The sequence below is a fragment of the Triticum dicoccoides genome, chromosome 3A (genome assembly GCF_002162155.2).
Source record: "Triticum dicoccoides isolate Atlit2015 ecotype Zavitan chromosome 3A, WEW_v2.0, whole genome shotgun sequence".
Lineage (NCBI taxonomy): Eukaryota > Viridiplantae > Streptophyta > Magnoliopsida > Poales > Poaceae > Triticum > Triticum dicoccoides.
The window spans coordinates 473,387,178-473,459,266 of NC_041384.1; positions in this window are offsets into that span (position 1 = coordinate 473,387,178).

A 72,089-nucleotide genomic window follows, 5' to 3' on the forward strand; every position below is an offset into this window, starting at 1 on the left:
AGTCTCGAAATGGTCGAGACATAAAGATCGGTATATTTGAAGCCTATGTTTGGACATCGGAATGGTTCCGGGTGAGTTCGAGAATTTATCGAAGTACCGGGGGGTTACCAAAACCCCCTGAGGAGTATATGGGCCATAGTGGAAAGAGAGAGGGGAAGCCAGGGCAGGCCGCGTGCCCCCTCCCCCTTGGGTCCGAATTGGACTTAGGAAGGGGGGCGGCACCCCCCTTTCCTTCTCCCTCTTTCCTAAAGGAAATATGCCCTAGAGGCAATAATAAAGTTATTATTTATTTCCTTCTATCATGATAAATGTTTATTATTCATGCTAGAATTGTATTAACCGGAAACATAATACATGTGTGAATACATAGACAAACAGATTGTCACTAGTATGCCTCTACTTGACTAGCACGTTGATCAAAGATGGTTATATTTCATAACCATAGACATGAGTTGTCATTTGATTACCAGGGTCACATCATTAGGAGAATGATGTGATTGACATGACCCATTCCGTTAGCTTAGCACCCGATCGTTTAGCATGTTTCTATTGCTTTCTTCATGACTTATACATGTTCCTATGTCTATGAGATTATGCAACTCCCGTTTACCAGAGTAACACTTTGTGTGCTACCAAACGTCCAACATAACTGGGCGATTATAAAGGTGCTCTACAGGTGTCTCCAAAGGTACTTGTTGGGTTGGCGTATTTCAAGATTAGGATTTGTCACTCCGATTGTCGGAGAGGTATCTCTAGGCCCTCTCGGTAATGCACATCACTTAAACCTTGCAAGAATTTCAATTAATGAGTTAGTTGCGGGATGATGTATTACAGAACGAGTAAAGAGACTTGCCGGTAATGAGATTGAACTAGGTATTGAGATACCGACGATCGAATCTCGGGCAAGTAACATACCGATGACAAAGGGAACAACGTATGTTGTTATGCGGTTTGACCGATAAAGATCTTCGTAGAATATGTAGGAGCCAGTATGAGCATCCAGGTTCCGCTATTGGCTATTGACCGGAGACGTGTCTCGGTCATGTCTACATAGTTCTCGAACCCGTAGGGTCCGCATGCTTAACCTTACGATGACAGTTATATTATGAGTTTATATGTTTTGATGTACCGAAGGTTGTTCGGTGTCCCGGATGTGATCACGGACATGACGAGGAGTCTCGAAATGGTTGAGACATGAAGATTGATATATTGGAAGCCTATGTTTGGATATCGGAAGTGTTCTGGGTGAAATCGGGATTTTACCGGAGTACCGGGAGGTTATCGGAACCCCCCGGGAGGTAAATGGGCCTTAGTGGGCCTTTACAGAGAAGAGGAGAGGCGGCCAGGGCTGGGCCACGTGCCCCTCCCCCTAGTCCGAATAGGACAAGGAGAGGGGGGTGGCGCCCCCTTTCCTTCTCTCCCTTCTCTTCCCCCCTCCCGAATCCTATTCCAACTAGGAAAGGGGGCGAGTCCTACTCCCTGTGGGAGTAGGACTCCTGCTGGCGCGCCTCCTCCCTGGCCGGCAGCACCCCCCCTTGCTCCTTTATATACGGGGGCAGGGGGCACCCCATAGACACAACAATTGATCAAGTTGATCTTTTAGTCGTGTGCGGTGGCCCCCTCCACCATAATCCACCTCGATAATACTGTAGTGGTGCTTAGGCGAAGCCCTGCATCGGTAGAACATCAACATCGTCACCACGCCGTCGTGCTGACAAAACTCTCCCTCAACACTCGGCTAGATCGGAGTTCGAGGGACGTCATCGGGCTGAACGTGTGCTGAACTCGGAGGTGCCATGCGTTCGGTACTTGATCGGTCGGATCGTGAAGACATATGACTACATCAACCGTGTTGTGCTAATGCTTCCGGTTTCGATCAACGAGGGTACGTGGACAACACTCTCCCCTGTCGTTGTTGTGCATCACCATGATCTTGCGTGTGCGTAGGAAATTTTTTGAAATTACTACATTCCCCAACAATGGCATCCGAGCCAGGTTTTATGCGTAGATGTCATATGCACTACTAGAACACAAGTGAGTTGTGGGCGATATAAGTCATACTACTTACCAGCATGTCATACTTTGGTTCGGTGGTATTGTTGGATGAAGCGGCCCGGACCGACATTACGCGTACGCTTATGCGAGACTAGTTCTACCGATGTGCTTTGCACAAAGGTGGCTGGCGGGTGTCAGTTTCTCCAACTTTAGTTGAACCAAGTGTGGTTACGCCCGGTCCTTGCGAAGGTTAAAACAGCACCAACTTGACAAACTATCGTTGTGGTTTTGACGCGGAGGTAAGAACAGTTCTTGCTAAGCCCGTATCAGCCACGTAAAACTTGCAACAACAAAGTAGAGGACGTCTAACTTGTTTTTGTAGGGCATGTTGTGATGCGATATGGTCAAGACATGATGCTAAATTTTATTGTATGAGATGATCATGTTTTGTAACCGAGTTATCGGCAACTGGCAGGAGCCATATGGTTATCGCTTTATTGTATGCAATCCAATCGCCCTGTAATGCTTTACTTTATCACTAAGCGGTAGCGATAGTCGTGGAAGCATAAGTTTGGCGAGACGACAACGATGCTACGATGGAGATCAAGGTGTCGCGCCGGTGACGATGGTGATCATGACGATGCTTCGGAGATGGAGATGACAAGCACAAGATGATGATGGCCATATCATATCACTTTTATTGATTGCATATGATGTTTATCTTTTATGCATCTTATCTTGCTTTGATTGACGGTAGCATTATAAGATGATCTCTCACTAAATTTCAAGATAATAGTGTTCTCCCTGAGTATGCACCGTTGCCAAAGTTCGTCGTGCCCAGACACCACATGATGATCAGGTGTGATAAGCTCTACGTCCATCTACAATGGGTGCAAGCCAGTTTTGCACACGCAGAATACTTGGGTTAAACTTGACCAGCCTAGCATATGCAGATATGGCCTCGGAACATTGAGACCGAAAGTTCGAGCGTGAATCATATAGTAGATATGATCAACATAGTGATGTTCACCATTGAAAACTACTCCATTTCACGTGACAATCGGTTACGGTTTAGTTGATTTGGATCACGTGATCACTTAGAAGATTAGAGGGATGTCTTTCTAAGTGGGAGTTCTTAAGTAATATGATTAATTGAACTTAAATTTATCATGAACTTAGTACCTAATAGTATCTTGCTTGTCTATGTTGATTGTAGATAGATGGCTCGTGTTGTTGTTCCGTTGAATTTTAGTGCGTTCCTTGAGAAAGCAAAGTTGAAAGATGATGGTAGCAATTACACGGACTGGGTCCGTAACTTCAGGATTATCCTCATTGCTGCCCAGAAGAATTACGTCCTAGAAGCACCGCTGAGTGCCAGGCCTGCTGCTGATGCAACTGACGACGTTAAGAACATCTGGCAGAGCAAAGCTAATGACTACTCGATAGTTCAATGTGCCATGCTTTACGGCTTAGAACCGGGACTTCAAAGACATCTTGAACGTCAAGGAGCACATGAGATGTCCCAGAAGTTGAAGTTAATATTTCATGCAAATGCCCGGATTGAGAGATATGAAGTCTCCAATAAGTTCTACAGCTGCAAGATGGAGGAGAATAGTTCTGTTAGTGAACATATACTCAGAATGTCTGGGTACCATAATCACTTGACTCAGCTGGGAGTTAATCTTCCGGTTGATAGTATCATTGACAGAGTTCTTCAATCACTGCCACCAAGCTACAAGAGCTTCATGATGAACTATAATATGCAAGGGATGGATAAGACAATTCCTGAGCTCTTCGCAATGCTAAAAGCTGCGGAGGTAGAAATCAAGAAGGAGCATAAAGTGTTGATGGTCAGTAAGACCACCAGTTTCAAGAAGGGCAAAGGGAAAAAGAAGGGGAACTTCAAGAAGAACATCAAGCAAGTTGCTGCTCAGGAGAAGAAACCCAAGTCTGGACCTAAGCCTGAGACTGAGTGCTTCTACTGCAAGCGGACTGGTCACTGAAAGCGGAACTGCCCCAAGTATTTGGAGGATAAGAAGGATGGCAAGGTGAACAAAGGTATATGTGATATACATGTTTTTGATGTGTACCTTACTAGAGCTCGCAGTAGCACCTGGGTATTTGATACTGGTTCTGTTGCTAATATTTGCAACTCAAAACAGGGCGGATTAAGCGAACACTGACAAAGGACGAGGTGACGATGCGCGTGGGAAATGGTTCCAAAGTCGATGTGATCGCGGTTGGCACGCTACCTCTACATCTACCTTCTGGATTAGTATTAGACATAAATAATTGTTATTTGGTGCCAGCATTGAGCATGAACATTATATCTGGATATTGTTTGATTCGAGACGGTTATTCATTTAAATCAAAGAATAATGGTTGTTCAATTTATATGAGTAATATTTTTTATGGTCAAGCACCCTTGAAGAGTGGTCTATTTTTGATGAATCTCGATAGTAGTGATACACATATTCATAATGTTGAAGCCAAAAGATGTAGAGTTGATAATGATAGTGCAACTTATTTGTGGCACTGCCGTTTAGGTCATATCGGTGTAAAGCACATGAAGAAACTCCATATTGATGGACTTTTGGAACCACTTGATTATGAATCACTTGGTACTCGGAAACCGTGCCTCATGGGCAAGATGACTAAAACGCCGTTCTCCGGAACTATTGAGAGAGCAGCAGATTTGTTGGAAATCATACATACCGATGTATGTGGTCTGATGAATGTTGAGGCTCGTGGCGGATATCGTTATTTTCTCACCTTCACAAATGATTTAAGCAGATATGGGTATATCTACTTGATGAAGCATAAGTCTGAAACTTGAAAAGTTCAAAGAATTTTAGACTGAAGTTGAAAATCATCGTAACAAGAAAATAAAGTTTCTACGATCTGATCGTGGAGGAGAATATTTGAGTTGCGAGTTTGGTCTACATTTGAAACAATGCGGAATAGTTTCACAACTCACGCCACCCGGAACACCACAGCGTAATGGTGTGTCCGAATGTCGTAATCGTACTTTACTAGATATGGTACGATCTATGATGTCTCTTACAAATTTACCGCTATCATTTTGGGGATATGCTTTAGAGACGACCGCATTCACGTTAAATAGGGCACCATGAAATCCGTTGAGATGACGCCTTATGAACTGTGGTTTGGCAAGAAACCAAAGTTGTCATTTTTGAAAGTTTGGGGCTGCGATGCTTATGTGAAAAAACTTCAACCTGATAAGCTCGAACCCAAATCGGAGAAATGTGTCTTCATAGGATACCCAAAGGAAACTGTTGGGTACACCTTCTATCACAGATCCGAAGGCAAGACATTCGTTGCTAAGAATGAATCCTTTCTAGAGAAGGAGTTTCTCTCGAAAGAAGTGAGTGGGAGGAAAGTGGAACTTGATGAGGTAACTATACCTGCTCCTCTATTGGAAAGTAGTTCATCATAGAAACCAGTTCTTGTGACGCCTACACCAATTAGTGAGGAAGTTAATGATGATGATCATGGAACTTCAGATCAAGTTACTACTGGACCTTGTAGATCAACCAGAGTAAGATCCGCACCAGAGTGGTATGGTAATCCTGTTTTGGAAGTCATGCTACTAGATCATGATGAACCTACGAACTATGAAGAAGCGATGGTGAGCCCAAATTCCGCAAAATGGCATGAAGCCATGAAATCTGAGATGGGATCCATGTATGAGAACAAAGTGTGGACTTTGGTTGACTTGCCTGATGATCGGCAAGCAATTGAGAATAAATGGATCTTCAAGAAGAAGACTGACGCTGACGGTAATGTTACTGTCTACAAAGCTCGACTTGTTGCGAAAGGTTTTCGACAAGTTCAAGGGATTGACTACGATGAAACTTTCTCACCCATAGTGATGCTTAAGTCTGTCTGAATCATGTTAGCTGTTGTCGCATTTTATGATTATGAAATTTGGCAAATGGATGTCAAAACTGCATTCCTAAATGGATTTCTAGAAGAAGAGTTTTATATGATGCAACTAGAAGGTTTTGTCGATCCAAAGGGAGCTAACAAAGTGTGCAAGCTCCAGCGATCCATTTATGGACTGGTGCAAGCCTCTCAGAGTTGGAATAAACGCTTTGATAGTGTGATCAAAGCATTTGGTTTTATACATGATTTTGGAGAAGCCTGTATTTACAAGAAAGTGAGTGGGTGCTCTGTAGAATTTCTAATATTATATGTGGATGACATATTGTTGATTGGAATTGTCACTCCAATTGTCGGAGAGGTATCTCTGGGCCCTCTTGGTAATGCACATCACTTAAGCCTTGCAAGCATTGCAACTAATGAGTTAGTTGCGGGATGATGTATTACAGAACGAGTAAAGAGACTTGCCGGTAACGAGATTGAACTAGGTATTGAGATACCAACGATCGAATCTCGGGCAAGTAACATACCAATGACAAAGGGAACAACGTATGTTATTATGTGGTTTGACCGATAAAGATCTTCGTAGAATATGTAGGAGCCAATATGAGCAGCCAGGTTCCGCTATTGGCTATTGACCGGAGACGTGTCTCGGTCATGTCTACATAGTTCTCGAACCCGTAGGGTCCGCACGCTTAACGTTATGATGACAGTTATATTATGAGTTTATATGTTTTGATGTACTGAAGGTTGTTCGGAGTCCCGGATGTGATCACGGACATGAAGAGGAGTATCGAAATGGTCGAGACATGAAGATTGATATATTGGAAGCCTATGTTTGGATATCGGAAGTGTTCCGGGTGAAATCGGGACTTTATCGGAGTACTAGGAGGTTACCAGAACCCCTCGGGAGGTAAATGGGCCTTAGTGGGCCTTTACGAAGAAGAGGAGAGGCGGCCAGGGCTGGGCCACGCGCCCCTCCCCCCTAGTCCAAATAGGACAAGGAGAGGGGGGAGGCGCCCCCCTTTCCTTCTCTCCCTTCTCTTTCCCCCTCCCGAATCCTATTCCAACTAGGAAGGGGGGAGTCCTACTCCTGGTGGGAGTAGGACTCCTGCTGGCGCGCCTCCTCCCTGGCCGGCCGCACCCCCCCCCTTGCTCCTTTATATATGGGGGCAGGGTGGCACCCCATAGACACAATAATTGATCAAGTTGATCTTTTAGCCGTGTGCGGTGCCCCCTCCACCATAATCCACCTCGATAATACTGTAGCGGTGCTTAGGCGAAGCCTTGCGTCAGTAGAACATCAACATCGTCACCACGCCGTCGTGCTGACGAAACTCTCCCTCAACACTCGGCTGGATCGGAGTTCGAGGGACATCATCGGGCTAAAGGTGTGCTGAACTCGGAGGTGCCGTGTGTTCGGTACTTGATCGGTCGGATCGTGAAGACGTACGACTACATCGACCGCGTTGTGCTAACGCTTCCGCTTTCGGTCTACGAGGGTATGTGGACAACGCTCTCCCCTCTCGTTGCTGTGCATCACCATGATCTTGCGTGTGCGTAGGAATTTTTTTTGAAATTACTATGTTCCCCAACATTTCCTCCTTCCTTCCTCTCCTACTCCAACTAGGGAAAGGGGGGAATCCTACTCCCGGTGGGAGTAGGACTTCCCGTAGGGCACGCCATAGAGAGGGTCGTCCCTCCCCTTCTCCACTCCTTTATATACGGGGGAGGGGCACCCCATAGACACACAAGTTGATCTCTTAACCGTGTGCGGTGCCCCCCTCCATAGATTTCCACCTTGGTCATATCGTTGTAGTGCTTAGGCAAAGCCCTGCGTCGGTAACTTCATCATCACCGTCATCACACCGTCGTGCTGACAAATCTCTCCCCGAACACTCAGCTGGATCTAGAGTTTCGTGGGACGTCACTGAGCTGAACGTGTGCAGATCGCGGAGGTGCCATACCTTCGGTGCTAGGATTGGTCTGATCATGAAGACGTACGACTACATAAACCTCGTTATCATAATGCTTCCACTTACGGTCTACGAGGGTACGTGGACAACACTCTCCCTTCTCGTTTCTATGCATCACCTAGATGGATCTTGCATGTGCGTAGGAATTTTTTTGAAATTATTGCGTTCCCCAATACCACCTTGGTCATACAACCTCTCTCTTGTTGTTGATCAAAGTGATGGCCGCCCATGCGACCCCGGATATGGGCTAGCTCGCCAATAATCATGCAAGTAGCTAGTCCCCGAAGACAACCACTGCATGCGTGTGGCCCAAACATATGTCTAAAGAGGTGTGTTTTTGAGTAACAATGGACGACTTTGATGTGGCACCGTGATTTCGAACTAGAAATCCTAACATTGAGTGAGGGTTAGGTTGACGATGCATATGTATGTTACACCACACTTCAAGCCAATGACGGAGATTCATGCATGCCTGCATAGTATATGCGCTCAAACTTAAGGTCTGAATCTCATCATGACCTATACTATTATAACACGAACCAAATGAAGAATCCGCCATGGTAACGTATCTTGTTGTTGGTCAAGGTGATCATGGATGTCCACGTGGGCCCACGAATATATAGGCTTGTTGCCGATAACCACGCGAGGGAGTGTACTGCTTGAAGGAAACCACTACATGCATATGTATGGAGGTGATGCATGCATGTTTGAATACCATTTCACAACATTGATGTGGCGCGTGCGTCAAAAATCGTACACTAGCTCCCCACATAGAGCAAGATCGGTTCATGATGTGTCGTTGTACTAGCCACTTCGACTCAATGGGAGGGATTCATGCGTACACATGCATGTGTGTGTGTGCTCAAACTATATCATGCATGTCATCCCAGGGCAAAAATAATAATCCCCTCGTAAGTCAAATTAACCTCTCTTATTGTAAGGCAAAAAGTAGTAATTGACCAAGTGGGCCCACAGATGGAAAGCATCGATATCGTTGATAACCTCTTAAGTGGGTGCGAGAGGACAACCACCACCGCTTTCCATGTGGGCCAAACATATATATGTTGAATACCCAAAATGCACAACTTTGATGTGACACATGCCTCAAAAATCGTAAACCATGCACCCACACAGAGTGAGGTTCATGAAGCGTACTACATATGATGGTCCCCTTCCCCCCTCTTCACCGCATACTATATGCTCCTGCCGTAATATATGTACAACCCAAAAGAATCCTCACCGATGGTGAAGTTATTTAACCTCTCCCGATGTAGGCCAAAGTGATGCATGCATGCATCAACGATGGCCTCATGGGCCCACAGATGGAAGCGTCACACGTGAGTGTCCTAGCTAGGATAACCACTGCGTGCATGCATGTGGCCCAAAAAGGTGTTGTGTGATGTTTGAATAGCCAATTTCACAATTTTGATGTGGCATGTGCCTCGGAAACCAAAGAGTCCCGACACTGAGTGAGGTGTACTTGTTCATGGACGCGTACGTATAGTATATATGCTAGTCCCCTCCCACCTCTTCGACGTGTACTATATACCACCATAACACAAACAAAAAAGATTCTACCTCGCTGGTCAAATTAACCTCACTGTCGGTTGTTCGTCAAAGTGACGGAAGACGACCTCGCAGGCCCACAGAAAGCGTCACACGCGAGTATCGAGTGTCGTGTAGGACAACCATCAACTGCATGTGGCCAAAACATGTATGTATGAAAGGGCTGTGTAATGTTTTAAATAACAATTTCACGACTCTGATGTGGCACCGGCCTGCCTAACCAAATGGCCAACCCACACGGTGGCTCACAACTCGTAGTGTACTGCGAGCCACCCGCCACCCCCAGATGCACACACCCACACACACACACACCGCGAATCCACCGCAACTACGATGCATGTTAAATTAATTATCCCGCGGTGAACATATGTTAACAAAGGAGGGACGTTTTAATTTCAAAAAAATTACAGAGATTATTAAGACATTTTAGTACATTAATTGATTAATTTTCTACGGATATAATGTGCAAAAATCAAATTTGAGCTACATGCACATGTGCCAGTGCACCTAAATGGATTGCAAAAACACATGTGTCTCACTGGGTGAATGTTTACTCCCCGTGCAACAAATTTCAAACATTGAGGATCTTGATTTTTAAATTCTAGTACATCCAGAACTTATTTGAAGTTCATGAAACTTATCGTGTTCTCATATGGACACCAATACAAAGTGGCATTGTACTTTTTTGTCAAATTTGAGACCATTTTTTATGTAATCTTTATCTAATTACAAACGAGAGACTATTAATAATTGGGAACCAACATCCCAAACGGATTATTTATTCGAACCGTGAGCGTTAGACCAACAATGGATACGTGCCATGCTTCGGTTAAGCAATAAAGTGGCGGCATTAATCATCCAAATAGAAAAACAATATATGTGTCGCCGCGTGACCCGTGTGTCATGAGAGCAGGTGTGAGTTGATGGGACGCATGCGAGCAGTCTGCCGCGTAGGCAGTCGGGGAGGTGTGCGTGCAGGTGTGTGAATTGACGGAGGCGTGCTCGCTGCACAGTGTCATTAGGAGGTGTGCGAGTAGCTATGTGAAACTTTGGTAGGCATGCTAGAAGTCTGGTGCGCAGGCTCACTGGGAGGCGAGCCATCGGTTTGACCGTCGCCCGCCTCTCTCCCACAACTCCCACTACTCCATATTAATGGTGCGCCCGAGCGGCCGCACCCCCATCCTCGCCACACACACAATCCTCTCTCTCCACTTGCATCCTCGACCCTGCTCTCAGTCCTCAAACCGTCAGTGTATGAAGATGTTGCCGAAGCGCCCCATCTGAGGGAGTGGCGACGCCGGGGCAGCTAAAGCACCAGAGCATGGCGTGGAGATGGAGACAGAGGTTGCCGTCACCGCCGGCGTGTTATCGCTCCACCGTGATGTCGTCGATGGCATCGAGCTTCCATAGCCGGAGGCGGAGTTCCACACCGACTCTGGTGACGACCCCGGCGACGACTCCGACGACCACTCCGTCGACGACTCCGACGACCACTGCGGCGACGACTCCAACGACCACTCCGACGATGACTCCAACAACCACTCCGGCGACCACTCCGACGACGACGGATAGCTGGTTAGTCATCTATACCCATTTATGTGTCAAATAGATCACAGGGTTTCTCTGGTTACTCCTGCCTCCCCCTTTTTGGAATAGAAATCCTATGGTTATGTTCTCCCAATCCATGAAATCTGAGTAAGTTTCCTTAGATCCGTGTAGTGTATTGATTGTTTGAATAGTACAAGTGATAAGTGATTAGTTGTTTCATTTGTGCACATGATTTCTGCTGGTAATCTGACTAGGGTTAGTGTTCGTGCTTATAATTCCTAGCCAGGACTTGACAATTGATTTTGAATGACCTGCATATGTTTGTGCCATTATTTTCTCCAACATTGGTTTGTACATAGACGACTGTGCTTAAAAATCGAACCATAATCTCTGGATATGTATAAATAAATAGCCATAAATTCCTAATCCTACTCCACAACATGTAATCATTGATTTGATGCCAAATTTGTTTTAATATTTTATAGGTGTTGTCTGACGATGTGGACAGCGAGGATGAAGATGTCCAGAGGAGGTACAAGAGGCAAATACTAAGGGAGCTTTATGCAGGAATGCATAACAGGCGTATTAGGACATGGAATGGCGGCTATCGATGCCCATTTGCAACCAGAACTTCCTGACGCGTGTCTAAGTGTTCTAGTGCATGCAAGAGGACGGGATGTTGGCTCCTTCAAGCAGAAGTATTCTCGCAGGGTGGCACATGCGCGTACACCGAGTACCTGGAGAAGCTTCAAGATCGTGCCAGCATGTGAGATGAGATGTTGGATGGATCGAACTATGTACGCTTGAGTATGCTTAATGACGGTTGAACTATGTACTTATGGTTGAACTATGCTTATGTACATGTACGGTTATTATCTATGTCTGAGTATGTTAAATATTTGGTCAAATTTTGGTAAAAATTACAAAGGGGGACCAAGAAACCAGGACCGAGGTAGTATGTCAATCACACATGGTTCCCAAAATTGGAACCATGTGCAATGACTTTCATTTTGCATGTTGCGTCAATCACACACGGTTTGCTCTAGCAAACCGTCGCCCCCAAATTCTTTGTGGGACAGAAAACCCTCACCACCCAATTCAAAAAAGAAAAAAGAAAACCCTCACCATCCCCACGTCACAGAAATCCTCACCCCGGCCACCACCCCCTCTAGTATGTTCCCCATTCACACCTGCACAAGCTCCTCTGCGTCTATGCCATGGCACTGCCTATCGCGGCGGTAAACACTTAGCTCCACGCCTACCGCTGCCGCTAGGCTGCCGGCAAAGCCCACTACATTTTGCCACTTCCGCTTGCCGTCACCTATCGCCATGAACTTTCTCGACGCTGCTCGCGGTCGACCTATCTCCGCTTGGTTGGGGAATCTGCCATACTGAGGGTTCTTTCTCATGGACGACAAGGCAACTAATTTAATTAGATATCATCTCACCTCTTATCCCAGTTCATCTACCTCCTTTAATCACCCGGCGAGAATCGCCGTGAATTCATTTTTATTCGAGCTGATTTGAAGGTTTTCTTTCAGTGATAGAATCTACAGTGCGCCGACACTTCAGGACTTTGCGACCTCCGCCAGAGATTTCATACGTACATTTTGCATCATGTTTTCTTACCGTTATTTATAATGTTTTTATACATAATAATGCTTTTTGGAGTAATCCGAATGCCTTTTCTCTCATAATTTGCGAGGAACACAACAAGAGGGAGAATCCCGGCAGCTGGAAATCTGGACCTGGAAAAGCTACGTCAGGTAACCTATTCTGCACAACTCCAAATGAGCTGAAATTTCACGGAGATTTTTTATCGATTATTTAAGAAATACTGGAGCCAATAAACACCAGAGGGGGGCCACCAGGTGGGCAAAACCCACCTGGGCGTGCGAGGCCCCCCAAAACACCAAAGGGGGGCCACCAGGTGGGCACAACCCACCTGGGCGTGCGAGGCCCCCCAGGCGCGCCCTGGTGGGTTGTGGCCTCCTCGGCCCACCTCCGGTGCCCATCTTCTGGTATATAAGTCGTTTTGACCTAGAAAAAATAAGGAGTAGACTTTTGGGACAAAGCACCGCCGCCTCGAGGCGGAACTTGGGCAGGAGCACTTTTGCCCTCCGGTAGAGTGATTCTGCTGGGGGAACTTCCCTCCCGGAGGGGGAAATCAACATCATCATCACCAACAACTCTCCCATCTTGGGGAGGGCAATCTCCATCAACATCTTCAACGGCACCATCTCCTCTCAAACCCTAGTTCATCTGTTGTGTTCAATCTTGTTACCGTCACTATAGATTGGTGCTTGTGGGTGACTAGTAGTGTTGATTACATCTTGTAGTTGATTACTATATGGGTTATTTGGTGGAAGATTATATGTTCAGATCCATTATGCTATTTAATACTCCTCTGATCTTGAGCATGATTATTATTTGTGAGTAGTTACCTTTGTTCTTGAGGTCACGGGAGAAATCATGTTGCAAGTAATCATGTGAACTTGATATGGGTTTGATATTTTGATAGTATGTATGTTGTTATTCCCTTAATGGTGTCATGTGAACATCAACTACATGACACTTCACCATATTTGGTACTAAGGGAATGCATTGTGGAGTACAAATTATATGGTGGGTTGCGAGAGTGATAGAAGCTTAAACCCCAGTTTATGCGCTATTTCGTAAGGGACCGATTGGATCCAAGAGTTTAATGCTATGGTTAGAATTTATTCTTAATACTTTTCTTGTAGTTGCGGATGCCTGCGGGAGGGTTAATCATAAGTAGGAGGTTTGTTCAAGTAAGAACATCATCTAAGCATCGGTCCACCCACATACCAAATTATCAAAGTAGCGAACAAAAATCGAACCAACATGATGAAAGTGACTAGATGAAATTCCCGTGTACCCTCAAGAACGCTTTGCTTATTATAAGAGACTGTTTTGGCATGTCCTTTGCCTCAAAAGGATTGGGCTACCTTGCTGCATACTTGTTACTTTTATCTTTACTTGCCTGTTACAAATTACCTTGCTATCAAACTACTCGCTACTTACAATTTCAGTACTTGCAGACATTACCTTACTGAAAACCACTTGTCATTTCCTTCTGCTCGTTGTTGGGTTCGACACTCTTACTTATAGGAGCTACAATTGATCCCCTATACTTGTGGGTCATCAATGCTATTTTATGGCGTCATTTCCGGGGAGTGAAGCGCCTTTCGTAAGTGGAATTTGGTAAGGAAACATTTATATAGTGTGCTGAAATTTATTGTCACTTGTTACTATGGAAAATAATCCTTTGAGGGGTTTGTTCGGGGTATCTTCACCTCTTCGGGAACCACAATTAGCAACCCCTCAACCTACTGCACCTACTGAAAATATTGAATATGAAATTCCTTCGGGTACGATAGAACAACTGCTAGCTAATCCTTATGCAGGAGATGGAACCAAACATCCTGATATGCACTTGATATATGTGGAACAAATTTGTGGATTGTTTAAGCTTGCAGGTTTACCCAGGGATGAAGTGATGAAAAGGTTTTCCCTTTATCTTTGAAGGGAAAAGCATTGACATGGTATTGGCTATGTGATGATATTGGATCATGGAATTGGAATCATTTGAAATTGGAGTTCCACCAAAAAAATTATCATATGCATCTAGTTCATCATAATCGGAATTATATATATAATTTTTGGCCCTGTGAAGGAGAAAGTATCGCTCTAGCTTGGGGGAGGCTTAAGTCAATGTTATATTCATGCCCCAATCATGAGCTCTCAAGAGAAATCATTATCCAGAATTTTTATGCTCGGCTTTCTCGTAATGATCAAACCATGCTTGATACTTCTTATGCTGGTTCATTTATAAAGAAGACTATTGAGTTCCGGTGGGATCTTTTGGAAAGAATTAAATGCAACTCTGAAGATTGGGAACTCGATGAAGGTAAAGAGTCAGGTATCAAACTTAAGTATGATTGTGTTAAATCTTTTATCGATACTGATGCTTTTCAAAAGTTTAGCACTAAATATGGACTTGACTCTAAGATAGTAGCCTCCTTTTGTGAACCATTTGCTACTCATGTTGAACTCCCTAAGGAGAAGTGGTTTAAATATCACCCACCTATTAAAGAAGAAATTAAAGAACCAGTACCAGTTAAAGAAGAAACTATACTTTATAATGTTGATCCAGTTGTTCCTTCCCCTTATAGTGAGAAACCACCTTTCCCTATTAGGATTAAAGAACGTGCTAAAGTTTCAACTGTAGTTAACAAAAGCTATATTAGAACACCTAAATCTGATGATCAAATTAAAGTTGAACCTAGTATTGCTATGGTTAAAGATCTCCTGGAAGAATATATGGATGGGAACGTTATTTAATTCTATGAAGAAGCTGCTAGAATTGCTAAACCTGATAAAAGAGATAAACGTAGACATGTTGTTGGCATGCCTGTTATTTTAGTTAAAATAGGAGATCACTGTTATCATTGTTTATGTGACATGGCTGCTAGTGTGAGTGCTATTCCTTACAATTTATATGAAGAAATCATGAAAGACATGGCACTTGCTGAGATAGAAGAAATAGATGTTACTATTAAACTTGCTAATAGAGACACCATATCACCATTTGGGATTATTAGAGATGTTGAAGTCTTGTGTGCTGATTTTTTTGTTCTTGGTTCCCCACAAGATGAATTTTGTCCCATTATCTTTGGTAGACCTTTCTTGAATACAGTTAATGCTAAGATAGATTGTAAGAAACAAACTGTTGGTGTTAGCTTTGGTGATGAGTCTCATGAGTTTAATTTTTCCAAGTTTAGTAGAAATCATCATGAAAAAGAATTGCCTAGTAAGGATGAATTAATTGGTCTTGCTTCTATTGTTATTCCACCTACTGATCCTTTAGAAAAATATTTGCTAGACCATGAAAATGATTTACATATGCATGAAAGAAATGAAATAGATAAGGTTTTGTTTGAACAACGTCCTCTGCTTAAACACAATCTGCCTATTGAAACTCTAGGAGGTCCTCCTCCACCTAAAGAACATATACCCTGTTATTATTAGTGCTAACCTTTCAGAACATGAAGAAGAAAGATTATTGAAAGTTCTAAGGAAACACCAAGCTGATATTGGATATACTATTGATGATTTAAAGGGAATTAGTCCCACTCTATGTCAGCACAAAATTAATATGGAACCTGATGCTAAAATCGTTGTTGATCACCAATGTTGGTTGAATCCAAAAATGAAGGAAGTGGTAAGAACAGAAATCTTAAAACTTCTGGAAGTAGGTATAATCTATCCTATAGCTGATAGTAGATGGGTAAGTCCTGTTCATTGTGTCCCTAAGAAAGGAGGTATTACTGTTGTTCCTAATGATAAGAATGAACTTATTCCATAAAGATCTGTTACAGGCTATAGAATGGTAATTGATTACATAAAATTAAACAAAGCAACTAGAAAAGATCATTACCCCTTGCCTTTTATTGATCAAATGCTTGAAAGATTATCTAAGCACACACACTTTTGCTTCCTAGATGAATACTCTAGATTTTCACAAATACCTGTTTCTCAACTTGATCAAGAAAAGACTACTTTTACTTGTCCCTTTGGAACTTATGCTTATAGACGTATGGCCTTTGGTTTTAAGTAATGCATCTACTACCTTTCAAAGATGTATGACTGCTATATTCTCTGACTTTTGTGAAAAGATTGTTGAGGTTTTCATGGATGACTTTTCTGCTTATGGGAAGTCTTTTGATGATTGTTTAAGAAATCTTGAGCGAGTTTTGCAGAGATGTGAACAAACAAATCTTGTCTTGAATTGGGAGAAGTGCCACTTTATGGTTAATGAAGGCATTGTCTTGGGTCATAGAATTTCTGAAAGAGGTATTGAAGTGGACCAAGCTAAGGTTGATACAATTGAGAAAATGCCATGTCCTATGGACATCAAAGGTACTCGTAGTTTCCTAGGTCATGCTGGTTTCTATAGGAGACTTATCAAAGACTTTTCTAAAATTTCTAGGCCTCTTACTAATCTTTTGCAAAAGGATATTCCTTTTGTTTTTGATGATGATTGTTTAGAAGCCTTTGAAGCACTCAAGAAAGCCTTAATATCTACACCTATTATTCAACCACCTGATTGGAACTTGCCTTTTGAAATTATGTGTGATGCTAGCGATTATGTTGTTGGTGTTATTCTAGGACAAAGAGTTGATAAGAAACTTAATGTTATTCATTATGTTAGTAAAACTCTAGACAATGCTCAAAGAAATTATGCTACTACTGAAAAAGAATCCTTAGCAGTGGTGTTTGCTTGTGATAAATTTAGATCTTATATTGTTGATTCCAAAGAAACTATTCACACAGACCATGCTGCTATTAAATATCGTATGGAAAAGAAAGATGCTAAACCTAGACTTATTTGTTGTGTTCTCTTGTTACAAGAATTTGATTTACATATCATTGATAGAAAAGGAGCTGAGAACCCCGTAGCTAATAATTTGTCTAGGCTTGAAAATGTGCTTGACGACCCACTACCTATTGATGATAGTTTTCCTGATGAACAGTTAGCTGCAATAAATGTTGCTAATAGTACTCCTTAGTATGCTAACTATGCTAATTACATTGTTGCTAAATATTTACCACCTAGCTTTACATACTAGCAAAAGAAAAAATTCTTTTATGATTTAAGACATTACTTTTGGGATGACCCACATCTGTATAAAGAAGGAGTAGATGGTATTATTAGACGTTGTGTGCCTGAGCATGATCAGGGACAAATCCTACGGAAATGTCACTCCGAGGCTTATGGAGGGCATCATGCTAGAGATAGAACTGCTCACAAGGTATTGCAATCTGGATTTTATTGGCCTACTCTCTTCAAGGATGCCCGTAAGTTTGTCTCTTCTTGTGATGAATGTCAAAGAATAGGTAATATCGGTAAGCGTTAAGAAATGCCTATGAATTATTCACTTGCTGTTGAAACATTTGATGTTTGGGGATTTGATTACATGGGACATTTTCCTTCCTCTAATGGGTATACACATATTTTGGTTGTTGTTGATTATGTTACTAAATGGGTAGAAGCCATTCCAACCAGTACAGCTGATCACAATACTTCTATTAAAATGCTTAAGGAAGTTATTTTCCCAAGGTTTGGAGTCCCTAGATATTTGATGATTGATGGTGGTTCACACTTTATTCATGGTGCTTTTCATAAGATGCTAGCTAAGTATGATGTTAACCATAGAATTGCATCACCCTATCATCCTCAGTCTAGTGGTCAAGTTGAACTTAGCAATAGAGAAATAAAATTAATTTTGCAAAAGACTATTAATAGGTCCAGGAAGAATTGCTCTAAGAAATTAGATGATGCAGTTTGGGCTTATAGAACAGCAAATAAAAATCCTATGGGTATGTCTCCTTATAAAATTATTTATGGAAAAACTTGTCATTTGCCTCTTGAGTTAGAACATAAAGCATATTCGGCAGTTAAAGAACTCAACTATGATTTCAAACTTGCAGGTGAAAAGAGGTTATTTGATATAAGCTCCTTAGATGAATGGAGAACCCAAGCTTATGAGAATGCAAAGTTATTCAAGGAAAAAGTTAAAAGATGACATGACAAAAGAATTCAAAAGCATGAGTTTAAAGTTGGAGAATATGTTCTTTTGTACAACTCTCGTTTTAGATTTTTTGCAGGAAAGCTCCACTCGAAATGGGAAGGCCCATACATCATCGAGGAGGTTTACCGGTCTGGAGCCATCAAAATAAATAACTCTGAAGGTACTGACCCAAAGGTTGTCAATGGGCAATGAATAAAGCATCATATCTCAGGTACGCCTATCAATGTTGAAAGTAATATTATCCAAACTTTGGCACCGGAAGAACACATAAAAGAGTCCTTCCGGAACACTCCATAATCGTGAACATAAAGAGGTACGTGATACGGTAAGTAAACGGACTCCGAAAAAATCCATAAAAATATTTTTTATTAGTTTTGGAATATTTTAAAATTTTGGAAATAAAGAAACTTCCAGGAGGCATCCCCTGGTGGGCACAAGACACCAGGGCGCACCAAGCTTGCCTAGCACGCCCAGGTGGGTTGTGCCCACCTGGGACACCTTCTGTACTATGTTTTTCTTCTGTATACTTGTCCTCCAAGATAAAAAATCTATATATACTTCCCGAACCTTTTGATCACCATATCGCGGAGAAATCCTCTGTCCTCTTTTCTTGTTTTTTCCTACGCAGTTTTGAAAGTATGTCGTCCCAAGACTCCGACGGAGAGAGCTATGTCTCACATCTTATCGCTGACCCAAAGACCTATGAGGACCTATCTCCTTACGGTCGAACTTCGAATGATGAGGAGGATGCTCACTTGATGAGGATCGATGATTCAAGCTCGGAGGAGGAAGATGTTTATCTACCTCAACCTAGAGATATGCATATAGAGTTCAAGAAATCCAGCCTCCCTAAACTATCTAACAGATCTATTCCTTCTCGTTTTCGGTAGAAAAGCAAAGGGGATCTATGTGACAAGATCCTAAAATTGGAATTGGAGGTCGACGGTCTAAAAGAAGAAATTGCTCTCCTCAACAACAATATGAAAAAGTTGAAGGCAAAATTGTCATCACCATCATCATCTTCTTCACCACCAAAGGAGAATTGAGTATCGGGTATGGGCACTCCCCTTGGCTTTCGCCAAGCTTGGGGGAGGTTCCTCGGTAACGTATCATCCCACTATCTTTTTGCTTTTACTTATTTTAGTTTGATCCTTTTGCTTTAGATGAATAATAGTTTAGTTCGATCTTTTCTTCTTTGAGAGTTTGCATAGTGATCTATCCTTGTAATCTTGTGCAAGTTATATAATAAGGTTTAGTATGAGTTTTTTCTTTCTTTACTTTCATGTTGCAAATAAAGAAAAGAAATAAGAAAGAAAGAAAAAGAGAAAGGAAATAAATTAAGAAAGGAAATAAATCAATAAGATTATATACTAATCCTATGGTAGGTGATGGCACCACATAAGGAAAAGTATAAGTAGAAAATTTTATTAGAGATTGACAAACATAGCATTAGTCAAAGATGCAACTCATGGAAGAATTAATAAGGGAAGAGAAGATTCACATATAGATATACTATCCTAGAAATATTTTGTGATTTTGAGCCCTCATCCAAATATTATATGCCAAAATTGTTGACGCTGGACAAGGAAGACAACTTAATGGTCTATGTTTGTTTATATTCACATAGAAGTCATATTGTCATAGATCCTTGAACATGTGGTGCTTTCCCCTTATCTTTGCTAGCCAAAAATTCTGCACTAAGTAGAGATACTACTTGTGCATCCAAAAACCCTTAAACCCAAATCTTTTTCAAGTGTCCACCATACCTACCTAGGGATTGAGCAAGATCCCTCAAGTAAGTTGTCATCGGTGCAAAAAGGCAATAAAAATTGCTTCTAAAAATGTGAGATCATTTAGTGTAAGAGAAAATTGAGCATTGTATGAACTTGGATGACAAAGAATAAAAGCGACAGACTGCATAATAAAGGTTGCCATCTTAAGGGGCAATACAACATGATGTTCTCTTGCATTAAGGGATTGAGCATACAAACAAATAAGCGCATGGCAACCTCTACTTCCCTCTACGAAGGGCCTATCTTTTACTTGTATGCAAAGAGTCAAAATTTTCTCTCTATTCCTTTTATTTTCTCCTCTGGAAAGCATCATGTGGGTGAGGAAAGATCTAGGCACATATGTCCAGTTGAATATAGATAGCATTTGTTATTATTGTTGACATCACCCTTGAGGTGAGTATGTTGGGAGTCGAAACTATAAGCCCCTATCTTTCTATGTGTCTGGTTGAAACATTTTGCTCATGGGTACAAGGTGAATGTTAGCAATCATAGAAGACTATATGATGGTTGAGTATGTGGACTTGCCTAAAGGCTTCGACATGTGACCCTTCCTGAAAAGATGATGAATTGTAGTTGAAAAATTGACTGAGAACATAGTTTGTCGGTTTCAAATAGAGTTTTTGCTTTATACTTTGATTGTGTGATTAACTATTACTTATTCATGAGAAGTATATGAAAAAAGTTTGATAAAAGTCCTATGTTTAATGTTGTTGTTGTTATAATAATCAACATGGTGCTTCTATATTCGTATTTTGTTTTTATCGACACCTCTCTCTCAAAGCATGTGGACATGTTTTTTGATTTCGGTTTTTGCTTGAGGACAAGTGAGGTCTAAGCTTGGGGGAGTTGATACGTCCATTTTGCATCATGTTTTCTTAATGTTATTTATAATGTTTTTATCCATAATAATGCTTTTTGGGGGTAATTCTAATGCCTTTTCTCTCATAATTTGCAAGGAACACACCAAGAGGGAGAATTTCGGCAGTTGGAAATCTGGACCTGGAAAAGCTACGTCAGGCCACCTACTCTGCACAACTCCAAATGAGTTGAAACTTCATAGAGATTTTTTATGGATTATTTAAGAAATACTAGAGCCAATAAACACCAGAGGGGGGCCACCGGTGGGCACAACCCACCTGGGCGCGCCAGGCCCCCCAGGCGCGCCCGGGTGGGTTGTGGCCTCCTCGGCCCACCTCTGGTGCCCATCTTCTGGTATATAAATCGTTTTGACCTAGAAAAATAAGTAGGAGACTTTCGGGACGAAGTGTCGCTGCCTCGAGGTGGAACTTGGGCAGGAGCACTTTTGCCCTCCAGAGGAGCGATTCCGCCGGGGGAACTTCCCTCCTGGATGGGGAAATCGTTGTCATCATCATCACCAACAACTCTCCCATCTTGGGGAGGGGAATCTCCATCAACATATTCAACGACACCATCTCCTCTCAAACCCTAGTTCATCTCTTGTGTTCAATCTTGTTACTGTAACTATAGATTGGTGCTTGTGGTTGACTAGTAGTGTTGATTACATCTTATAGTTGATTACTATATGGTTTATTTGGTGGAAGATTATATGTTCAGATCCATTATGTTATTTAAGACTCCTCTAATCTTGTGCATGATTATTATTTGTGAGTAGTTACCTTTGTTCTTGAAGTCACGGGAGAAATCATGTTGCAAGTAATCATGTGAACTTGATATGTGTTTAATATTTTGATAGTATGTATGTTGTTATTCCCTTAGTGGCGTCATGTGAACGTCGACTACATGAAACTTCACCATATTTTGGCCTTAGGGAATGCATTGTGGAGTAGCAATAAGATGGCGTGTTGCGAGAGTGATAGAATCTTAAACCCCGGTTTATGCACTATTTCGTAAGGGACCGATTGGATCCAAAAGTTTAATGCTATGGTTAGAATTTATTCTTAATACTTTTCTCGTAGTTGCGGATGCTTGCGGGAGGGTTAATCATAAGTAGGAGGTTTGTTCAAGTAAGAATAGCACCTAAGCACCGGTCCACCCACATAGCAAATTATCAAAGTAGCGAACACAAACCGAACCAACATGATGAAAGTGACTAGATGAAATTCCCGTGCACCCTCAAGAACGCTTTGCTTACTATAAGAGACCTTTTGGTCTGTCATTTTCCTCAAAAGGATTGGGCTACCTTGCTGCATACTTGTTACTTTTATAGTTACTTGCCCGTTACAAATTACCTTGCTATCAAACTACTCACTACTTGCAATTTCAGCACTTGCAGACATTACCTTACTGAAAACGACTTGTCATTTCCTTCTGCTCCTCGTTGAGTTCGACACTCTTACTTATCAAAAAGATATACGATTGGTCCCCTATACTTGTGGGACATCAAGATTCCATCTCACCGTACCAAATAACTTGAGGACGCGCACGGTATGTTCAATCTCACCCTAAATCGGTTGGCATGGCCTGCTTTCCTGAACATATTCTAAATATTGCTAAAATTGCATAAAAGGTGCCACATGCACCATATACGTCAAAGGGGATTCCCCCCCTCTTCTTTCTATATTAGGCAAATTAATGATGTATTGTTCTTTCGATTACTCTCGTATTTCCATGGTATCATGTTTATCCTATCTGTTTAATTATAGATTTTTGTCCTTCGATTTCAACTGTTGTACAATTCTTTTAATTTGGGACCATATTTGCATGTTACCATATTTTCTTTAACAATCCTACCATTTTCTGCAGCACATCCCTTTCTATGCAACAGATTATGTAGTGCACAATTTTTCCCTTTACATAGTTCAAGGTTGCACGGATGTCATACTTCACACAAACCATGGATTTACAATCGTTGCTACTGTACGACTTGATGAATGTGCTCACTCCTATTTTGGCACTGGCTTTTGGAAAGAAATTTCTAAGTTTTATGTACTGAAAGCTGGCACTAAAATTGCACTGCACATAAAAGGGCCTATTCATGAGATATATGCTAACTTCCCCGAGAAAATCATCCGTCCAGACTTTGTTCGAAGTAAGTTTTATTTTCAACTATCTGCATGCTGACTTACCCAACAATGTCAAATGAATTGTGTAGTATTTAAGCAACTAATTGTTATTCCCTTTTCTTACTATATTCCTACCTAATAACTTATAGTTACCAATACACTTTTCTATTACCCTGTTTTAACTAAATATTCCCTGTACTCCCATTTCTATCGGAAAGTGCCGCTGACAAGGAGACTCCACAGGTGGAGAACGGGGCTGACAACAAGCGGAGCTGGGGAGAGCTAGAACCACAAGCGACTCCAGCAGGCCTAGACTTCATCAGCAGCCTCCCTGATGATATGTTGAGAGTCATCATCTCCCTCCTCCCAATCAAATATGGGGTGCAGACAACCGTCCTTTCCCGGTGGTGGCGTCCCCCTATGGAACTCCATCCCTCTCGACCTCATCGACACCCACAAGCTCTGCCATGGCTACCGCAAAAGCTTGCATGCGTTCTCCAAGATCCTCGGCAGTCACCTTGGCCCAACCAAAGGCCTTAGAATGGGCAAGTTACATTCCAACGGCAAGGACCGAGCCAAGCTTGACGACTGGTTCCGATCCCCCACCCTAGATCAGCTCGAGGAGCTCACTTTTGATGATGGGCATATGCAGTCGCTGCCAACGTCCGCACTCCACCTCGCGCCCACGCCGCGCGTTACCAATTCAGGAACTACCTCCCCCCCTTAATGACGCGCCCGCTCTTATTCTACCACGACTGAAGCTCCTCGAGCTCGTCGCCATCTGCCTCTCAAACGGCGACATGGAGCGCCTGCTCCATGGCTGTACTGCACTCAAGTACCTTCATCTTGAGGCGATCAAGGGGTTGAGTACCTTCCACATCACCTCCATGACTCTCCGGACTATTTATGTGTGTTGCTAGTGCTGCAGGAAGACATCACAAGATGTGTGCCACAGTATGGTCAATGAGGACGCACCTGCACTTGAGAGATTACTTGTAGTTTATCAAGAAGTTCCAACAAGAATCAATGTCATTTCTGCGCCGAAATTGACAGTGGTGGGTTACTCGTCCGACAAATACTGTGAACTTGTTATTAGATCCACGCCCGTTCCGGTACAACAGCCGCCTTCTACCTTTCCTTCTACAAATTAACATTATTTCTAATTTTGAAGATGTTTGTTCGTCTATTATTTAGAAAATGATTCTGACAAGCTTGACCCCGAAACTGTGCACAGTGAAGGTCTTGGCACTAGAATCTATCGGTCCCAACCTGGAGCAAGTGGTCAGTTTCCTGAGATGCTTTCCGTGCCGGGAGATGCTATATATCGAGGTGATGTTCCTTTCCTGTTAAATGTTAACCATAAGGGAGTTCAATTTGTGACACCTTTTTCCAAGTTAATAATGACAATGTACTATGATTTCTGAAGGTTCTTTTGGATGATTTCAGTACATACATGTCCCCCCCATATTGGTTGCTTGATCCATATGGTTACAATCAATAAGCATTTCTCCTTTGGATTCATCTGTACTAGTTTTCTTAGGGAACTTTTCATCCACTCCAACCTCTTGTGAAGAAGGCTACATTTTTCTAGAATGTAATAAAATGCTCATGTTAATCATGTCAGATCAAATGGCATATTAGTGCATTTTACCTGCAAACCAAATAGGCATGTAGTAATGTTCAAAACTGCATGTTGGCACTAACATGTTTTCTTCTTTTGCAGATAAGATTAGGCCCAATGGTGGATAATGTGATACAATATAACAATCACGATGAATGCCTAGATCTGCATCTCTCAGGAATTACGTTGAACTCCTACCAAGGGACCTTACCGGAGATTATATTCGCCAGGTTCTTTGTTCTCACAGCAAGGGTGCTGAAGGAAATGAGGTTTGCCCTACATTTATTTCACAAAAATGAATGGTTTGTTGATTAGCGCCGATGCCTGCGGCAGAATGGAGTAGGCTCCAAAAATGCTGAATTTCATTTTGGAACTTCAGATGACAGAGTAATCGGAAGTCATCGTGTCAACCCCAAACATGACTTCTTAGTGGCTGACCCATTTGCAAAAATTGTGAGGTTTCGAAACCAGACTTAGAAGCGGTGATATTAGTTTGAACCTCTCTGATATCCATGTTCAATGGATCAGCGCGAGTGTTTGCAGCCAAGGTAGTCAGAATCCCGACTCGATTGCTAGAATCCTACGACTTCACGACCCTACGGAAGCATGTCGATCCAAGTCCCACTATGAATTCGGATCAGGTAGAATCCATGTTGAGTCGCGGACCAAATCATAGAATCCTATAGAAAATTGTAGAATCCTGATTATGCTATGGACTATATCGAATTCTACTAATTTATCTAAGCCATATGTTTAGTTGTAGCATAATCTATGCCATTATCCAGATCCCTTTTTACACGACTCATGACCATTTATTCCCCTCCCAAGACCAAACGCTCAGCTGTTGACACCTTTGATCTGGCTCTCTAAAACCCTAGATCGAAATTGAGGATCAGGGTTGTCGGCGAATGGAATTGATGCGAGAAGGAGGATGCGTCAATATTGATCAGAGAAGGAGAGCAAGACCCTTCAAGGTTCAACACTATAGGTCAGCTATACAATTGATCGGCCATTCACATGCTCTAATAAACCTCCTAAGTAAATTTCGTATGTTGAAGATTTAAATGTTTATATATTTCCCTTCCATACATGTCCCATAAATGTAATCTAGCATTGATGTGTATGTTTTTTGCTATATATTTAGTGTTAAACTCTATAGAACCCATATAAATTTCTAGCATGGATAGAAAATATCTTATTTGACTAAATCTAGTAGAATCCTCGATTCCACGACTCGATAATATGACTCGATTCTGTCTAAGAAAAATCAATCTGGCTCCGAATCCCGACTCTGACTACCTTGTTTTGCAGCTGATGAGCTGAATTTCATTTCTAATGTCAGTTTGAACCTTGTAATCTTCGAATTTGAGCCATATAACTCTGGAATTTGAACCTTGTAATATTTCGAGCTTTTGTGGTACAATCATTGAATGGCATCGTATGAGACTCGTATAATGCTAGCACCATTTTGACCTTAATATGCAATGGTCTTAGATTTTATTAACCATTCTCGAATCTGTTTACCTTGTCGATCTCACAACACACGATCTGTATAGCTAACTCGACTGCAATCTTCGACATTATTGCACACGGTTGGTTTCTTCCACCATGTGCACTGTAGAGCGCAGAATTAGTTATCGCACTCGAGTGTCCATCATCACCCTTCTATGTAACTTTGACCTCATCACCCATGGGTAAACTTATGACCGAAGTCATTCCACATACTTCCTTTTTACAAAGCTTTTTGCCAATAAACGCCCACTGTCGGATTTCGGGTTCTGGCAAAACCCTTGAGGTTCGAACACTGGGGGTGCACGAAGATCTCTCCTCCCTCTCGCCCACGCCCTCGCCGCAATCTCTAGGCTTAGCGTGCCGAACCCGGAGAACAAAGAGACACAAGATTTATACTGGTTTGGGCCACCAATGTGGTGTAATACCCTACTCCAGTGTGGTGTGGTGGATTGCCTCTTGGGCTAGGGATGAACAGTTACAAGGGAAGAACAGCCTCCTGAGGAGAGGTGCTCTTGTGCTTGGTGAGCTTGTATAGTGGCCTTGGTGGAATGGATCCAGTACAAGATGAGATCCTCCCCTACGGTGGTGGCTAGTCCTATTTATAGAGGCCCGGGTCCTCTCCCCAAATATTAGGCGGGAAGGGATCCCACAACGGCCAGTTTGAAGGGGGGCAACTAGTACAAGCTATCCTGACAAAATATTGTCTTCGCCTGCCAAAGGCTTTAGTGATGACACTGTCTTGGGCCCCACGGTGGCCTCCGTCCTGCCGTCCAGCTAGTCTTGGTCTTGTTGCACCGATATGGAAACCTTTGCTTGATGCATCGGGACTCCGCGCCTGCGCTTGCCTCTTTAGCACCAAAGAGGAAACGAGGACACTACGCGCGCTAGTGCCCGCCTGGCCTTGCTCATCATGTCTTGCGTCACAAGAACCTCGCGAGGTGCTCCTTGCCTTGATCTCCCCGCCCCTCATGAGCCAGCCTGGTGAGGCCGCCCCCGAGCAGGTCTTGCGTCGTCGGCCTCGCGAGGCTTGGCCCCTCGCGAGGGTCTTGAGTGCTTGCTGGTGAAGATGGACCGTACAGGGCCGCTGGTGGAGCCACACCATGGGCCCCATGCAGGCAAGTCTAGGGACCCCCATTCCCAGGACGCCGACAGTAGCCCCCGGGCCCAAGACGCGCTCGGGCTTGGCTTCGAGGTGAATCCAAGGGGCAAGTGCGGAGCGCCGCGGGCCCTAATAGCCTACGGCTTCGGTTGACGCATGGCATTTCATTGGACGTGGGCGTCTCCGCTTCCCCACGCTTCCTCGGCAACTGCCCGACTTGACGGGTCCCTGCTATATGCAAAAAAGGTCATTATTACCTTAGATCATGGAGGCCGACAATTTCCCTCCTCTTGGCTATAAATGGGAAGGGGGAGCGGAGCCCCCGTCACCCATCGCTTCCTTTGCTCCACCTGCTTCTTCTTCCTTGCTTCCTTGCTAGCAGCAACAATCATGGCGTCGGTGAAGCGGTTCTCGGCCACGGAGAAGGGGAAGGCCCGCCAGGAGGGGCCCGGCTCGGCACCACCCAAGAGGGGGCGTGGTCGCCCGCGCAAGCACGCCACGACCGCCACCATGGCCCTTCACGGTAGTGGCGGCGCCTCCCCGCGCAGCGGGAGTCGCCTAGGTTGTGGCAGTCCCGTCGATGAAGTGAGGTGCGCCATGGTTGCGCGGCCTCCTCGGCCGTGCTTCCATTCGGTGGAGGTGATGCCAGAGTTCATCGTGTGGTTGGAGAACCCAGTTGGCACTTGGCTTCAGCTCCCGTGCTTCTTTGCCGGTGAACTGCCGGCCTCGGGTCCAGGTAGTCTCTGGTTGCAGGCGGATGGTTGCTGCAGCAGGGATTCATGGGATGCAGTGGAAGTCTCCGCCGCGGGCAATGTAGCCCTGGCCCGTGGCTGGCAGACATTTGCCCACGCGCGCGGCCTGGGCAGGTGATGTGCCCTCCACTTCAAGTACGATGGCGATGTGACCCTTTACATGAGGGTGTTTGGGAAAGATGGTCGCCGCATCGGGTGCTACCCCGAAGACAATGATGGCGACAAGGTGCTTCGCCTTGGCGATGGTCGTGACGAGGAGGAAGGTGGCTTCATCCTCGGTGACGTCCGCGACTCGTCCAGCTACGACGGCTCCTCCTCCAGCGACAGCTCCAGCAGCGGCGGCTATGACCAGCCGCCGCGCCCATTTCGAGGGTCGTAGCTGGTCGTCTTGTCGCCGCGCTCCAGTGAAGCGCGAGGAGGGGTCCGGCTGAGCCCAGGGCAGCGCCATGGGTCCATCCTCGTGAGTTGCTGCGGGGGCACGTGCCACTTTTGTTTTGTTCTTTCCTTCCTGCATTTAAGAATAAAAAAGTATGGGCCCTGCAGGGGCGTGTAATGAACCATGATTTCCAAGTCGTTGTGTTATGTTTATCGTCCCTGCGTCATGTTGTGGTACCAGCATTTTATACAGGCTTGTAGAGATAACTTAGCTTGATGTGCCTGAAGTAGTTTCCGCCTCGTGAGGCACGCATTTCCCGGTGCCTGGCGAGGCCTCCTTTGCTCGGAAGGCATCTAGGAACTACAAAAATTCGTTAGGGAACTCTTATTCTTCCGAATCCTGGTCGCAGGTGCCGCCGTCCATGACCCAGCGCTTCGTATCACGGTACCCGAGGGGCACAGATTGAGAGAGGTGCACCCGTTTGTGGGCTCGGGCGAGGGTGCCTCGCGAAGAACGGGTACAAAGCTCACGGGGGCACCTGTCCAGCCCCCTCGCGAGGCATGCGAGGGAGAGCACGGACCCAAACAAAGATCCAAGGAAGAACATAGGAAAAGGCATTCGAACCAAGACGACAAGAAAAGCCAGAATGCAAACTTCCATTAAGAAAAAAGGGGCAAGGCAACTACGTAAAGCAAATGAAAAGCCACGTCCGGCACCTAGTCTAGTATTCTTATCAGCGCGGAGCTAAGTGTTGCCACTAAGACGTGGGAGGGAGGCCCCGAGGCCCAAGGGCGGCACTCCTGAGACTCCGGGGCATGTACAGCCCCACGCATTATTACGTGAGAGTGTTACGAGTGGAGATCTTCACAGGCATGGGGCCTTGCTTCACAGGCGCTGGGCCTTGCTTCATGGGTTGAACTTTCGGAGGTGCTGGATGTTCTAGGCGTTCTTGATGGGGATCTCGTCCTGTGTCTCTAGGCGCGCAGCGCCAGGCCTGGAAACACGGGCGATCCTAAAACGGGCCCTCCCACATGGGCGAGATCTTGTGCAGCCCTTCCCTGGAGAGCACCCGCCTCAGGACGAGATCACCCACCTCGAGCGTCCTGGAGCAGACGCTGTGACAGTGGTACCATCGTAGCGCCTGCTGGTACCTTGCCGCTCAAAGCGAGGCTTCACGGCGGCATTCCTCCCCCAGCACGAGGTCCATCCCCCGCATGGCATCCTGCTGCATCTCATCGAATGCCAGGACCCGCGCGGAGCGATGCTTGACCTCATGAGGGAGAACTGCTTCTGCTCCATAGACAAGGAAGAACGGGGTCTCGCCTGTTGGCTTGGTGGTGGTGGTGCGGATAGACCACGGCACACACTGGAGCTCGTCGTGCTAGCCCTTGCTGCAGGCCTCCAGCTCCTTCTTGAATGTCCTGGTCTTGAGGCCCCTGAGGACCTCAGCATTGGCGCGTTTGTCTTGACCATTGCTCCTGGGGTGTGGCACTGAAGTGTAGCAGATCTGCGTTCCAAGGTTAGCACAGTATGCATTGAAAAGATTGCTAGTGAACTACGAGCCATTGTCGGTGATGATGCGATTAGGGACCCCAAACCGGCTTATGATACCCTTGATGAACTTGACCGCAGATCCGGTCGGGATGGTGCAAATGGCTTCTACCTCCGCCCATTTGGTGAACTTGTCGATAGCGGCGTAGAGGTAGTGGTAGCCCCCAGGCGCTCGAGGGAATGGGCCTAAGATATCCAGCCCCCAGACTGCGAACAACCATGAGAGCGGGATGGTCTGGAGGCTGTGAGCTAGTTGATGGATCTTCTTGGCGTGGAATTGGCAGGCCTCGCAGGACTTCACTAGCTCAGTTGCATCGTTGAGCGCTGTAGGCCAGTAGAACCCGCTGCGGAACGCCTTGCCGGCGAGGGTCCATGATGACAAGTGGTGCCCGCAGTCTCCGCCGTGTATGTCGGCCAGCAACTCGTTCCCCTGTTCCCTGGAGTTGCGTCGTAAGGAAACATCATTTGGCTGCTTCCTGTATAACTCACCGTCCTGGATGCAGTGTGCCGTAGCATGTCGGGCCACGCGCTCCGCATCCTCCTCCTTCTCCGGCAGCATCCCTTGCGTCAGGTATTCCTTGAGCTCCTTGGTCCAACACCCCTCCTGAGGCTCGAGCGCCAGGAGCAGGCGCGCTCCCGAGGTCGGGCCGCAGGCCGGGGCTCCTGAGGCAGGTGGTTGGGGGAGTACCTCCCGAGGCGGCGCCGGCCCCGGGAGCAGAGGTGCTGCCGACAGCTTGAAGAGCCGCTCCTCAAAGACGCCATGCTCTTGGGGTTGTCGCTTGGACACCCTCTTGGCGATGTCGTCGGCCTCCTTGTTGGTGCCACAGGATACATGCTGCAACTCTAGACCAAGGAAATGCTTTTCCATTTTGTGTACCTCCGTGAGGTATGCCTCCACGTGCTCATCCTTCGGCTCATATAGCTTGTTGGAGAAGTATATATGAGGCCACCAGAAGTGCGAGCAAGAGCTTCTAAGGCATGGGGTATTGTGCCCTTGCATCCCGCAGTATCGTGCTAACGAAATACACCGGATGCTTGACGAGGGCAGGAACGTCGATGGAGCTTGTGCCTGCCGGCAGTTGGGGCATCTCCTGAGATGACGGGACCTCAAGGGCTTGATTGCCTGCTAGGGCCTCTACCGGCCCACGAACGCCGCCCTGCTGGGCCTGGCCACCCATTGGCATTGCTTCAGCCCATGCGGTGCCCTCCGGGTCCTGCGTCACCTCGGCTGGTGGCGCGGCAGCCCCCTGGTCTGGCGCTCCTCCCAGACCGCCACTGGAGCTGCGCTAGCGGAGTAGGGAGTGGTGGCAAGGTAAAGCACCAGGGGCTCGAGAGGGCGAGTGTAGGATCGAAAGTATGTCTAGAGGGGGGGTGATTAGACTACTTGACCAAATAAAAGCTTAACCTTTTCCCAATTTTAGTTCTTGGCAGATTTTAGCTAATTTAGGACAAGTCAAGCAATCATCACATAATTCAAGCAAGCATGCAAAGAGTATATAGGCAGCGGAAAGTAAAGCATGCAACTTGCAAGAATGTAAGGGGAAGGGTTTGGAGAATTCAAACGCTATTGGAGACACGGATGTTTTTCCCGTGGTTCGGATAGGTGGTGCTATCCTACATCCACGTTGATGGAGACTTCAACCCACGAAGGGTAACGGTTGCGCGAGTCCACACAGGGCTCCACCCAAGGGCAACGGTTGCGCGAGTCCACATAGGGCTCCACCCACGAAGGGTCCACGAAGAAGCAACCACCCACAAAGTGTCCACGAAGAAGCAACCTTGTCTATCCCACCATGGCCATCGCCCACACATGACTTGCCTCACTAGCGGTAGATCTTCACGAAGTAGGCGATCTCCTTGCCCTTACAAACTCCTTGGTTCAACTCCACAATCTTGTCGGAGGCTCCCAAGTGACACCTAGCCAATCTAGGAGACACCACTCTCCAAGAAGTAACAAATGGTGTGTAGGTAATGAACTCCTTGCTCTTGTGCTTCAAATGATAGTCTCCCCAACACTCAACTCTCTCTGATAGGATTTGATTTGGTGGAAAGAGGGTTTGAGTGGAAAGCAACTTGGGAAGGCTAGAGATCAAGATTCATATGGTAGGAATGGAATGTCTTGGTCTCAACACATGAGTAGGTGGTTCTTTCTCAGAACATATGAGTTGGAATGGTGTGTGTGTTCTGATGGCTCTCTCACTTAATGAGAAGAGGGTGGAGGGGTATATATAGCCTCCACACAAAATCCAACCGTTACATAGTTTTCTAATCTCGGTGGGACCGAATCAATAAACTCGGTCGGACCGAAAATGTAAACCTAGTGACCGTTAGTGATTTTCGGTGGGACTGACATGCAACTCGGTAGGACCAATATGGTTAAGGTTTGGGCATAACGTAATCTCGGTGAGACCGATTACACAAACTCGGTGAGACTGAATTTGGTAATTAGCTAACCAGAGAGTTGGTCAGGCAAACTCGGTGGGACCGATTTGCTCTTTCGGTGAGACCGAGTGGAACTCGGTGAGACCGAAAAGTTACAAAGGGAAACACTGAGTTTACATTGCAATCTCGGTGGGACCGATTCGCTCTTTCGGTGGAACCGAAAAGTTACGAAAGGGAAACAGAGAGTTTGCAACCCCGTTTTGGTGAGACCGAGATCCCTATCGGTAGGACCGAATTGCTAGGGTTTGGCAGTGGCTAATGACAAGTGAAACTCGGTGGCGCCGGATAGGAAGAATCGGTAGGACCGAGTTTGGCTTAGGGTTTAGGTCATATGTGGATATGGGAAAGTAGTTGAGGGTTTTGGAGCATATCACTAAGCACATGAAGCAAGAGGCTCATTAAGCAACACCTCATCCCTCCTTGATAGTATTGGCTTTTCCTAAAGACTCAATGTGATCTTGGATCACTAAAATATAAAATGAAGAGTCTTGAGCTTTTGAGCTTGAGCCAATCCTTTGTCCTTAGCATTTTGAGGGTTCCACTTTCACATCCATGCCATGCCAATCATTGAGCTTTCCTGAAATAATCATCTTGGAATAGCATTAGCTCAATGAGCTATATGTTTTTATGAATTACCAAAACCACCTAGGGATAGTTGCACTTTCAATCTCCCCCTTTTTGGTAATTGATGACAACATATAGATCAAAGCTTCGACAAATGATAATAAGCATGAAATATATCGTCGCTTTGAGAAGTATGTGATAAGTAAGAGCTCCCCCTAAATTTGTGCATATTTAAAATTTGCTTTGGACTGCAAATGCACAAAGAGTTAGAGTCATGGGTTACTCTTCCATGTCACATACATCTTGGTGGAGCGCTTAAAATGATAAGAATGAAATACATGCACTCATCACCAAGAAAAGTGAATGATCACACAAGATAGATAAGATGATAATATTAAGCAAACATTAAGTGTAGCTTATGATCAAACACATGATCATCAATGTCTCACAAATAATGAATGACGTAGTATCTCAGGCACTCAAAAGCAAACAAGTTCGAAAAACCACCAAATAAAGCAAGAGAGAAAAAGCAACACTCTCTCTCTCTCGAAGCCTATGATCTATACATCTTCTCCCCCTTTGGAAACAAGTTACCAAAAAGTTCCTAGAAAATGCATAGCACTAGATCGACGCTCAGGCTTGATCTTCAGGTGGTGGTGGAGTCCGGATCACTCCAAGGACGAAGGCTTCTGTAGATGCTGAAGTAGTCGCTGGAGTTGGTGCTGAGGTGGATGCTGGAGCTGGTGCTGAGGTGGTGGCTCTTGTGTCAGCAACTGGCACGACAGATGACCTCGGGCCTCATGGCACTCTGGCAAAGGTATAAGTGGTAGTCCTGCCTCTCCTCTCCTGCATGTCCTCCTGGAGCTGCTCCACTGCAGACTGAACTTCTGTTACCTTGACATCCAAGTCATAGAACTTCTGTTCCATGATTCTCTCTAGGCTCTGCTGATTCTGAGTGAGAGTGGCCAGACTTTGCTCAATCCTCAGCGTGGATGCAATCAAGTAACCAAGCTGCTCTTGTTTGGTCTTCAAGAAGTATTCAGATGCCTCCTCTTGGGTAGGCATCTTGGCAGCTTTCTCCTTCCTCACCTTCTCCTTCTTTGCAAATGCTTGGGCAGATGATGGCTCGTTCTCAGTCATGACAACTTCATTGTCCTCGAAATCTGGACGGATGGGCAGGTGTTCCTTATCCAATAGATATATGCCCATGCCCATCTTGGAGTTGATGAGCTCCTGAATCTGAGGGGCATATCCGCAGCTCCTCTTCTGATATGCTGCAGTCCTCTTGATAGTTTCCACTATGAGGCTCATCACCTTAAACTTCTGAGGCACATCAAACACATGTAGAAAGTTGATAGCATGGCCTCTGATCATCTTGTGATCTCCAGACTTAGGCAATAAGGTGTGCCTTAGTATCCAATTGATCGTCGGGAGCCCTGACAGAAGGTAATGCACAGAGCCAAACTTGAAGGTGTCAAGAGCTTCATTGGGAATTTCCTTGTACATATTGGACATGGAGTTATGGTCCATCTTGTTCTTGGCATAGATATCCAACTCATCTTCTTGCTCCTCTGGGGCATTAATGATCTGTGCCCACTCAGCCACTGTGGATTGGTACCTTGAACCCTCAGACATCCATGTGATCCTCCCATCTGGATAAAAGTGTGCCGTGGAGTAGAACTGCATGATAAGTTCCTCATTCCACTTTGTGAGCTTCTGCCCAACAAAGTCAGCTACTCCACAAGCATGAAAGCTGTCATATACTCCTGGGTAGTGTTCCTCCTTCTCCCTCATGTAGGTCCAGTCAACCCATCTCATGTCACAGACAATTGGCTTCTTATCTAGCAAAACAGTCTCATAGAAATCCTGCTGCTCCTTGGTGTGAAACCTGTAGTCCACGACAGTCCTTCTCCTTGAAGCATACGGGTCTGCTTCTCTCCATTTCCTCAGCCCTGAATCTCTCCTGAGCTTCATATCCTCAGCCACAGGATGAGCATCGTTGTGGTCTGGGATCTTGGTCTTTAGCTTTCTCAGGACATTCTCCTCCTCATCCTCAGCAACAGTCTCAGGCACTAGGGCCTTATTCTTCTCAGCTGCAGGAATGCTCCTTGTATTTCTCTTAGGTTTTGGCTTGGAGGCAGCTTTGGGCTTAGATGCAGTAGCCCCTGACCTTATGGCATCACCCATCAGCTTGGGTGGCTTGGGTGCTGGTGCAGCTACCTCTTCTTCCTCTTCTTCTTCCATGATGGAAGCTTTTCCAAGCACTCTAGCCACAGTCTTCTTCACCCTCTCCTTTCTTTTCTTGCCCTCAGCTGCAACTGGCTCTTGGGGAGTGGGCTTCTCAGTTGAGGCTCTTGCCTTTGACATGGGCTGCCTGCCTGCTGGCCTTTTGATTTTCAGACCTGGCTTAGTGCCTTGAGTTGGCTCAGTTCTCTTGGAAGTGGACTCTTCCTCTGCCACATAGTCTTCATCTTCGGAATCTGAAGTCCTCTTCTTCCTTTGTCTCGTGGCAGCCTTTGGCAAATTGCTAGGAGTGCTCCTGCTGCCTTCATCAGATGAACTGGAGGGACTAGTGCCCTCACTCATCACTACTTGTTGCTCTGACATGTTTTGGCTATCACTTTGATCAGACATGCTGCAAACTGACTGCTGACCCTGTGAATAGATTATAGAAGAGATAGAGTGGATGAGCATCACAAAATGTAGAGACTTTTGCAAAAGAATGATCCAAAAACTTAGTTTTAGTTTCCCACTGAAATCATCTCGGATCTACCGATTTTCAAACTCGGTGATACCGAAGCAGTTTTGGAACCTAAACTAGTGAACTCGGTAGGACCGAGTCACAGTTCGGTGGCACCGAGACTGCTAGGGTTTCACTGAGTTCAAAAATCGGTCACACCGATAAGTAATTCTCGGTCAGACCGAGTCTCACTTGTGCAATGGCATAAGCCAAATCGGTGGGACCGAGTTTTTCAACTCGGTGGGTCCGAGATGGTTTCGGCGGAAACCTAAACCTAGAATTTTCGAATCAAACCTAATCTACGGGTGTTTTGACTGGATAGAAGTTTCTCAAACGTGGCAAGAATTAATATGATCACAATGTGCTCGGAATCAGATTGAGGAATAGCACAAAGATCAAGTCCATACCCTAGTTCGGCGGGGACTTGCTACGGCGGCAACGACGGGGCAGAATTCCTGTTGACGGTGACGGAGACCAGCGACTGGAGGCTGCTGGCAGCGAGAAGACGATCCGGAGACCACGAGGGCAGAGCAGGCTATCGCGCGGGCGAAGGGGTTCGGAGAAATTTCCAAATTTTGCCCGTGACTATATATAGCCCGACCCTGTCGGTGTGACCGAGTGGAACGACTCGGTGGCACCAAGATTCATAACTGCGTGCAGTTACTGAAACTTGGTGTGACCGAAAAGTTCAAATCGGTTGCACCGAGATCGAAAACCTAGATCAACTTAATGATCTCGGTAGGACCGAAAGTGGAGTATCGGTCAGACCGAGAATCATAAAGAGGTTTTGGAAGTTTAAGTCTATGACGAATCGGGGACTCCGAGCGCTCCTCACACAGAGTGGTTCGAATCTGACTTGATCAAATTTTGTGATGCAGCATGAATAGAGTTTGAGACGAGAAAAGCATAGATAGCTAGAGGAGGTTCTTAGGCATTCTTGTCCATCCACTTGGCAAAAGAAGATAAAGCCAAACAATCAAAACAACAAGTGGATGTCCTCGAATGAGTAAAATGTGCAATCCAGCATGCTCACACAATAAGATGGCAAATGAAATATGTGACAAGACATGCACAACCAATACTAGCATCTATCAAGCAATTTGCGATGACTAGGTCATCTATATATGAGTATATTGACTTAGGAGTCAAGTGAGAACACTTGATCATAGGTCATACTCATCGTTTAAGCCCAAGTGGGGTTACCACTTTCACATAAAGCATTGTTGTGTTCACATCTTTAGAGTTGCTTTAGCTCAAGTCTTAGAGTAAAGCTCCCCCTAGATGTGATATCCCCCCTAAGAGGGATGAACTAACCTTGGGTTTTGTCGATGATGACTTCATGTAGATGTTGAAGATGTGGATGCTCAATGTTGATGTAGATCTCTTGGAGCTATCCATTTGAGTGAATTGCACTTTCAATACCTACATGGGTTAGTCCCACAAGGAACAAGCAAGGATATCCATAGACATAGAGTGATGCACACAAAAGATGATGTCCATGAAAACTTTTAGGTTACCTTGTCCCTTGTCTTACCAACAAGAGGGTTTGTGACTCCTTGAACTAGTGCAAGATGTGGAAGTTGATTGCACTTGTTCTTGCCAAAATGATAAGAGTGAAGTATGTTGGCGGAGTCACCCTCAAGAACTCTCTAGTTCTTCTTCTTTTGGATCCACACCATCTTGATGGGAATACTTGGAGTTGTAGTCGTACTTGATGAAGTGGAACTTGAAGTAGTCTTGGGAATCCACTTGACTAAGGTCTTTGGAGCTTCTTCAAATGCATCGATTTCCTCTTGAAGCTTTTCCTTGCCTTTTTGCTTGTGGTCTTGTGGTGGAAGATCATCTTGAGCTTGTGTCCCCTTGAAAGAAGTATACTTCTCTTGTTGAGGGACAAACTTTGTCTTGGGGTATTGATCTTCTTTCCACTCAACTCCATTGGCATTGAACTTTCGTTCAAAACCAACACCTTGATTCTTCCGGTGCATTCCTTGCTTGCGCACAATTTCCTCGAATTGCTTACTCCCGGCAAGGCTTTTGTACACTCCTTTCTCTATAATTCCCTTCAATAAGCTATTTTCTTGCTCAAGTGTAACTTGGCTAAGAGAATCATTAGTGGAATCAAGAGAACTAGAAGCAACACTATTGGATTTAGCATGATAATTGCTACTACTAGAGGAAGAATCTTTCTTGTTAGACTTGACTTGAGGCATGTAAGTGGATAAGAGTAAACGCTTGGCAATGTAAGAAGAACTTTTCTTGCGGAGATCATCATTGATTGCTTTTAAGAACCCATGCTCTTGCTCAAGATTGAGCTTTTCAAAGCGTAATTTCTCATGAGCTCTTAAAAGTTCTTGATGATCTTCAAAGATAGTGTCATGAGCTAACTTAAGAGTTTTTAGTTCTTTAGTTAGAGCCTCAATCTTATCCTTATCATTGTCATTCGTTTTGTCTTGATTAGCATGTTTAATTGACACTTCATCATAGTATTCATCACTAGAGTTGTCAACAAGCAAATCATCACCTAACAAATCATCTTCATCACTATTGAAATCAACATACTTGGGGTGTGTTACCTTAGGACCTTTGGCCATGAAGCATCTTCCAATTCCCTCATTTGGTGAGTCAAATATGTCGTAGGAGTTGGTTGACACAAGTGCTAGACCGGCAGCACCTTCATCTTGAGTATCTTCGGAGCCGGAGTAATAACTTCTCTCGGAGTGGCTGTCGGAGTCGGAGCCGGATACCCATTCACCAACATGAGCTTGATGTCTTCGTCTTGTGTAGCTCCTTGATGATTTTTCCTTCCTTTCCGAATCCTTGCTTCTCCGTGAGTATCTTCGTTCATAACGATCATCTCTACTCCTTCTCTCTCTTGGTGGTGATCCTTTGCTTCTTCTTTTTGGAGAATCTTCTCTTCTCTTGTATGGAGCCGTACACTCGTTGGAATAGTGTCTGGGTCTTCCACAATTGTAACAGTTTCGCTCTCGACTAGAAGATCTTTTGTCATTGTAGGACCTTGACTTGGAGCTTCTATCTTTGCTTCTACTCTTGTAGAACTTGTTGAAGTTCTTCACCATTAAGCTCAATTCTTCATTGAAGTCTTGTTTCTCACTTGATGATGTAGGGGCTTCACATGAGGCTTTATAGGCACCACTTGATTTGTTGTGAAGTTCCTCTTTATCCTTAAGTGACATCTCATGAGCAACAATTCTTCCAATCACCTCCGTTGGCTTGAGATCTTTGTAATTGGGCATGATTTGGATCAATGTGCATACGGTATCATATTTTCCATCCAAGGCTCTTAGAATCTTCTTGATGATGAATTTGTCGGTCATCTCTTCACTTCCTCAGCCGGCAATCTCATTTGTGATGAGAGCAAGCCTAGAGTACATTTCGGCGACACCTTCACCATCCTTCATCTTGAACTTATCAAGTTGGCTCTGAAGCACATCCAACTTGGATTCCTTGACAGAGTCGGTACCTTCGTGCATATCAATCAAAGTGTCCCAAATTTCCTTTGCATTCTCAAGGCGGCTGATTTTGTTGAATTCTTCGGGGCACAATCCGTTGAAGAGAATATCACAAGCTTGAGCATTGTATTGCAACATCTTCAACTCATCCGCGGTAGCTTCACGGTTCGGTTCTGTCTCATCAAAGAAGTCACCTTGCAAACCAACACACACAATAGCCCAAACGGCAGGGTTATGTCCAAGAATATGCATCTTCATTTTATGCTTCCAACTAGCAAAATTAGTACCATCAAAGTAAGGACCTCTACGGTGATAATTTCCCTCGCTAGACGCCATACTCTCCTAGGTTGTGAAACCAAGGCTATGACCACCAAAATCTATGGAGATCAAGCAAATGGAGACTAAAGCTCTGATACCACTTGTAGGATCGAAAGTATGTCTAGAGGGGGGGGGGGGTGATTAGACTACTTGACCAAATAAAAGCTTAACCTTTTGCCAATTTTAGTTCTTGGCACATTTTAGCTAATTTAGGACAAGTCAAGCAATCATCACATAATTCAAGCAAGCATGCAAAGAGTATATAGGCAGCGGAAAGTAAAGCATGCAACTTGCAAGAATGTAAGGGGAAGGGTTTGGAGAATTCAAACGCTATTGGAGACACGGATGTTTTTCCCGTGGTTCGGATAGGTGGTGCTATCCTACATCCACGTTGATGGAGACTTCAACCCACGAAGGGTAACGGTTGCGCGAGTCCACACAGGGCTCCACCCAAGGGCAACGGTTGCGCGAGTCCACATAGGGCTCCACCCATGAAGGGTCCACGAAGAAGCAACCACCCACAAAGGGTCCACGAAGAAGCAACCTTGTCTATCCCACCATGGCCATCGCCCACACAGGACTTGCCTCACTAGCGGTAGATCTTCACGAATTAGGCGATCTCCTTTCCCTTACAAACTCCTTGGTTCAACTCCACAATCTTGTCGGAGGCTCCCAAGTGACACCTAGCCAATCTAGGAGACACCACTCTCCAAGAAGTAACAAATGGTGTGTAGGTAATGAACTCCTTGCTCTTGTGCTTCAAATGATAGTCTCCCCAACACTCAACTCTCTCTGATAGGATTTGATTTGGTGGAAAGAGGGTTTGAGTGGAAAGCAACTTGGGAAGGCTAGAGATCAAGATTCATATGGTAGGAATGGAATGTCTTGGTCTCAACACATGAGTAGGTGGTTCTTTCTCAGAACATATGAGTTGGAATGGTGTGTGTGTTCTGATGGCTCTCTCACTTAATGAGAAGAGGGTGGAGGGGTATATATAGCCTCCACACAAAATCCAACCGTTACATAGTTTTCCAATCTCGGTGGGACCGAATCAATAAACTCGGTCGGACCGAAAATGTAAACCTAGTGACCGTTAGTGATTTTCGGTGGGACTGACATGCAACTCGGTAGGACCGATATGGTTAAGGTTTGGGCATAACATAATCTCGGTGAGACCGATTACACAAACTCGGTGAGACCGAATTTGGTAATTAGCTAACCAGAGAGTTGGTCAGGCAAACTCGGTGGGACCGATTTGCTCTTTCGGTGAGACCGAGTGGAACTCGGTGAGACCGAAAAGTTACAAAGGGAAACACTGAGTTTACATTGCAATCTCGGTGGGACCGATTCGCTCTTTCGATGGAACCGAAAAGTTACGAAAGGGAAACAGAGAGTTTGCAACCCCATCTTGGTGAGACCGAGATCCCTATCGGTAGGACCGAATTGCTAGGGTTTGGCAGTGGCTAATGACAAGTGAAACTCGGTGGCGCCGGATAGGAAGAATCGGTAGGACCGAGTTTGGCTTAGGGTTTAGGTCATATGTGGATATGGGAAAGTAGTTGAGGGTTTTGGAGCATATCACTAAGCACATGAAGCAAGAGGCTCATTAAGCAACACCTCATCCCTCCTTGATAGTATTGGCTTTTCCTAAAGACTCAATGTGATCTTGGATCACTAAAATATAAAATGAAGAGTCTTGAGCTTTTGAGCTTGAGCCAATCCTTTGTCCTTAGCATTTTGAGGGTTCCACTTTCACATCCATGCCATGCCAATCATTGAGCTTTCCTGAAATAATCATCTTGGAATAGTATTAGCTCAATGAGCTATATGTTGTTATGAATTACCAAAACCACCTAGGGATAGTTGCACTTTCAGCGAGGCACCACCATCACCAGAGGGCTGGTCGGGTATTTCTTGAGGTCTTGAAATGCTTGGTTGGCTTCTGGGGTCCACACGAATGGGCCCTTCTTCATCAGCTTGAAGAATGGCAGGGGCGCGCTCTCCTAGTGTTGGGGGTGTTGTGCGACATATGCCAAAGGATGGCTTATCATGGAGGGCTAATAAGACGTCACCGGTGCCAGGAAAGGGGATGAGGCGAAGACATGCACGCCGGCGGATATTACCTAGGTTCGGTGCTCTCCTAGGAGATAACACCACTAGTCCTGCTCTGCGGGGTCTCCGCATGATCACTATCTCAACAAGTAGCTACAAGTTGCTCCTTGAGCTATTTTTCTAGAGGAAGAAGGGCAGGGCTAGCTCTTTCCTCTCTCTATATGTGTGTGTGTTTCTTGATCTGAACCCTTTGCATGAGTGCCCTGAGGGAGTTTTATAGGCCTACCCCAGGGGTACAATGGTAAACTGGCTGGGTGTGGGCCCAGGTCGTCGGTGCCACTATTGGTCGGCTCCTCTGCTAACTGCTGGGGCCTGCCGACTGGGGGCCCCACCGGCTGTCTTGTACTTGGCCCACATGCCGTGCCCGTCACTTGCGGGTCCTGCCGGCTGCCAAGCATTGTAGTCATGCTCTTAATGACGCTTGCTTTGTCAGGGAAGGCGTGGCTACAGTTCCGCCGCTTGGCGGTTGTTTACTATAGCCATTCCCCATCTCTTCTCGTTGATGGTGCACAAACTCCTAGGAGAGGGTAAGGCCGCCTACTGGAAGTCGGCCTTCCCCTAAGCCGATTGGCCGAGCTCGCCGCCATCTTGCTTCTCACGGGAAGGTAGGGCCCGCCGTTCGCGGGCCGTACCGACAGCCCGTCATGGGGGCAGGGTCCTTCTAGCTTGGGTGAGGTCACGGGTGGAAGGGCAATAGTGCCGCGCCATGCGGGAGATCACCAGCTGGTACGCTGCACTGTGGCCAAGACCCGCCCTGGATTCAAGGGTGGCAGGCTTCTCTGTAACCATGCCTCGTCTAATCGTATTCATGGGGGCTCAGATTTTATGGGTGCTTGGGGCCACCTGCTAGAAGCCGGCCCCTCTGGGGGCGGTCTGCTAGGAGCCGACCCCTCTGGCAGCCGGCTGCTTGGACCAGCCGGCCCCAAGAAGGCGGCGATGAATCTTTGATGCTTGAGGGGCACAGTCGACCCCGATGTCTTGAAATGCCATGGGGAGCAGATCAGGCTACCCATGGCCAATAACTCCGATAGTAGTCCCCGAAGCTGGTGGGTCGCCGTGGCTGACAAAGCGGTGTGCCCCGGCAGCTTCCTACTCCATGAAGTCTTGGTTGCCCGTCTTGTCTGTCCTTAGTAACGCCGATTGCCCAGAGTCGGCCCTAGTCAAGCAAGCTGACTAGTGAAATTTGAACCATCGCAGCGGGAGCCATGCAGCGGGATAGCTAGGCGTCCAGGTTTGCCACCCGCCACACGCGTGCCATGCGACATCAGCTGGCCGGGACAGCCTGCCAGCCCACGCTTGATGGGATGTTGCTGCAGGCCGGGTCCGCCACTATGAGGCCTCGGCATGCGCATGGATCCGCTGCGGCCGAGGCGGGCGGTTGGGATCCCACGCGCCTTTACCACGCGCCATTACTACGCGGTAAGTGCGGGGTCGTGGGGTCGTGGTCACAGTAAATCCCATGATCCCACGCCCGGCCCCTCGACTTCGCAGCCAGGGGGCTATAAGTAGGGGGAGGGGGAGAGTGGCAGAGGCACGCGCGCCCTCCTCTCGCCCTTTCTTCTTTTTCAACGCTGCCGCACCCCACGCTCCGCCGAAGTGCTTCCATGGCTCGCTGCCATCGTCGAGCTTCTTCTTCCCAAGCCCTCTCTTCGCTCAGCCCCGGGCCCGCACGCTCATCGCCACCCTTCTCCTTCGTTGAGCTCGAGCCGTCATGGAGTGCTTCGGCGACTGGGACAGCTCCAACTTCCATGAAGACCACCTCGCGTTCATCCGCGATACGCGGCGACTGCCCGGCATGGACCGTGTTAGGGTGCGCGTGCTGCCCGCCAATGAGATCTCGCTGACGCCGGTGGAAGCCGAGCGCGTCATCTTCCACTCACACTTCCTCTGTGGCTTCGGCCTACCAGCGAGCGACTTCCTCCGCTCTTTCTTGATATTCTACCGACTCCAGCCGCACCACCTCACACCAAACACGATGGTGCTGTTGTCGGCTTTCGTCACCCTATGCGAGGGTTATCTTGGCATCCTCCCCACCATCAAGCTCTGGGGGGCCTTTTCTACACCAAGCTCGGCACCGTTGTTGGTGTCAAAACTGGCGGATCTCGGGTAGGGGGTCCCGATCTGTGCGTCTAGGCCGGATGGTAACAGGAGGCGAGGGACATGAAGTTTTACCCAGGTTCGGGCCCTCTCGATGGAGGTAAAACCCTACGTCCTGCTTGATTAATTTTAATGATATGGGTAGTACAAGAGTAGATCTACCACGAGATCGAAGAGGCTAAACCCTAGAAGCTAGCCTATGGTATGATTGTTGATGTGTACGTTGTCCTACGGACTAAAACCCTCCGGTTTATATAGACACCGGATAGGGTTAGGGTTACATAGAGTTGGTTACAATGGTAGGAGATCTATATATCCGTATCGCCAAGCTTGCCTTCCACGCCAAGGAAAGTCCCTTCCGGACACGGGACAAAGTCTTCAATCTTGTATCTTCACAGCCCAACAGTCCGGCCAAAGGATATAGTCCGGCTATCCGAACACCCCCTAATCCAAGACTCCCTCAACCGCTGAGGGAGTCCTGGATTAGGGGGTGTCCGGATGGCTGGACTATACCTTCAGCCGGACTCCAGGACTATGAAGATACAAGATTGAAGACTTCGCCCATGTCCGGAAGGGACTTTCCTTGGCGTGGAAGGCAAGCTTGGCGATACGGATATTCAGATCTCCTACCATTGTAACCGACTCTATGTAACCCTAACCCTATCCGGTGTCTATATAAACCGGAGGGTTTTAGTCCGTAGGACAACATACACATCAAAAATCATACCATAGGCTAGCTTCTAGGGTTTAGCCTCTCTGATCTCGTGGTAGATCAACTCTTGTACTACCCATATCATCAATATTAATCAAGCAGGATGTAGGGTTTTACCTCCATCGAGAGGGCCTGAACCTGGGTAAAACTTCGTGTCCCCTGCCTCATGTTACCATCCGGCCTAGACGCACAGTTCGGGACCCCCTACCCGAGATCCGCCGGTTTTGACACCGACATTGGTTCTTTCATTGAGAGTTCCTCTGTGCCGTCGCTGTCAGGCCCGATGGCCCCTATGATCTTAAACAGCGATGCAGTCCAGGGTGAGACCTTCCTCCCCGGACAGATCTTCGTCTTCGGTGGCTTCGCACTGCGGGCCAATTCACTTGGCCATTTGGAGCAGATCGAAAGCTACGCCCCTGGCCGTCAGGTCAGATTCGGAAGTTTTAACTACACGGCTGACATCCGTGGGGACTTGATCTTCGACAGATTCGAGCCACTGCCGAGCGCGCCGCACTGTCCCGACGAGCATGATCTAGCTCTGCCGCCAAACAATGCCTTGGAGGCCGCACCCGCATCGGCTCCGGTCCCTAATTCGGAGCCAACTGCGCCGATCGAGGATGGGTGGTTGGACGCCACCTCGAGGGCTGCGATCCCAATGGCGATTGAGCCGAACACCAGCCCCGCACTCCGCGAGACTCATGACTCCAAGGAGCCGAACTCTTTTCCGGACTCCGAACCCTTCGCGCCCCGGCCTATCGAATCCGATTGGGCGCCAATCATGGAGTTCAGTGCCGCGGACATCTTTCAGCACTCGCCTTTTGGCGATATTCTGAAGTCACTGAAGTCTCTCTCTTTATCAGGAGAGCCCTGGCCGAACTGCGGCCAGCGAGGTTGGTATTCGGACGATGAAGAAATTCAAAGCCCACCCACCACCCACTTTGTAGCCACTATTGACGTTTTAACCGACATGCTCGACTTCGACTCAGAAGACATCGACAGTATGAACGCCGATGAAGGAGACGAGGAAGAACCAGCGCCTATTGGGCCCTGGAACGCCACCCCGTCATATGACGTATACATGGTGGACGCGCCAAAAGATGACGACGAGGAGCGGAAGGACGCACCGAAGGCTTGTTCCCTCGAAAAGCAGTCAAAGCGGCGATGCAAGCACCGCCCCAAATCCCGCCTCAACAGAAATAGTGATCACAGAGACCAAGCGTTGGAGCAGGGCGAACCATTGCCGGACAACGGTAATCCGGATAATCAAACCGAACAAACAAATCCTATCAAGGATAATGGTCCGGACGACATAACGCCGGACAGACACCCGGAGCAGCAGACTGCCCGTAAAAGGCTTGTTGCCACCGCAAGGAGTCTGAAAAAGCAGAAGCAAAGGCTCAAGGCTGCGCAAGACACACTCCACATTAGATGGAGCAAAATACTCAACACAGCAGCGAGGTATGGCGACAATCGCCCCTCCAAGAGCTACCCAAAGCGGAAGCTGCTACCTAAATTCGATGAGGTGGCCTCAGACCCCCCACAACCAAATATCAAAGCAGCCACCTGGTCGGATAGACAACCCCTCTACCAACACAGAGCAGCATACAACGCCGCTCACAATACAATACGCGACCCATGCGAGGGCTCGCACCCAAAGGACGGCGCAACAAGATCCATCTATGGACCACGCAAGCACGCCCCAGCATACAATGCGACACAACAAACACTCTAACAACATGGTACACCCAGCTACAGGGGTGCCGCACACCCCCTATGTTTCACCGATGAGGTGTTGGACCATGAATTTCTAGAGGGATTCAAGCCCGTAAACATAGAGGCATATGACGGAACAACAGATCCTGGGGTCTGGATTGAGGACTACATCCTTCACATCCATATGGCTCGAGGAGATGATCTCCACGCCATTAAGTACCTACCCCTCAAGCTCAAAGGGCCAGCTCGTCACTGGCTCAAAGGCCTCCCCGAAAGCTCCATTGGAAGTTGGGAAGAGCTCGAAGACTCCTTTCGAGCAAATTTTCAAGGGACTTATGTCCGACCTCCGGATGCGGATGATTTGAGTCATATAACTCAACAGCCCGGAGATTCAGCCTGAAAGCTTTGGAACAGGTTTCTTACTAAAAAGAACCAGATTGTCGACTGTCCGGACACCGAAGCCTTGGCAGATTTCAAGCATAGCGTCCATGACGAATGGCTCGCCAGACACCTCGGCCAAAATAAGCTGGGAACGATGGCCGCATTAACAAACCTCATGACCCGCTTTTGCGCGGGTGAGGACAGCTGGCTAGCCAGATGCAGCACCAGCGACCCTAGTACATCTAAAGGTAGAGATGAAAACGGGAAATCACGGCGCAACAGCAATAACAAGCGCCGGACTAAAGAAGACAACATGAAGGGCACGTCAGTAAATGCCGGATTCAAAGGCTCTCGGCCAGGTTAAAAGCCGCCCCCTAAAGGCACCAGGGATGAACTGTCCAGCCTCAACAAAATTATAGACCAAGTATGTCAGATCCATAGTACCCCTGGTAAACCCGTTAATCATACCCATAGAGAATGTTGGGTCTTCAAGCAGTCCGGCAAGCTCAACGCCGTACACAAGGGGGAGGATACACCAAGTGCAGACAAGGATGAGCCTCCCAAACAAGACGCGGCGGAGCAAAAGAAATTCCCACCAGAAGTCAAAACAGTAAACATGTTACACGTGATCAAGGGAAAAAACAATGCGGCGCTCTCAGGAACATATACCCAAGTGCCTATCACTGGGAAGTCCTGCCACTGGTCGTCTCAAACGATCACTTTCGACCATCGCGATTACTCAGCAAGTATCCGAGACGCAGGATGGGCTGCCCTGGTATTAGACCCAGTAATTGCGGGATATCACTTCACATGAGTCCTGATGGACGGCGGCAGTAGCCTAAACCTAATATATCAGGATACAATCCGCGAGATGGGGTTAGACCCAACACAAATTCGCCATAGCAATACTACCTTTAAAGGAGTAACGCCAGGCCCAGGGGCCTGTTGTACGGGCTCCCTCTCATTACATGTTACATTCGGCTCCCCCGATAACTTCCATCGCGAGCATTTAACTTTCCACATCGCTCCGTTTCAAAGTGGCTATCAAGCACTGCTCGGACGCGAAGCTTTTGCTCGCTTTAATGCAATACCACACTACGCCTCCCTCACACTCAAGATGCCCGGTCCACGTGGCATCATTACAGTGCACGGAGATATCAAGCGCTCTCTGCATGCCGAAGAGAGTGAGGCTGCCTTGGCAACTGAACATTAAAGGCGTCCGGACCAGCGATCGAGTCCAGCGCCTCTATTTACACCGAATAAGTGACCACACCCCTATTTGTCAATACAAGGGGCTCAACGCGCGCAGACAAGTGACAATTTCTTATCATCTTCAATTATACATGGTTTATTTAAAAACCACCTTTTTGCACAACAACTTTCTCACTTAACTTCCTCTCTTTTACAGACGATCATCATGCTACACCCGTCCAGGATAGGGCACAACGGAGACACAGGCGCAGACGTGCAGCAGGGACCTGCTCAAAGGATTCTTTTTAGATTAAGACCCTGCGTAAACCTTTTTTACTGTCTCTTGTTGATACATATCCACTGTTGTGAAGGATGCTGACGTCTTGAGATGTGGCCACGCCAGAACAATGCACGTACCTGGACACAAGGGGCTTCTTACAAAGGCCATTATTTAGGCCCGGTTTATACCACAAAGACCGAATACCCTAGGGAGTGTTCGGCGTCGCGATTTTGGCCCTATATGCATCACCTCCGAATCATTGTCTTTGGTCAAATGTTGGGTTTGCACGGCTCCTGTGTTTTGGTGCCTTATGTTCTGCTTTACCGGCTAAGGTAGCACCAGGAGAACTACTGCGATTGTGCCCTGGTTCATCCGGACGAGCACCTCAGTAGAGAAAGCCGAAAACTGACTGTCATGATATAGCATGAGACTGGTCAACCACTCGATGACCTATGAGAATGCTAGAATTCCTCCGCCTAAACGAAGGGCCGTTTTTCGGCCAGGCATGTACGCACCCCAAGATCGGGAGAGTATGGAGCCACCAGGGGCTATCTAGTAGCCCCACTGTCAAACTCCTATGGCTAAGTGAAAGTGTTAAAGCATTATAGTTCGGTTGCCTCGCTCGCTCCACTATCACCTCCTTAATAGGACCAAGACGTTGGGTTAAGTGTGAACGCGTGTTTTTGCTAGCACCTCTGCATTATATGCGTGGGGGTTGAAGCCGACGACTGCAATCTTTCAGGTTATACACACGTATACAAAAACGGCCGCCCAGGAGGCATCATATTACTTTCAGGAAAAAGTATAAAAATAGCCTTATCAAACTCTATAAAAGCATTTCGCTTACAATGAGATTACATATCACTCAAACATAATATTTTTTGAGCATTGGGCCTCTACCAAATGGGCACCCTCAAGAACTTCTTCAAAGTAGTGCTCAGCAGCCTTTCGGCCAATGGCCGAATCCCGCGCTGCAACATTGGTAGCATCCATCTCCGCCCAGTATGCCTTGACACAGGCAAAGGCCATCCATGCGCCCTCTATGACGCCGACCTCTTCATCGCATCAATGCGCGGCACCACATCAAGTAACTGCTGCACCAAGCTGAAATAGCTGTTCGGTTTTGACCCTTCCGGCCATAACTGATCCACAACAAACCTCATGGAGAGTCCGTACAACCTATTTAGTTCGGCCCATTCGGCTAATTGGTCAGTTAATGACAGCGGACGCTCGGGAGAATGGAATTGTCTCCAAAATAGCTGATCTACTTCACGGTCTGTCTGACCCTGGAAGTACTTGGCTGCATCGGCAGCGCTCGCCGCCAAATCCATATACACATCCTTCGAACTCCACAGCCGATCCAGAGGGGCATACCGTGGATCTCCGAACCTCCTCTGCAACATAAAGGATTTCCCAGGCACAATATCCCCGGCTTCCCGCAGCTCCTCCTTCTTTGCCCTCATAGCAGAGCGGTGGTCTTTTCTCGTCGCGGCAGCCTTCTCAAGGTCCAATGCCTTCGCCTGGTTTTCCTTTTCAAGAACCCGGCAACGGTCGGTGGCGGCTTTTAATTCTTTGGCCATCTTGGCCATCTTGTCTCGGCTCTCGCCATGTGCGGCCTTCTCGGCTTGCAACTCTTCGGCCGCCTTCAAAGCAGCCGCATTACCCAACCTCGTGTGTTCCTTGGCTCGGGCAAGTTTTGCCCGCAAGGCTTCAACAGTGGCAGCTCCACCTGCAGTCACAACATATTAAAGATGCTGGCATCATACTGCTCTCCCTATTGTGGCGTTTATTAGATAAGGACACTCACCCTGTGCCTCGTCAAGCCTTTTGTTAACAAGCTCGATGTCGGCGTCTGCCGCACCCAACTGCCATTCTAAATGGGCAAACTCGCTAGTCCGGCTAGCCACCGGAGCTTCCATCACCTGCACATAGAGGCAGTATGGTTATTACCTGGGAATATGATCCTTTGTTCGTCGTCGTTTCCAACGACAACCAGAGTCTCAGGGGCTACTATCTACACAGGGCACACCTAGTATGTGCAGGACTATCATACATTCTTTTACGTACCTCAAAGCCTGTCAGTAGACTCATAAAAGCTTCATGCAATCCGCTTTCGGCGGACAATATTCTCTCCATCACCGTATTCATCAGCACACGGTGTTCATCTGAGATGTCCGCTCGCCCCACCAACTCCCTCAGAACATCCGATCGCGCACTAGACGGTGCCGGACTCTTTTCTCTTCTCTCTTCGGGAGCTGGACACTGGGAGCTTCGGGGGTCAATGGGATTATCTTCTGGCCTCATCGGACTCGGAGAGGCCCTCCGCGACGACACTTCAGGGTCGCCCGCTTCGGGAGCGGAGGAATCCGGAGGAGGCGTTTCGCTCTCCATCATCTCTGGAAGAAGATTCCCCAAAGACGAGCTCATTTGAGAGGGGCTAAGGCCCGAACTGCAAAAATATATGCGATGGTTATCTTCTCAGAAGAAAAAGATGGCATATCTATACTATTAAAGTATTTCGAGTCACTTATGACTCGCGGGAGAATTGATCCCCCCGCGGACTTTGTGCGGCAACAGCGCCCCCCAAGGCAGGACCCTCTGTGGGAGACTTTTTCTCCCGTTTGGAAGCTTCGGCTTCCGAATCCCCGGGCGCAGTCCTTTTCCTCTTCAGGTCGTCTTCCTTCATGGAGACGCTCGCTCCCTCAGTTAGAATGGGCAGCGTGGGGGGCCCGCGTCCGCCCGCATTATCCTCCACAGTATCTTCCTTCAAGGGCTCCGGGCAAGGTGCGGTCTGGAGCATCTTTTCCAATACCGGGTTTTCCAAACCCTCAGGGAGGGGGGCCGAACACCGAATCAACTTCGCCTTTGTTACCCAGTCCTGGTCAAAAAGCGAACTCTCAAAAAAAATAACTTTGTAACAAAAGAGAGATAGTATGTTCGGCTGGAGGATACCTTACCTGTTCGGCGGCGCGGTTACTACTCAGGCCCACATCCTCGCTGATTTCCGGACACTCCACCTGAGGTCCGAAGAATGACTTGTACATCTCATCGTGTGTCAGGCTGAGAAAATCTTGAATGACACGCGGTCCCTCGGGATTGAACTCCCATAGGCGAAGAGGCTGGCGTTTGCAAGGCTGGACTTGACGAACCAGCATAACTTGTATTACCGCAACCAAACTGAAATCTCCATTGAAGAGATCTGGAATGCGGCTTTGCAGTATGGGCACGTCCTTGGCCGGCCCCCAGCTCAGACCTCTACTGATCCATGACATCGGTTGTGGTGGAGGGCCCGAGCGGAAAACAGGGGCGGCCGCCCACTTGGCACTTCTAGGAGCCGTGATATAGAACAACTCCCGTTGCACAATTCAGACACCTCTGGGATGGAACCTTTGGGCCACGGGGCTCCCGTCATCCTGCGTATTGAGGCACCTCCACACGCTGCATGTTGCCCTTCGATCAACTTCGGCTTCACTTCAAAGGTCTTGAGCCAGAGGCCAAAGTGAGGGGTAACCCAGAGGAAGGCCTCGCACACGACAATAAATGTTGTGATATGAAGAAAGGAGTCCGGAGCTAGATCATGGAAGTCTAGCCCATAATAACACATCAGACCCCTGATAAAAGGATCCAAAGCAAGGCCTAGACCTCGGAGGAAGTGGGAGACGAACATGACGTTCTCGTTGGGTTCGGGGGTGCGAACGGCCTGCCCTCGAGGAGGCAGCCGATGCAAAATCTCGGCGGTCAGGTATCTGGCCTCCCTCAACTTTTTGATGTCCTCTTCCGTGACGGAGGAAGGCACCCATTGGCCTTGAAAGCTAGATCCGGACATGACTGAAGGTTCGGAGCACCTGACCTGAACTTTGGGTGTTTGAGCTCGAGGTGGGAAAAGGATTTGATTGAGCACGGGAGGGAAAAATAAAAGCCTTGACCCCTTTATAAAGAGGGTGAATATCAAGCGTCCTCTCCGTGTCCGTTTGGACTTGCCTATATTCTAGGAGTCCTAGAAGCGGTTGGGTTACCCATGCCCGTATTGATGAGAATCCCAGAATAAGGGACACGATCTCTGCTTTAACAAGACGTGCCAAGGAAACCACCTCGCATAACTCGCTGAGATGGGATAGTAAAATGGTTCGAACAAAAGCTTGGCCATGGTGTGATGTCACACTACGGAGTGCATCAGCAGATTAGATTTGTGTAAATATTATTATCTCTATGGCAATATGTGGAAACTTATTTTGCAGAGCCGGACACTATTTTTGCGTTCAAAATCTTCTATGAAGTACTTGGAGGAGGAACCCGCCTTGCAATGCCGAAGACAATTCGCGCGCCGGACTCGTCGTCATTGAAGCCTGGTTCAGGGGCTACTGAGGGAGTCCTGGATTAGGGGGTGTCCAGATGGCCGGACTGTACCTTCAGCCGGACTCCAGGACTATGAAGATACAAGATTGAAGACTTCGTCCCGTGTCCGGAAGGGACTTTCCTTGGCGTGGAAGGCAAGCTTGGCGATACGGATATTCAGATCTCCTACCATTGTAACCGACTCTATGTAACCCTAACCCTATCCGGTGTCTATATAAACCGGAGGGTTTTAGTCCGTAGGACAACATACACATCAACAATCATACCATAGGCTAGCTTCTAGGGTTTAGCCTCTCTGATCTCGTGGTAGATCAACTCTTGTACTACCCATATCATCAATATTAATCAAGCAGGACGTAGGGTTTTACCTCCATCGAGAGGGGCCGAACCTGGGTAAAACTTCGTGTCCCTTGCCTCCTATTACCATCCGGCCTAGACGCACAGTTCGGGACCCCCTACCCGAGATCCGCCGGTTTTGACACCGACAACCGCCGTCAAGGAGAAGGTGGCCCCGTGCGGAGCCTTCATTGCGGTGCGGTGTCCGGGTCCTGGAAACGCCTTTCCAGCCATCAAGTTGATAAAGTCGGTGAAGCTTTGGTAGAAGTCGTACTTCTATGTGAAGAACGTCGACCCGACGAACGACTTCATCAACCTGCCGCCTTATGTGGCAGGTCTGCCTGCCGTGCCCCGCATCAATTGGGGTTTCAAGCCAAAACCGCTGTCGGATGATGCCACCACCGCCATCGCCCACCTTAAGGTGATGACGGAGTTGGAGGGCCTCAAGGCGCCCGAATTGCTGGTCACCTTCGTGGTGTGCCGGATCCTCCCGCTTCAAGGCCGGCCTCATATGATGAGCCAGATGAGCGGGCATCACGACCCATGCTGGATGTGCACCGAGGAGATGCCGACTGCAGAGGTGGCCCTCCTGGTGAATGAGATCGCAGACCTCAAGCTCGACGAGGAGGAGTGGCAGTTCGGTAAGCGGCCATACTCCCACTCCAATCTGCCGCCTATGGTAAGCTCTTGATTCTTTGCTCTCCCTCCTGTCGAGTTCTGTTTTTGGCGACTGACCAGTTTGACCATGATGCAGATCCTCCCTTCTCAGCCGGAGGCTAACATCGACTACCAGCCGGATAGGGATGTGACCGATGTGGCGGACCCCGACTTGGGGGCAGCCGCCCTGCAGGACGATGCCATAGGTGGTTGCCGGGCAGGCGGCTACGTAGGAGGAGGCGGTGTGGAGGACTGGCCAGATGATGATGATGAGGAGGAGGAGGTGTCGTGCCGTCCGCCACCTTCCGCAGTGGCGGGTCCAAGCTCCTCGGACGCACTGACTGCACCAAGCGGTGGGCCCAAACGCCGAGGCACGCTGCTATTCGGCAGCCACCCCAAGAAGCCCAAACACTCGGCCGCTGTGGCCAAGAACACGGCCGCCGCGACTAAGCGGGAGGCCGCAGTGAAGGCGGCCAACTTCCAGAAAGCCCCCAAGCAGCCTCCGATGGTGTCGGCGTAAGTTCTTATCCTTCCTTGTGTCTTCTTTTATTATTTTATCTTGTCGATTCCTTCTGAATCTCCTTTTTTACCTTTTCTTTTGTGTAGGGCGCCGCTCTCTCTTGAGCAGTCGGCCTCATCATCCGTCATCAGGGCGGCGGAGGGCTCCACCAATACCCGTCGTATAGACCCGGCCGCCGATCTCTGGGAGGCACGGGAAAGGAACGCATGGGAGGTGTGGGAGGAGAAAGAAGTCGCTGCCAAGAAGGCGGAGGCCGACAAGGCGGCCGCAGCCAAGGCGGCGCAAGCAGACGCAGACACCGTGGTGAAGGCCCAAGCCGACGCCGTGGCGAGGAAGCAGGCAGAGGATGCCGTGCGTCATCAGACCCCACAGCTCATCATCCCCTGCGCTCTGCGCCGCCAGCACCAGAGATCCTGACGCCAGCTAGAGGAGCCGGCGATGAGCAGTCGGTCATGGAGAGGAATGGCGGCGATGTCGTCCTGCCAGAGATAGAAGCGCCTCCGCAACCGCTCACCGTAGATGTGCAGGGCATCCAGCCGGCTGTCCCATTGGTGCCGCTAGCCGGAGGCGAGCTAGTGGTGGGGTCGGCTCCCACGTCCCGCACTCCAGTGCGCCACCGTGTGGAGAAAGCAGCATTAGCACCAAGGCCGATGGATATTAGGAGCGCCAGCTCGTCGGCTCCTGAGGCCGAAGCCACCAGCGATGCGCCGACAGAGTGGGTGCACAGAGGCGTGACGAGCGCCTTGATCAAGGCGGCACAGGACGTCCAGGCCGATTTCAGAGCCGAAGCCACCGCCCTTTCGCAATGCATGAAGGCATTTGTAAAGACACGGGCCGTCATTCGGTGACTTGCTTCTTGTTTTTGTTTCCTGTAATCTTTGGTGGGGGCACGCCAGCGCACCCACTGGGTGTAGTTCCCGAGTTCTAGGCCGGCTACTGAGCAGGTGGCCTAGAACTTCATAGTGGGTCCTAAGCTTCTGACTTACTTCTCTTTCTATTGCCTTGTTGCAGGACTACCACAACATCTGCGCAGTCAGCTTCAATGCCCATGTCCGGGAGCTGGACCGACGGACCGCCGACTTAGCGGAAAGCTGGAGTAATCACTCCATCTTCTTCTCTCTACGGGGATGCGTCAGCGCACCTGCGGGCTGTAGTCCCCAAGATGCGGGCCGACTGCTGAGCAGTCGGACCAGATCTCCCGGCAAGTACTTCTCCTTTTTCTTGATTGTTGATATCCTTCCTCTTTTGTTTTGTCACAAACCAACACCGCCTTGCAGTAGCAACTAGGTGAAGCCAACACCGTGCTGCGCGCCAAGGAGGACGAGTGCAACAGGGCGGCCCAGGAGCGTGATCGCCTGGTCAAGGAATTAGCGGACCAGGAGAAACTTCACAAGGCGGCCTTAAAGCAGGCGGAGGACAACGAGGCCCGTCTCCTGGCCGAGTTCGAGACCGAGCGTTCGGGTTGGGCCGAGACGGAGGAAGCGCTGACCGTTGGTTATGGCCAGATTGAAGATATAGTCGATGGTGAGCTTTCTTCTCTTCTCTCGACTGTTGGCTGTTGAGGGCCAGCTTCTAGCTTCTGACTCCTGACTTATTGTTTTCTTGTGCAGACTTGTTCCCCGGCCATTCCATCACTGCCAACGAGGCTATTAAGGCTCGCCGCAAGGAACGACGCGCCGGCGGTGCGGAGATTGCTGCCGACGCCCCTCGGACCCTTGGCGAGAAGCTCCTCGGCATTCAAGCTCGTCTCCAGCCGGCCTACCTGATGCTCCGCCGGCTGCGGCGTGCTGGGGCTCAGGCGATCGCCGCCCTCTGGCCAGACAGGCAAGCCCCATGCACCCCCAGTCAGACCGCCGACTGGTTGGAAGTGGCCTCCGGCCGTCTTGAGGCGTGGAAGGGCTCCGCGGCCTGAGTTGGAGCGCGGCGGGGCTTGCAGTTCACCAAGGTGTGGTATCCTGGGCTAGATCTAGCCCAGTTGGCCACATTTCGGCAGGAAGCCGGCACTGAGCTGGTGGCGGTGGAGCGTGACCTCAATATACGTGTGTCGGCGATCGCCGAGTACACCAACACTGGTGACTTTGTCCCTGAGCTAAACGAGAATGGTGCCAAAGCACTGCCAGAATGGTTCGCACTGAACCAGGATGATATCAAAGACTCAGCAAAGGAAATCGACTCCAGCAATGAAGGGGAAGACAAGGATGACGAGGATGATGAAGACAGTGCACCGGAGGTCGGAGCGGGCGGCCAGCCTCAACTCGACCGCGCCTCCAACATTGAGTCGCGTGCCAGTATGTCTATTTTTGCTGAAGGCGACCAAACCGAGATTCGCCAGCTGGCCACTCCACCAGCCGACGCCCCCGACTCCACCAACCTGCCAGGCTCGCCTGCTGCTCCTTTGGCTTAGGCCGCCAATTTATCGTAGCTTTCCCTGCTTAGTAGTCTTGTCAACAAACTTTTGTTAATTTTGCACAATTCCACTCGCGGGGTGTATTCAAACTATGTTGAATGTTGGCTGAGGGCCTTTTAGTATGTAAAGTATTTTCCGCACACGGTGTGCTTTGGCCGAGTTCCGACTTTTCTTGCTTTTTTGTTCCTTGGTTTTTTCCTTTGCCGCCCTCCCTTGGGACCTTCTTGCCAGCCGGGCAGCCGCTCTGCGAACTACAGCCTGGCCAAGTACTTCGCCATTGTGGGAGGACAAGTACTTTGACCAATTAGAACATTACAAGTTAAGTAAGAAGCCGGCCGGCCGGCTGCTTAGCAGCCGGTCGGTGAGGCGAAGGGTCGGCTCGTCCTATGTCAATGTTTTGGTCCTTAGACATTTTTGATGTGAGCTCCGTTTCATGCCTTTAACTCTTGCCAAGCGAATAGCCGTGCCTTGTGGCAAGAGAAGGCTTAAGTGCTGGCACATTACTTGTCCGACTGCAGGAAACACCGACATAGTACAAGGCGGCAAGCCCCCGGGTCGACTGGTCGAACCAGGTTTTAGGCGGAGGAATGGAATAACACATTTGTAGGCATAATACTTATCATATAGATAAAATAGGGGTAGCCCCCCGAGTGCTCCTCGAGGGACCCAAAGTCTTCATAATTAATACAAAAGGTAGCATGATACATACTGCATCAACTGTAAAACCTTCAAAGGAGATTTGCATTCCATGGGCGCTCTGTTTCCTTTGCCAGAGTCGTCCCTCTTGCGTGCCCTGGGCTTCTAAGCATCGATCAGGTAGTAGGAGTCGTTGCCCAAGGCTTTGCTGATGATGAAAGGGCCTTTCCAAGGGGCCGAAAGCTTGTGCTGGCCGGCTGTTCGCTAGATCAACCGGAGCACAAGATCTCCCTCTTCGAAGGATCTTGGCTTGACCTTCCGACTGTGGTAGCGCCATAGACTCTGCTGGTAGATGGCGGACCGGCTGAGTGCCAACAGCCGGCCATCTTCCAGCAGATCGACGCCATCTTATCGTGATGCCTTTGCCTCCGCCTCGGTGTACATGGTGATGCGAGGTGAGTCAAACTCGGTGTCAGTTGGGATGACCGCCTCAGCACCATACACGATGAAGAAGGGTGTGAAGCCAGATGATTTGTTCAGAGTGGTGCGCAGACTCCAAAGGACGGCCGACAACTCGTTGATCCAGCAGCCGACCGAACTCTCCAAAGGCTCGACCAGTCGAGGATTGATTCCAAACTAGATGAGGCCGTTTGCTCGCTCGACTTGGCCGTTTGACTATGGGTGGGCAACGAAAGATAAGTCCAGTCGGATGCCCTGTGTCGCACAAAAACGGGCCAATGCGCCCTTGGCAAAATTAGTGCCATTTGTCGGTGATGATGATGTGAGGTACGCCGTACCGAGTGGTGATGTCTGCGATGAAAGTCACAACAGTCGGACCGTTCAACTTCTTGATTGGCTTCGCTTCTATCCACTTGGTGAATTTGTCCACGGCAACAAGCAGCTGAGTCATGCCGCCGCGTGTTGTCCGGAATGGTCCCACCATGTGCAGTCCCCAGACGGCAAAAGGCCAAGCAAGGGGAATGGTCTTGAGTGTAGAAGCCAGCAAATGTTGCTTGGAACTAAACTTCTGACACCCCTTACATTTCTTGACTAAGTCTTTGGCATATTCTAGAGTAGTCGGCCAGAAGAAACCATGGCGAAAGGCTTTGGAAACAAGTAATCTTGAGGCCGCGTGGTGGCCACACTCGCCCTGGTGGATATCTTAGAGGATTGCCTGGCCCTTTTCCGGTTCTACGCAGTGCTGGTATACACCAGTGACACTGCGCCTCACGAGTTCCCTGTTGATGATGGTGTATGTTGTTGCCTGACGTTGCACCTGTGGGGCCGAGATCTCATCGGTTGGCAGCTCCTTGTTCACCAGAAAGTTGAGGATGGGCAGAGCCCATGATCATGCTGAGACTTCCTCCACTGTCAGTACTGCCACTTGTACTGGGGCGGTTGAGTTGGGAGGTGGCGGGCTGGAGTCGGCCGCCGCTTGCTGTGTCATTGAAGTCCCCGAGCCGATTGCTGAAGTCCCCGGGCCAACTACTGAAGTCCCCGTGCCGGGATCTAAAGTCCCCGAGCTGGGTGCGACTATTGAAGTCCCCGGGCCGGGATCTGAAGTCCCCGGGTCGGGTGCGACTGCTGCAGTCCCCGGGCCGCCTGCCGAAGTCCCCGGGCCGACTGCTGCAGTTTTGGATTCGGATTCGACTGTTTCAGGAGCATCCAACATGAAGATAGAATCTGATTCTGGCGAGGGCTTGATGGATGGCTTGAGGAGGCGCTGGAGGGACACACCGCCTGGTACGGCTTGCCAGGTGGACCCAATCCGTGCCAGAGCATCCACTTGCTTGTTGTCGCTTCGTGGCACATGAAGGAGCTCGCACCCTTCAAAATATCCGCTGAGTTGCTGGACAAGGAAACGATAGCTTGCCATGTTTGCATCCTTGGCATCCCAGTCTCCAGATGACTGCTAGACCACCAAGTCGGATTCATCGTGACACAGACTCTGGTGAATGCCGAGTTCTTTGGCAAGCCGAAGTCTGTGTACTAGTGCCTCATACTCGGCCACATTGTTGGAGGCGGCAAAATGGATTTGCAATGTATATCTGAGCTTGTCGCCTTTGGGAGAGGTGAGGATGATGCCGACTTCTAAACCGGTGCGCATCTTTGAACCGTCAAAATGCATCCGCCAATGGGTGGAGTCCGGCGCTGGTGGCAAGTACTGGGTCTCGGCCCATTCAACGAGGAAGTCGGCCAGCGCTTGGGACTTGATGGTGGTACGTGGTTGGTAGAAGATGGTGTGGGGAGCCAACTCGATGGCCCATTTTGCCACTCGGCCTGAAGCATCTCGGCTGCCTATGATCTCAGCAAGCGGAGCTGTGCAAAGAACCGTGATAGGGTGCTCTTGAAAATATGGCTTTAACTTCCTGGCGGTAAAGTGCACGCCGTAGCACATCTTCTGGTAGTGGGAGTAGTTCTGCTTGGAAACCGACATTACTTCACTCAAATAATACACCGGTCTCTGGACTAGTAGAACCTTGTCATCTTCCTTGTGCTCAACTACCATGGCTGTGCTGACCACTTGGCTGCTGGCGGTGATGTAGAGGAGCATGGGCTCCTTGGCAGCTGGCGCAGCCAGGACAGGCGCCCTTGGCAAAATTTGTGCCATTGTCGGTGATGATGCTGTTAGGTACGCCTTACCGAGTGGTGATGTCTGCGATGAAAGTCACAGCAGTCGGACCGTTCAACTTTTTGATTGGCTTCACTTCTATCCACTTGGTGAATTTGTCCACGACAACAAGCAGATGAGTCATGCCGCCGCATGTTATCCTGAATGGTCCCACCATGTCTAGTCCCCAGACGGCAAAAGGCCAAGTAAGGGGAATGGTCTTGAGTGCAGAAGCCGGCAAATGTTGCTTGGAACTAAACTTCTGACACCCCTTACATTTCTTGACCAAGTCTTTGGCATCTTCTAGAGCAGTGGGCCAGAAGAAACCATGGCGAAAGGCTTTGGCAACAAGTGATCTTGAGGCCGCGTGGTGGCCACACTCGCCCTGGTGGACATTTTTGAGGATTGCCTGGCCCTTTTCCGGTTCTACACAGCGCTGGTATACACCAGTGACACTGCGCCTCACGAGTTCCCTTTTGATGATGGTGTATGCTGCTACCTGACGTTGCACCTGTCGGGCCGAGATCTCGGTGGTTGGCAGCTCCTTGTTCACCAGAAAGTTGAGGATGGGCTGAGCCCATGATGGTGGTGAGACTTCCTCCACTGTCAGTACTGTCACTTGTACTGGGGTGGTTGGGTTGGGAGGTGGCGGGCTGGAGTCGGCCGCCGCTTGCTGTGTCATTGAAGTCCCCGAACCGACTGCTGAAGTCCCCAGGCCGGGATCTGAAGTCCCCGAGCCGGTGCGACTACTGAAGTCCCTGGGCCGGGTGCGACTGCCGCAGTCCCCAGGCCGGGTGCGACTGCTGCAGTCCCCGGGCCGCCTGCCGAAGTCCCCGGGCCGACTGCTGCAGTCTTGGATTCGGATTCGACTGTTTCAGGAGCATCCAACACGAAGATAGAATCTGATTCTGGCGAGGGCTTGATGGATGGCTTGAGGAGGCGCTGGAGGGACACACCGGCTGGTATGGCTTGCCAGGTGGACCCAATCCGTGCCAGAGCATCCACTTGCTCGTTGTCGCTTCGTGGCACATGAAGGAGCTCGCACCCTTCAAAATATCCGCTGAGTTGCTGGACAAGGAAGCGATAGCTTTCCATGTTTACATCCTTGGCATCCCAGTCTCCAGATGACTGCTAGACCACCAAGTCGGATTCATCGTGACACAGACTCCGGTGAATGCCGAGTTCTTTGGCAAGCCGAAGTCTGTGTACTAGTGCCTCATACTCGGCCACATTGTTGGAGGCGGCAAAATGGATTTGCAATGTATATCTGAGCTTGTCGCCTTTGGGAGAGGTGAGGATGATGCCGGCTCCCAAACCGGTGCGCATCTTTGAACCGTCAAAATGCATCCACCAATGGGTGGAGTCCGGCGCTGGTGGCAAGTATTGGGTCTCGGCCCATTCAATGAGGAAGTCGGCTAGCGCTTGGGACTTGATGGTGGTACGTGGTTGGTAGAAGATGGTGTGGGGAGCCAACTCGATGGCCCATTTTGCCACTCGGCCTGAAGCATCTCGGCTGCCTATGATCTCAGCAAGCGGACCTATGCAAACAACCGTGATAGGGTGCTCTTGAAAATATGGCTTTAACTTGTTGGCGGTAAAGTGCACGCCGTAGCACATCTTCTGGTAGTGGGAGTAGTTCTGCTTGGAAACCGACAGTACTTCACTCAAATAATACACCGGTCTCTGGACTGGCAGAACCTTGCCGCCTTCCTTGCGCTCAACTACCATGACTGTGCTGACCACCCGACTGGTGGCGGCGATGTAGAGGAGCATGGGCTCCTTGGCAGCTGGCGCGGCCAGGACACGTGGCGTGGTCAACACCTTCTTGAGCTGGAGAAAGGCCTCATCCACCTTGTCATTCCACTTGAAGTGTGTGGTTTTCTTAAGGAGTTGGTACAGGGGAAGGGCCTTCTCGCCCTGTCGACTGATGAAGCGGCTGATGGATGCCAAGAAACCTGTGAATTTTTGGACATCTCGCAGTCGAGTGGGTACTTCCATCCTCTCGATGGCTTTGAAATTAACAGGGTTGCACTCAATGCCTCATTCTGAGACCAGGAACCCAAGGAGCTGGCCGGCTGGTACTCCGAACATGCACTTCTCTGGGTTGAGCTTGATCTGAAACCGGCGCAGATTTTTAAAGGTCTCCTTGACGTCTTCCAATAAGGTATCGCGCTTCTCCGTCTTCACCACAATATCATCCACATAGACAAGGGCGTTCCTGCTGAGTTGCTTGAGGAGGCACTTCCGCATGCAACGCTGAAATGTGGCGCCAACATTCCTCAAGCTGAACGTCATTGTCAGGTAACAGAAGGCTCCGAATGGTGTGATGAAGGCGGTCTTCAGGCGGTGTCACAGCCCTAGAATTACACTTTGTAATTAGTTGCTTCAAGTGAGTGGCATCCATGCATCATGTTTAAATTCAAGAAATTGAATTGAGGAATTTTCAAAGCCTCGGAAATCTTTTAAATAAAGGGGCAAGAATCCTAAAATTGCAATCGGTGAATCCAAAATGTCCTAGAAATAGTTCTGAGAATTTTGGCAAGAGTTATAAATCTAACCAAAGTTTTGGAACATTTCTAAGGAATTATTTGGGCTCTGATTTTAAATCAATATTGTATTTGAATTTGGATTTATATTCTCAATATATAGAATATATCTTCAAATGTCTCTGATATAGTTTATGTTATTTTGGATTAGTCCAGTGAAATAACAGAAATTTATTCAGAATGTTTTGGCATTGTTTGAATTTTATTTGAATTCAAAAACAGTGGGGAAATGAATAAATAAAAATAAAATAGAATAGAAAAATATAAAAGAGCAGAATCTTACCTGTTTACCTGGCCCAGGAGAGAATCGGCCAGCCCACCAGGGGCGCCGATGTCTTCTTCCACCTCTGCCAGTAGGCAGAGGCGTGTCACCTGCGCATGCACTCGCGGCCACCTCCTGCTTCCACCTCCTGCTGCCTCCCCGTCCCCATTCGAGCGCCACGGAGACACCCAGCACCCCCTGCACCTTTCCCCTCTCTCCCCTGGACCCTTCCCCTCCTCTGCTCTCCGCGCGGCACCACCGCACACACCCGGCGCCGCTGATGAGCACCACCACGGCCACCGGCCCCCAGACACCTCTCCGACGCGCCAAGAAGCTCCGCAGCCTACCTCTACGTGTGTCCGCCGAGCCACGTGACCGGACGCATCCTACAGTGGCTTCCCTGACCTCTTATTCAAGCTTCGCCCGCTAAGATCGTCGGCGACCGTGTGCCCTCCCTGACGCCTCCCCGAGCTCTCTGTTTGTTCCTGAAGACTCCCCATGGGCTCCTATTTCTTCGCCCCCTAATCGCGTAGCTTCGCTCGCCCTATAGCTTCGATCCCCACCGTAGCCGAATTCCGTAGCCGCACAAGCTCGTCGCCGACGAGGCCCCGATGACCATTTAGTCTTGCGCTTATGCCCGTTGGCTTTGTGGCGCCCGTATAAACCGTAGGTGCTACTCGTTGAGCCTCTCGTGCACCACGTCGTTGTTTTCATCGACGGCCGAGCTCCGGCAGCCACCCAGCTCGAAGGTGCGCCCGATTCCGGCCACTCAAGCTCCAGCCAAGGCCGCCGTTGGACTCGCTACAACGCCAGCTTGTCGTAGAACCCACCCGCGCGACCAGCCATGGCCGGAAACGGCATGCCAGTGATCGCCGTCGTGCACTGCTTAGCGTCGGCGATTAGTCGCCGGCTAAACCCCACTGTTAGCACTAATTAACTCCGCGCTCTACTGACATGTGGGCCCCAGTGCCTAAATTAATTAGTTTAACTTCTCTATTAGATTAGTACTAATCTCAGGGGGGCCCACCTGTCACCTTTGACCTGGCCACATCAGCTTTGATCGGGTCCCACCGGTGAGCCTCTGTAGCTGACTCTGTGTCACTAACATATGGGTCCCACACGGCAGGTTTCACCTGGACTGGCCATGTTAACCGCTGACATCACAGTGACGTCATGCTGATGCAGTAAATATTTTCTGGAATTTAAAATAAATCAGAAATGATTTATGAATTTCATAAAAAAAACCTAAACTTCAAAAAATCATATAATTCAACCGTAACTCCAAATGAAATAATTTATATATGAAAAATGATCAGAAAAATCCAATCTATCCATTTGTACCTTTTTAATGCATGTTAGAACAACTTATAGCTGCTAATTTGGACAAATCTAATAAATGACATTTGAATGATCACATATGGACTTTGAATTTGAATTTAGTGTTCAAACCAACTCCATTTAAATCATTGCTAGCTGCGTTAGCTCAAATCATAGCATATTGCCATGTCACATTCATGCATCATAATGTTGCATTGGACTGATTGTGTTTCTTCTCTGTTGCCGGTATTTGTCCCCTCTCAGTAGACATGGTTCCGACGATGAGTTCGATGACCCCGATGAAGAACTATACTATCTTCAGAAGTGCCAGGCAAGCAAAACCCCCTTGTTCATTCCGATACAATCCCACTGTCTCACTCCTGCTCTCTTTTACTGCATTAGGACAACAATGATTCAACTGTTACATGCTGCGGTAGTTGAACCCCTTTTCCTCTGCATGACCCGTCATTGCCACAGTAAATAGATGAAACCCACTAGCATGAGTAGGAGTTGTTTGAGCCCTAATGTGATCAAAGCTGACATGACCCATTTGGTGTTGCAGAACCCTGTACACATTGTTCGGGGCCGTATGGGGAAACCTCGGCCAGACTCCCTGCGGATGGAACCTGAATAGGCGATAAACCTGTACTAGGGACTTGTGTGGTTAGTCAGGTCATGGCCGACACCCTCGCCAGGCTTCCGCTTGAAGGTTGCCGAGATACATGACGTGTACATGGCGGTAAGTAGCGAGAGCGTGTGCGAAGAAGTACACCCCTGCAGGGTTAGCATCATCTATTCGAATAGCCACGTCCGCAGTAAAGGACCTTTGGGTTGCCTATACAGTTCATAGACAAGTGAAAGTGGATACTCTGAAATGCGCAAGATAAGCGTGAGTGCTATGGACGGTGTTCTCGTAGGGAGACGGGGGCGGGTCCATAGTGGTGTACTAATTTGGGGAATATGTGGACTCGTGTGTGCCACCTCAAAAGATTTACTTGTAGTCGTTGTTTAGGATAACCATCAAGTCAATGCTGGCTTGCTGCAGTTAAACTCCATGACCCCCCTTTGTTGATACTGATGCATATGTAGATAGTTCTGATGTAAGTCTTGTTGGGTACATTTGTACTCACGTTTGCTTAATTTATGTTTTTGCAGAGAGACTTCAGTCTTGTTAGTAGTCCGCGTAGACTTCGACGTTTAGCTTGTTACCTCAGCTACGATCTTGTACCCCCGGGAGGGTCTTGTAGATAGTCAGGCTTCTCAGCCTTTTTCATTTGTAGTTGTCTGTACTCAGACATGTTTAAGCTTCTGCTTGTGCTATTTCTTGTATGACTTGAATGCTAGGTCATCAGACCCATGTTTGTAATATCTGGCTCCTCAGAGCCTAATGAATAAATACTTTGAGTCATAGAGTTTTGTTGTGATGCCATGTTGTATTTGCACATATCGAGCATATTGTGTGTACGTTATTGAAATGCTTGGTATGTGTGGGACCCGACAACCTAGTTGTTTATTCTTGGTAGCCTCTCTTACCGGCAAATGTCTCCTAGTGCTTCCACTGAGCCACGGTAGCTTGCTACTGCTCCGGAACACTTAGGCTGGACGGCATGTGTACTTCTTTGTTCATGTATCTGTCCCTTCGTGGAAATGTCACCCGTTGTTCCTTTAAGTCCTTGTAGCTTGCTACGACTTGGGTTCATATGTTGATGACTGACACGTTCGTTGCTGGGTCATGTATGCCTGTTCCTGTAAGTTAGTGCCACTTTGAATTCACGACTAGTCATGTCGGCCCAGGTTCTCTGTCATACCGATGCTAGCGACACTATCATATATGTGAGCCAAAAGGCGCAAATGGTCCTGGGCCAGGTAAGATGGCACCTGTGGGAATACCATGTGTGAGGACGAAAACTGATATGATGTGTTACATGCTAGATCGGTGTGACTTAGGATCGGGGTCCTAACAGGCGGTCTGCTGGATTCAACTTGATCTGATGATAACCTAAGTAGGCATCCAGGAAACTCAACAGCTCGCATCCGGCTGTGGAGTCTATCACTTGTTCAATCCGTTGCAAGGCAAACGGATCCTTGGGGTAGGATTTGTTGAGACTGGTGTAGTCAATACACATGTGCCACTTGTTGTTCTTCTTCAGCACAAGGACTAGGTTGGCAAGCCATTCCGGGAAGAAAACTTCCATGAGAAAGCCGGGTGCCAACATGCGGGTGATCTCTTCACCTACAATTCTTCTCTTCTCCTCTGACCGTCGGCGAAGGGGTTGTCTTACTGGTTTGGCATCTGCTCTTACATGTAGCTTGTGCTCGGTGAAATCCGTCGGAACACCCGGCATGTCTTTGGGAGACCATGCAAAATTGACGAGCTCGCTTTCCTATTTGCTGTCAAGGTTGGTACCTATGACAGCGTACCTCTCCGGGTCCTCAGGGTCCAAGGGAATCTTCTTTGTTTCTTTGGCCAGCTTGAAGGAGCCCTGGGTCTCTGATTCTTTGGCTTCTGGAGACATGTCCTGCTGCTTGCCAGCCATGGCCACCACCCGATCCAGGAGCTTATTTTCTGCCGCAATCACGAGGGACTCGGCCAGCCGGCTACTGGCTGCAGCGCAGGCGGCCGATTTTTCATAGTCTCCACTGATCGTGATAATGCCCTTAGTTCCTGGCATCTTCATCTTGAGGTAGACATAATGCAGCACCGCCGTGAATTTGGCTAGAGCTGGCCGGCCTAGGAGCACATGGTACGGGCTCTCCAGGTCAACCACCTCAAACCAAATGGCTTCGCGATGGAAATGATCCTTGTCTCCGAAGAGGACATCTATCTTGATCTTGCCGATTAGTGAGCAGGACAAGCCGGGCACAATGATGTGAAACACAGTCCGACTGGGCAGCATCTGCTTCTCTTTGATCTTCAGCTTCTCCATGGTGTCCCGACAAAGGATATTGATGCTGCTGTTGCCATCTATCAGGATCCGGGAGAAACAAGCAGCTCGCCTCTCTGTTGCAAGGGTGGCGTCCAACACTAAGGCATAGGAACCTGGAGAGGGCATCACTTCTGGGTGGTCAGCCCGGCTCCAGCTGATGAGCTTCTCGGACCAATGCATTAACTCTGGAGCAGTGGAGGCAACCGCATTCACTTCGCGATGCTGCTGGCACCGGCCATGCCTATCGTTGGACACACTGGTGAAGATGACATAAGCGCCATGCTCTTCAGGGTAATCATCTTGGACTTGGCCGACTGCTGGACAGGCGGCCGGCTGCTGGCGGAGCCGGCGGGCTAGCAGGCAGAGGAGGCAGTCCTTCTCCCTTGGCGATACGGACAAGCCAGTGACACTTCCAGGTCATGTGGTTGGATGGCTTCGCACCGCTGTGGAACTTGCAGGGGCGTCGAGGGTCTACTCAAAGGAGAAGACGGGCAACCAAGCCGACTTGCCGCCCTTCCGACGCTTGGGGGATGGCTGCCCTTCAGGTTGTTGATCTTCAACCATTGCCACCTGCCGGCTGGTGGAAGCCGGCTGGAGGGCTTTGTGCTTGTTGTCGTTCGGCTGTTGGCGCCGACTGTTGTCTCCAGCCGGTGTTCGAGGGGCTGAGGGGAGCACCTTCCCAGAAGTGTCCACCCGGAGTTCTGACTTCATGGAGTAGTCAGTTGTGGCACATTTATCTGCTATGATCAGCAGTTTGTCGAGTGTGGCCGGCTCGTCGCATAGAATACGGTGCTTGAGTAAGGTGCCCTCTCGACACCCGGCGGTGAAGTACTCGATAGCTTGGACCTCATGCACCCCTTCGCAGGAGTTGCGTGGCTCTGCCCACCGCATTATGTAATCGCGGGTGGACTCATTGGGGCCTTGGACGCACAGTGAGAGCTGGCGAGGCTTGGGAGGCTGCTTGTAGGTGTTGGTGAAGTTTCGGATAAACACTTCGGTGAAGTCCACCCAGCTGTTGACGCTATAGGTCTTGAGGTTGTTCAGCCACGTCCTGGCTGTGCCCTGGAGCATGAGCAGGACGTACTTCACGGCAACGCGTTTGTTGCCGTTTGCTATGCTGACGGCCATGGAATAGTCCACCAGGCAATCCTCCGGCTTCACGGAGCCGTTGTACTTGGGCGTGTCCCTTGGGAGCGAGAACCCCTTGTGGAAGGGCTCATCACGAATGCGGGGGCCAAAACAAGGCGCACCCATCGCTCTTCTTCTTCTGGCACTAGGGATCGAGCCAGCTGGCCGATCCGGTGGCATGCATCGTTCTCGTCGACTCCTTCTCGGCAGCCCAGCCGGTCGCCAAGAGTCGGATGATCAACAGGCGGCGGGGAGGCGTGCCTCTCCCTTCGAGGACGCGGCGGTAGTGGATCATCCACCCATTGTTCGACTGCTCGAGGGTGGCCGTCTTGGTCGCGATCGATGGTGATGCGAGTCCGGCTATGGCTGGCAGCCGACTCTTTGTCCCGTCTGTCGCGGACGCTGCCAGTCGGTGTCTAGGAGGTCACGCCTTGCTCTTGGGGAGGGGGCGGGTTCTCAACCCACTGGTGAAGCTCTTCAGCGCGACAGCCGGCTTCTTGCTGCACAGCAGCTGCATCGATAAGCTACTGAACACGCTGCGTAATGGAGCGTCGCTCATCGCCTTCCAGGTGGTCCAGCTCATCTGTTGCCACCTGGGCAGCATGTATGTTCTCCATGGGTGTGGCGTAGACTGGGCGGTCCACTCCAAACATGCTGGTGATGGCTCCGCCTTGCTGCCTGACCATGCCTGCTCGGCTGGGCCCAGCAGCAGTCGGCGTGCCACTGACAGCGCGATCAACCCCATGCTGGAAGGCTTCGGAGAGGCGTCTCATGGTAGCCAATTTCTTCGCGTTCTCCACAAGTGAAACGTGGCAGGCTTCCAGCGTCTCGGCATCCGCATCCGCAGCAATGGGCATGGACAGATCCCACATTGCCGCTTGCAATGGGTTCTGTACGGCTCCTCTGGAGCCCCCATTGTGGCTGATAACAAGCACCTCCATGACGGTGTTGCTGCCGCTCTCCGCGCGTGGGAGCGGATCATCGATGACCACCACATTGGTGGGGAAAGTGTCAGGACCCCGACTCGATGCCACATCGATCTAGCATGTAACACCTCATATCACTTTGCGGCCTCACGCACGGTATTCCCACGGGTGTCGCCTTACCTTTGCCCGGGACCGTTTGCGCCTTTTGGCACACGTATATGACAGTGTCGCTAGCATCCATATGATAAGGAGTCCGGGCTGACATGGCTAGTCGTAAACCCAAAGCGGCACAAACTTACAGGGACAGGCATCCATGACCCAGCATCGAACGTGTCGGTCATCAGCGAGTGAATCCAGGCTGTAGCACTGGGCTAGCAGGACTCCGGTGAACCGGGCTGTAGCGGGCTAACAGGACTCCGGTATTCATCGCGTGACATTTCCCCGAAGGGACAGACACAGGAACGAAGAAGGACACATGCCGGCCAGCCTAAGTGTTCCGGAGCAGTAGCAAGCTACCATGGCTCGGTGGAAACACTAGGAGACATTTCCCCGTAAGAGAGGCTACTAAAGATAAACAACTAGATGGTCAGATCCCACACATACCAAGCATTTCAATAACATACACACAATATGCTCGATATGTGCAAATACAACATGGCATCACAACATGACTCTATGACTCAAGTAATTTATTCAATAGGCTCCGAGGAGTGCGATATTACAATCAAGGGTCTCATGACCCAACAATCAGAGCATACAAGTCAAAGCACAAGAGGAAGCTATCATGTCTGAGTACAGACATCTATAAATGAAAAAGGCTGAGAAGCCTGACTATCTATCAGATCCTGCCGAGGGCACAAGATCGTAGCTGAGGTATCAAGCTAAACGTCGAAGTCCACGTGGAACTACTAGTGAGACTGAAGTCTCTCTGCAAAAACATAAAATAGGCAAACGTGAGTACAAATGTACCCAGCAAGACTTACATCAGAACTAACTACATATGCATCATTTTCAACAAAGGGGATGGTGGAGTTTGACTGCAGCAAGCCAGCTTTGACTCGGTGGCTATCCTGAACTACGACTGCAAGCGACTCTTTTGAGGTGGCGCACACGAGTCCACATATTCACCATATCAATACACCACTATGGATCTGCTCCCGTCTCCCTACGAGAACGCCATCCATAGCACTCACGCTTATCTTGCGTATTTTAGAGTATCCACTTTCACTTGTCTATGAACTGATATAAGCAACCCAGAAGTCCTTTTCCGCGGACACGGCTATTCGAATAGATCATATTAACCCTGCAGGGGTGTACTTCTTCACACACGCTCTCACCACTTACCGCCGTTTACACGACATGTACTCGGCAACCTTCAAGCGGAAGCCCAACGTGGGTGTCGGCCACGGCCTGCCTAAACACTCGAGTCTCTAGTCCAGGTTTATCGCCTATTCGGGTTCCATCCATGAGGAGATCCGGCCGGAGTTTCGCTCACAGCCCCAAACGATGTGAACAGGGTTCCGTGACACCAAACGGGCGCCCGGTTTACCCGGCCACGTGCCTACCACATCACAGCCCACCCCTACGGTCAGTGCTGCCCACGGCCTCCAGCATACTACAAACACCAGAAACTACTTGCAACTCCTGGACAGAGGACAAGGGTGATCAAGAAGCCGAGAGGGTCCATTGGTTTCGGGCCCAATGCGTGGTAGTAGCTGAATCATGGATCACAAACACAGAACTCAGTTCCTGAGGACGGCTGCAATGAGACAACCCACCATGTACTCCTACATGGCCTCTCACCGCTACCTTTACCAAATCGTGTTCACACGCTTAGCTCACACACCGTAGGACATGTTCACACACCTCTGATTCATCCCCGATGAATCAGTCCTGACTCAACTCTAAGCAGTAGCAGGCATGACAAACAAACATGAATGAGTAGGCACATCAGGGCTCAAACAACTCCTACTCATGCTAGTGGGTTTCATCTATTTACTGTGGAATGACAGGTCATGCAAAGGATAAAGGGGTTCAGCTACCGCAGCAAGTAACAGATGAATCGTTGTTGTCCTAATGCAGTAAAAGAGAGCAGGAGCGAGAGAGAGTAGGATTGTATCGGAATGAACAAGGGGGTTTTGCTTGCCTGGCACTTCTGAAGATAACATTGAGTCTTCATCAGTGTCAACGATCACATCATCGGTATCACGTCTATCGAGAGGGGACAAATACCGGCAACACAGAAGGGAACACAATCAATGCAATGCACAATATGATGCATGATCATGACATGGCAAAATGAATGTGTGTTGGGCTAATGCAACTAAAACCAGATTAAATGGAGTTGGTTTGAATCCAAGATTCAAATTCAAACTCCATATGTGGATATTTAAATGCCCTTTATATGATTTGTGCTAAACAGCAGCTATAAGTTGTTCTAACATGCATGAAAATGGTACAGATGGATTCCTTGAATTTTTCTGATAATTTTTCATATATAAATTATTTAATTTGGAGTTACGGTTAATTTTCTATGATTTATTGAAGTTTTAGGCATTTTCTGGAATTAATAAATAATTTTAGATTTATTTAAATTCCAGAAAGGAATTATTGCGTCAGCATTAGGTCATGCTGACCTCAGCATAGTCAACAGGGGCTGGTCCGGGTCAAACCTGACCAGTGGGGCCCACTGGTCAGTGACACTCCGCTGGCATGAGTCACTGACGTGTGGGGCCAGTCAAAAGCCACGTCAGCAAGTCAAACTGACATCGAGGCCCACATGTCAGTGAGATAGAGAGCTAACAGGGGGTTATTTAACTTAACCCGTGTTTTTAACAGCAGCGGTCCCACATGTCATGCACAAGGGTTTAATTAACTGAGTGATTAGCACCTAACCTAATGCTCCACATCAGCTGGTGACGCCGGCGACCACGGCGACGGCGAGACCTCGCCGGAGTTGCTCGGGACGGTGCTACAGGCTGCGGTTGGGCACCCTGAGGGCACCAGGAGGGAGCCCGTGCTCCTGCGCATCCAGCGGAGGCAGCGGAAGGTCGCGGGGCGGCCGGGGCTGACGGCGGCGAGCTCGGCAGCGGCGGCCGGAGCTCGGGTTAGTTTGGGCTCGGCGTTAGGGTGCTCGGGAGGAGGAGCT